This window comes from Pyxicephalus adspersus, chromosome 3, assembly GCF_032062135.1.
Source record: "Pyxicephalus adspersus chromosome 3, UCB_Pads_2.0, whole genome shotgun sequence".
Taxonomy (NCBI): domain Eukaryota; kingdom Metazoa; phylum Chordata; class Amphibia; order Anura; family Pyxicephalidae; genus Pyxicephalus; species Pyxicephalus adspersus.
In genome coordinates, this window is record NC_092860.1 from 52,466,704 (window position 1) to 52,538,792 (window position 72,089).

At 36.8% G+C, this 72,089-nt stretch overlaps 4 protein-coding genes across 5 annotated transcripts in view; 1 reads left to right on the forward strand and 3 right to left on the reverse strand.

Annotated features, from left to right (window-relative positions):
• The window catches only part of CILP2 (cartilage intermediate layer protein 2), a 16,510-nt gene extending 13,895 nt beyond the window's left edge, over positions 1–2,615 (reverse strand). The window contains exon 1 of the mRNA XM_072404591.1: positions 2,411–2,615. Within this exon, the coding sequence (XP_072260692.1) occupies positions 2,411–2,465 (55 nt within the window). The 5' untranslated portion in view covers positions 2,466–2,615. The remainder of the gene's footprint in view (positions 1–2,410) is intronic.
• Positions 2,616–6,260: 3,645 nt separating this feature from the next.
• On the reverse strand, positions 6,261–53,330 carry YJEFN3 (YjeF N-terminal domain containing 3). Of its 2 annotated transcripts, XM_072404592.1 has the most exons (6): positions 53,081–53,325; positions 15,168–15,276; positions 13,554–13,664; positions 9,726–9,839; positions 9,204–9,354; positions 6,261–6,528 (listed from the first exon to the last, which is right to left on the reverse strand). In XM_072404592.1, exons 1-6 carry the CDS (start codon positions 53,134–53,136, stop codon positions 6,329–6,331), a joined length of 741 nt encoding a protein of 246 aa, XP_072260693.1. In that variant the 5' UTR covers positions 53,137–53,325; the 3' UTR covers positions 6,261–6,328. The 2 variants fall into 2 exon arrangements, with proteins under 2 accessions (XP_072260693.1, XP_072260694.1); XM_072404593.1 differs by lacking the exon at positions 13,554–13,664 and having other exon boundaries at positions 53,081–53,330.
• A 14,998-nt stretch (positions 53,331–68,328) lies between these two features.
• On the forward strand, positions 68,329–70,119 carry LOC140327396 (protein FAM200C-like). The gene has a single exon (XM_072406785.1). It carries the CDS (start codon positions 68,329–68,331, stop codon positions 70,117–70,119), a length of 1,791 nt encoding a protein of 596 aa, XP_072262886.1.
• A 505-nt stretch (positions 70,120–70,624) lies between these two features.
• The window catches only part of NDUFA13 (NADH:ubiquinone oxidoreductase subunit A13), a 7,745-nt gene continuing 6,280 nt past the window's right edge, over positions 70,625–72,089 (reverse strand). The window contains exons 4-5 of the mRNA XM_072404597.1: positions 71,338–71,407; positions 70,625–70,797 (exon numbers count right to left, since the gene is read on the reverse strand). Of these exons, the coding sequence (XP_072260698.1) occupies positions 70,678–70,797; positions 71,338–71,407 (190 nt within the window). The 3' untranslated portion in view covers positions 70,625–70,677. The remainder of the gene's footprint in view (positions 70,798–71,337; positions 71,408–72,089) is intronic.

Genomic DNA, 72,089 nt, shown 5'->3' on the forward strand with positions numbered 1-72,089 from the left:
GGCCTACATCACATTTATTAAGCACAATTGCAGTGTGGAGCCTGCTGTTCCAATAAAAAGAACTTCATGACTGATGACCAGAATATTTATAAATGCTCATGAATTTGAAGGGAACTTGAGACTAAACATTTTTTTAATTTTGGATAGAGTGGGGTTGAATTGAACCCCTGTCTGGTTTTCCTTATTTTCTGCTCAGTGACAATGATTTTACCATAAAGGATATAAAATCTGGGATCTATCCTTCCTTTACTGTATTAATTGTAATAAATGTCTGTATTGTTATTAGGGAGTTTTGCTAACCTAATGTCTGGTAAAAGGTTGTCTGCAAAGACAGAGGTAAATCCCTCTAACTGAAGTCCAGATAGGAGTAACAAACAGAGATGGATTGTATACCTTTCCCAATCTATTCTATCGCAATGTATCTATGCTTTACAGACACTAGGACATATGTCCTAACCATAGGTTTTAGGACAAGAAAACTCCTGTTCACATTGGGCCTGATTCATTAAAGCTACCTGTGACTTGGGAAGATAGACTATCATGGGCGAACCTGGGTGATCCTGCAAACCTGGATCCAGGACTGAACACATTTGCCAACTAATGGCAAATGATTTTAAAGAAATTCATTTCAGGTTTTCTAGATTACCAGGGTTCTCTTTTGTCCAAGAAAGCTCATAAGGAGTTGTGAAAGTTTATCAAGTTGCCTAATGGGCAATATCATCTTGCACTGAACCAGAGTAAAGTTACAGGGATTCAGGGGTGAGTTCTAATAACCCAAAGATATACCAAGCTGTATAGTAGTATCAGACCACAGGCATTTCGGGAAAACAACATTGTGCATTGGAAAGAAGATTCCTAAACACTAGCTTTATTGCCATTGGTTTGCACATTACTTATTTAGCTTTAAAAAATCTTTATTAGACAGCTAGCACTCATGGAGACAAATAATATTCTTGATTAGGAGAAAAACTAAGATAACGTAATGTAAAATCTAGTAAAAAAGCAAAATATTTATAGTCAGAACAACAAGACAAAAGAATATCAACACTTTGTAGCTGAAGGATACCAGATGGCTGTCAAAGGTAGATGTGTTTTTATTTTGTTTCCTGTTATACAGTTTTTTTTACCTCTTTATTTTGAACTCTTTTTAATGTTTTTCTCCTTTCTCTCGTTTATTTTTACTTTATAAAAAAAATAGCGTGGATTAGTTAAGCATAAATATGTTTTGTTTTTGAAAATCTGCTAAATATGGGTACTTACTTTAGCTACTGGTCTGACTAATGACTATTAACATAACTGCTTAGATCTCTATAACTCTATATCAATAAACTGGCATTGGTATTGTAAGGATAATTGGAATGTGGAAATGTATAAATCATTTTAACACATAAATTGGCCATACCAGAGTCCAGACCCTAAGTTCATGACTTTTAATGACTGGCAAGTTAAAACATATTCCAATTTTATTCTTAAATTAACAGCCTAAATGGTATTTCTCCTATCTCAGGTGCCACCATCACATTAAGAAGCAATCTGCTCTGCCCATACCCTCTATAAGTAAACAAAGAAGTCAACCAAGTCTTTAATCCTAACCTTTTTTTATACCAACTTTTACAGTATTTAAAACTTTAGTGTCATGTATTGTTTTTTTCTATTTCTATATAGGTTCAACTGTTGTCAAACTGCAACTAATAGAAATATTGTTACTGGAAGTGACTGTAACATTGGTAGTTGTGCTTGTAGTATCACATTATTTTATTATAAACATGTTCTTTTACATCAAAATCTGTAAATGTATATTATATGAAATGTCTTACCATAGTTGACACACAACATCACACCATATTTGTTGAATATTTGTTAAAATATATTATACTGTATAATAATAATCTTAAATTATTGATCTGACCAGAAAAGATACCTATACAATGCAGCTGAATACTGCACCTAGAAACTATGTAAAGCAAAACTAAACAAAAAGCAAATCTGTAAAATGTTAGTGCAAAGTTAAAAATTTAATCAATTCCAACATAGGTGATCACAAAATATATAATTATTTCTTACATTTCTTTCTTTTCTTGTAAAATTACCCAGGAATGGCAATTTAAAGTTATATATTACACCTACTCATATTATAAAGATATAGATTTTTGCACACATACACAAATCAATGAGGCATTTTTTTAAAGCAGTGAGAGCAGTGAACTTTTACAAAACACTTACTGGTAATAAATTAATGGATGTGATTTTAAATACATGCACCAAAGATTCATATTCAGGGATTGATAAATGTCAGATTCTGTGATATATATATATATATATATATATATATTCATATAAACAAATTTAACCTTTGTTGGCTTTTAATTCACATTTCATTTCATTTAGGACATTTGATTCTTTCACTTACCTAATACAGAAGAGAAAAGTACACACAGCAGCAGTGCAGGATGACAAGCTATCATGTCTGCCCAGTATAAAATGGAATAATCTGGATGTTGGTCTGTCTGGTAATGATTGGCAGAAAGTTCCACAGGGTAGCTGAATATAAAGCTTCATCCAGCCCCAAGCTGAGGGGGTCTCCAAGCAGGGGTGAAATAGGAGACCAGCAAAGGTGTGAGTAGAACTGGAGGCAACTCAAAATGTAAAACAACACTGTTATGTGTCTGTGGCACACTGCTATTTTCATTATTTTTTTGTCTAACTTATTAGGTTCCTTTTTGCTTTCATACAAGTTTTTTTTTGTTGTTTTCTTTTCCCATTTTCTTTAAATATTAACATTTTTTGTTCAAGACAAGCAGTTTACTGACTTGTGTCAAACTCACATAGAATGGAAAATACCGCCTCTGCTCTAGCACATAGTTATCAACTCTGACTGTCACTTGAGACTTGGCAATATACTTTTGTACAATGCTGTTCATTAACACAGTATACTACTAGTAACACTTCTATGCAGAAAAAAATATATTTGAAAGACCTTTTTATTGTAGTTGTCTCTAAGCACTCAGTGTTTTTTTTTAAGTAAAATTTCTAATTCTACGTGGGAAAATTCCTGACGTATACAGCAATATTTTAACTCTGCCTAACATTCAGATGGTGACAACGGCTAGGCTGAGATAATGGGCGTGATTTAAAAAATCTCTCCAAGGATGGAGATAATACACTTTCAACAGTGAAGCTAGGTGATCCAGAAAACCTGGAATGGATCTGATCCAGGATTCAAAATATTTGCTAGCAAATGACTGAAGAACTCCATTCCAGGTTTGCTGGATCACCCAGCTTCACTGATGAAAGTGTATCCTCTCCAGCCTTGAAGAGCTTTAATAAATGTTAGCCTGCTGCAGGCTGGAGGAAGTCACAGGAAGTGAGAGGTTGCTGCAGTGGCTCAGATAACTGTGAACTGAGCCAAAAAATACACAGGCAGCAGATTTAGAAGATTGTTCCATCCCAGAACCAGCATCTCAGTAAATAAAAAGTTGGAAGATTTTTGCTTATTACAATGTCTTGTTCCTCTAAGGCCTCCTCTTTCAAGTCATCCTACTCCTCTAATTCATTAGCATGAAGATCATGTCATAGTAATGCACAATGAACTGGGTGTATGGAGGCAGAGAGGTGGGAATTTAAAAGCACATGCAATATGTGGACGGTCAGCAACCATTATGACCTCTTAAAACTCAAAGGTTTTTGAATACTGTGTGAAAGACCTGGTAATATTAAACAAATATAGCGCCAACATAATACGCAGCACTGTACATTAAATAGGGGTTACAAATGACAGACAGATACAGACAGTGACACAGGAGTAGGGGAGGACCTGTTGATACTGTAAAGCTCCAGCTTGCGTCATTTATACCATCAAGTGTTAGCCCACATATGAGCACTTTTCTATAAATTACTTATTTCGTCCTTTTACCAGGTTGGCTGGTCTGAAATGCTGCAGAGAGTTGTGCTGAGTAATTATGTGGTGCTGTTCTGCAGCGTTCTTTTGTAAGTCTATGGAGTCTTGAAGGCCATGTCATTACCGGCGATGTTTCACAGTAAATGGGTTGAATACTGATGGGCATCATATGACCTGGAAAGGAACGGCAACTGGAGTATGGATGGGAACAGGACATTGGTAAGGTTTGAATAGGGTAAGTTTGGAGGGGGTGGAAGCATGATAAAAAAAGGCTCAAGTTCAGTAAAAAAAAAAATATATTTTCCAATATATTTTTAAACTCTAAAAACTGGATTTACCTAACACTTGACCACCGAATAACTAAACACTTAAAATTTATCCTTATGAGTTCTCACCCTTAGACAAAAGCGGTACCATTTTGACATACTAAACTCCAACACTTCCTTATCACAACACTATCCCTTACCCTTAGTCCTAACACGTGGCAGTCATACTGGCCACTATTCATGAGTAGCCGGTAGAAACTGGTGAGAAAGTTCAGGCCCAGGCTTTTTTCTAGAAGGAGATACCACAAACTGTTCAATATCTGCAGTTGATTTTTTTAAAGTCTCCTCTACGCTTTCACACTGTGAATGGGCAGTTAGAAGGGGCACCAGCAAACTGGTAAGCTTATCAATCATTTAGTTCTGCCCACCTACCAGCACCACAGTATGGCAGGGTAATTGGTAGGGTAATGTCACATAAAAAGAAATTCAAGGGCATATGTACCAATGTCAAGAATAAAATATGTAAACTAATAGAAAAAATGGTGTATCTCAGGGTTATTAGTTCTCTCTAACACACTGTGAGCCAAACCCTTTATGAAAATGGGCTAAGTTATCTATTTTAGTTAAGTTATTAGCTATTGTGAGCAAGGCTATGCACTGCATCAAATGTTGTTCTTAAATTTTGGAAGGGAAACTGTAAACTTTCTAACCACCAGTTCCTACGCTTTGTGAATTCCATGGTTGTACCCATGGTTGTTCAATGCAGGAGGGTCATTTATAATAATTTGGGTACTAGAACTGTTTGCATTTCTGATTACAGAGCTGTATTATCTCTGTTTGGAGTTTAGCTTTACCAAACTGCATAAAGTATACCAGGCAATTCTGAAATAAGGAGGATATATAAGCTAGCATGAAAGCATCCTTGACATCAGTGGGAAAGGTTAGATGATTTGTGAACACATAAATGCAAAATCACGGCTGTAGTGTCACTGAATTTAAAATAATGTATTGTTATCAGAACCTCGAAGGTTTAGCATTGCTGAACACAAAACCATTTATAGTGTGTATATGCATCTCCAAAAATATGCCACACTTTTAGAAGTTTACAATTTATAACCTCAACTGTCTCAACAGGCCAGACAATTGATTCATATTTATATGACTTTAACTTTTGTTTTTGATTATCTTTTATATTTTTGTAAGGTTCTTCTTGTGATTCAAATCATGCCTATTAACCAACATATTATAGAAGCCACTAAAGCTTTCAATTACCATATTAAATGTATTTTTTATTTATGCTCTGGATTGCCATTTATTGTTAATGACACCCCAAATACACTGCCACCCAGTGTGTGGAAACACACAGCAGCGTATCTTTTGAAAAGAAAAAGGTACATCCTAAACCACCCTCCTTGTTGCAGGTACTGCAATTGTTGTCATATAGACTGGTGAACATACCTTCCATTCATGACTTTGTGGCCTATCCAAATGACATTATTTTTTTCACCAAAAGCCTTGCTAATGCACATCTTTTTATCAGGGCAGCAAAGATCCAGCTGCTAAAAGTTGCATCTTTGCCTCAAATACCAGACAAGAATGAAGCATCAGTAGCACTACTAGCAACAAAGAGGTTGCATTTTGTTTTTCTTGTGTGTGGTGTAGCATGTACTCTACTTTGAGGTGTTGCTGCTTCTGTGACTGATATTTTCATAATCCTATCACCACAGCATGTTACATATTTACATTTGGTTATGTAACGGATGTAACTTTTTATTTGCAGAATTCTAACGTTTTAGCTCAGGTATATATCTACAAATGAATGAGTTAAATAAGTGACTTATCCCTAATGGGTATTTTGGAGATTCAGTAAAAGAGCGAGAGAGAAAGAGTCAGAAGGCAATCAGCTTTTTAAATGTTATGCTTTTACGAGATTCCTAATATTATAATACACTGCAGTAGGGTTAAAAATGTTTTTTGTAATAACCGCTGTTATGTAAAGAGTGTAAAATCATACAAAATATCAGTTTAAAAATGTATCATTACTTGGTTCGTCAACAGAGAGATGCAAGCTAATAAAAGACAAGTCCCACCAAAAACACAAAACAATACAGAAAATGTATACATTTATTGACAGATATCAGTTTCAAAAACATTTTTTTCTATTCTAAATTTCCACAACACACTCAGTCCCAGAATACTTTGGTAGGTTTAATTCAAACTTCTTCTGTATATCATAGGGAAGGAATCTTCCTGCAACAAAATGATGTTTCCCAGAAAATTGGACAGCACATCTCTTGGGTGCAGACAGGGAAATGAGCACTTCAGGTTTAATGCCTTCAGTATTTCCAGCTTCCACATCCCAATCTGGCAAATAAAGACATTTGTTAATAAATAAAAATGTGTTCCAAGAAACTCACTTGAAAACAATTCATGCGATAAAGGCATGAAATAAAAGCCTTAGATTGGATACAAAGGTTTAAGTCTACCTGTTTTGGGTTTCTGGTCTAGTTATAGCTACTCAGCTGCTTAACTGTACTGAGGAAAAGTGGATATATTGTTTACTAACCACCACTGATGAATGCTAGTTTGGGTGTCAAATTATTACCATGTTTAGCTCTTTCAAAAACATACTGGAGGGCATATCATAAGTATGCATAGCATGGGTTTTGCATCAGCCTTCACACTTATTTAGGGCCAGGGCCTAGAACTACTAAAGAAACAGATGTGTAACCAACAATTTCGAGAGGTCAGCAATGGCAAATTCTCTTCTGTACACATTTTAAAGTATCTATATGCTCAAAACTTTTTTTTAATTTTGAATAGACATTCTTCCTGCTTGTTTATTGCCCTTATATATAATTATCTTCCTGCATTATTAAAGCATTCTTTGTAAGCTAATAATTGAAAAACAATGTTAACCACAACAAGCTTGAGGCATGTGCTCAGAACACCCTTTAGTCCCTATAACACCCTATGGAACACTAATGATCTACAAAGCAATAAACACTATCCAGCCAAACACAAGATATAGTATTAAGTAGAGCTAATAAAATGTATTAGGAGTAACTTGCTTTCTCAACTGAGAAAAGCATCCCTCAGCAATAGGTAAATGGTGGAATAATAAAAAAAGGATGAAAGTTCTTAAAGTGCAAACATCTTTGGGATCTTCCTAGGCACAAACAGACATGTCTATCAGTAATGGCAGGTAGGTGGACATGTGGCTGGCCTCCAATGCATTAGCACTGATTACTCTCTAATACTGTTGTCAGATGAGAAGAAGGGGCCACACTCCTCTTAGTAAAAAAGGAGAAGGGATTGGACATCCCTAAATGTCTAAATCGTCCCCAAATAATATTTCAAGCAGAGGCCTTGTTTTAATAATTTTTTGTATAAATACGGAATATAATTTTCAGGACAAAGAAGTTGGGGCTTGCTACTGAAATGGAATAGCTATCAATTGAAAATCAAAATGAGACCATTTGGCAGACATTTGGTGGTTATGCCAACCAAGTTGTTCACCAATCACCTTCTCAATTTACATGCAAAAAGTATATGCATGGTATTTGTCCTGTAACAGCAAACACTGTGCAACTGAAGGTCAGCCACCATTAGGAATGCTGGGCACATAAGCATCTGTGTATGGTAAAGTAGTAAAGCATTACTCTGTGGTTAGTACAAGGTGGACAGAGGGAGATGGAATAAACAATCAAACATTTCTTGCCGCGATTTCATTCATTTATCCTCTCATTTCATTCTTTCTTTCCGGTATTGAATGCATTTCCAGATGCAGATGGGCAGTGAAGTGTTTTCACATGACATCATGTCTGCTGACTCTCATCTCATAGCTTCTTACTCTAGAGAATCTCATCAAAGCCATGAAAATAAGGTACCAAAAAAACAATCTGCTAACAGTGACCTGTGCTCCTAACCTCTAAAACTATGACATTTCTGATGTATGCCTCTGAATTATGCCACACTGCTAATTACCTAAGAATTATTTTGAATTCCTTCATAATGTTTTTATATAAAACTGGATGACGGTTTTACCATACTTGTAAACAACACAGTGTGCACATTTCAGTTTATTAATACAAATTTCAAATAATTTGTTATTCCTTAAAGTGCAGATGTCTTTGTGTGCACATCAGTGTTATTTACCATCACCAATTTGCCATACTTTATGTTTAAGAACCAACATTTAAAAATATAGTAAAAAAAAATCCATCATTTCCCTTTATGTGGGTGATAAGATTTTTGTATTGGAATGACCAGGCGTCCCCAGGTTAAGGATAGAGAGGAAGGAGTTTGGAAGGGACTGACATAATGTTGGTTGTTGAGAGCACTGGGAGAACTGTAGTGTAGGTGGGACACTGGGGTGGTACAGCGGCAGACGTGGTGAGAGGTGGCTAAAGCAGGGTGGAAAGGTGACTTGCACAGAGGCAGGAGGCGAGTATGAGGGAGAGATGCTGGCTCAGGTTGGTGACAATGTAGGGCTAGTGCAGTGATGTTAGGGGCAAAGGGCTGACTTAATGGTAGGTGATTTTGGGTAGTGGCAGGTGCAGTGGTTGGCATGGTGATAAATAGTAAAGGTAAATGTGGCTGAGAAGGGTAGGTGTGCTTGGGGAGAGACATGAATAGGCAAGTAGTAGTTGGTGAGTTTATTGTGTAATGGTGTAATTGAGCTTGTGTAATGATAAGAGTGCTCTGGTGGGGGGGGGGGGTGACTTGCATAAAGGTTGTAAGGGCAGGAGGAGTAATAGTTTGTTGATGGTGGCGAAGGAGAAAAGAGGGTCTGCCAGTTGCAGTGGTAAGAGAGTTGGAGTGTGGCAGAAACTTTCCCTTAAAATGTTTATAGTACCATATTTAAATAACAAAGAAAGGTACTGAAAATTATTATACATTTCACACTTTTTAATTAGATGATGGTTAGGTATTTACACATGCTATGCTAAGAGTCATCATATGTAGCTGAGTATGATAAGGGTAAATACTCACATAAAGAATTATAATAGTAGAACACTTAGGCATTGTGCACCTACCTGATGGAATATCCAGACTAATAATAGGTATCTTTATTTGTTTCATTATTCCCAAAATGGTGGCCCATGGCTCTTTACCTTCTTCACTATTTGCCTCCACACCCAGTACCGCATCCACCACCAAATTATAGGCATCATTAATTAACTGCACCTATAAACACAAAACAAAGCAATAGTTTCCTAACATAAATAACAGAAAAAAAGTTTTATTTAGTAGGTTACTAGTCAAAATAAAACAATCCTAATCAGTTTCAACAGGCTTTTGTTTGTGTCTCATACGTTTTGCAGTCCCATACAAGTCTAGATGTACATGAAACCAATTTTAAGCAGGAGGTCCGCTAAAAATAAGAGGAAAACTGCTTTTGCACAAGCATCCTCTGGCTTAGCTACCTCTTTTAATTCCACACTTTCACTGTTACAGTTGTTTCATATAAAGGTACACATAATGTAGTAGCTGCCTTTAGTCTAGGAGCAACCAATGTATTCAATGCAAAAGTATTTGAAAATATAAATATTACTTACTTCTGTAGGAAGGTACGATAGAAAGGGGATGTCCATTTTCTCACATTGAATGGTTAAATCCTTGTACATATTATCTAGTGATCTCTTAGGGTAAAATATAGTAGGTTCATAGTCCTATAATAAAACAATTAGGCTTTAATAATATATATTTATATGTACACACATACATAACTTTACTGAATAGCCAATGGCATCCATCAAAGTGTGGGATATATTTGCAAGCAAGTAAACAATCAGTCCAAATTCCCTGTTAATTTAAATTAAATTTACAACATGCATTCAAAAGAAAATGTTTGTGAACCCTGTAAGATTAAATTGATTCCCACATGAATGGCTGCTCCTTAATCTCAGAAAAAATAATCCTAAACTAATTTCATATAATTGCAGTTATTCAAGCAGTTAACGCATTGTTTAGACATTCATGGTTCAGTATGTAAACCTTTATTTTTAGCAACTTGGAGAGCCTCTTATAGCAGCAACACTGTCTATCAAACATTTCCTGTTGCTGCTGATTTGACTTACACCATGGTTCAGAGGAAGTTTAGACCTTCCCTTCATTTAAAACAGTTTTACTTCATCAACAATTCTGGTGTTCCATGTATAAACACCTCCGTTTATGCCTAAGCATCTAAATTAGTTTTGTTTTAACAATTTCAGAATACAGATTCCTTTCTGTTCATAGTATAGGTGAATCTCCACCACATAACACGCAGAACTCATATACAGTATAGACCTGTCTCAATCTGGGTGCCATAACTATAGCTTTGGATATACCGTGGTGGAGCCAGCATGTAACCCTAGTATGGAGAATGGGATAATTCTTTAAATCCTAAATTTCACACTTCCAGGGACCAAACTAAGCCAGACCTTCCAAACAACATCCTTTAGCATGTTCCTTTGGTGTCTGTAAAGTTAGTTACACACATACAAGTCCATCAAGTTCAAACACTAGGAAAATATAAATATCCCAGATATAAAACCCTATGGACATAGTTGGCCCAGAGGATGGCAAAAAAATAATCCTGGTACAACTTGCTTCAACAGGGGAAAAAAAATTCCATCCTGATTCCATGAGGCAATCGGATGTTCCCTGGATCAACAGTCACTGTTATTTTTACTTTAAATCCTTAATACCCAGTTATATTCTGTGCTTCTTGAAAAACATCCAGTTTTTTCTTAAAGCAATCTATAGTAGTTGCTGAAACTACTTCCTAAAGGAAGCCGATTCCACATTTTCACAGACCTTACAGTGAAGAATCCCTTCCTTAAACTTCTTTTCCTCCAGACGCAGAGTGCCTCTTGTTCTTTGTAATGATCTCAAAGTGAATAATGGGGAAGAGAGTTCTCTATATGGACCATTTATATATTTATACAGGGTGATCATATCCCCGCTTAAATGTCTCTTCTCAAGGGAGAATAGATTCAGTTCAGCTAATCTCCCCTCATAGCTGAGCCCCTCCATTCCTTTTATTAATTTAGTTGTCCTTCTTTGCACTCTCTCCAATTCAACAATGTCCTTTTTGTGAACTGGTGACCAAAACTGGACTGCACATCCAGATGTGGTCTGACCAATACTTTATACTGGGGCAATTTTCCTAATTTTAATATTTTAATAGGCATTCAGATAACTGTTTGACATCTAGCTAAGCACCTGAGTTGTTACTCATTCTGGGTCAATGATTCTAAAATATATTAAAGTCGTAGAACACCATCTAGTCAAGCCAGAACAGAAATGCCTTTTAGTACCCAGCTTTTAGTACAGAATCCCTGTAAAACATATTTTCTGCAGACATTAAAAGGCTCTACTAGCTCAATCCAGGAAGCCTACTCTTCTCCAGAAGTCTATTCCTTTCTGACTTCTTCTTGGGGCATGCTTACTTTCATCCCTTCAAGCTTCATTTGCTTTATACTTTAGTTTTCATGAAGAGCAAATTTATTCAGGTTCAAATTACAGAGTGTGAAATTTGCTGAACCCGAACCCCAATAAAGTCAATAGAAGTCAAACCTAATAGTTTAGGTTATTTTTACAGGTAATAGGCGCAAACTTTCCAGAAATGAATGGGGACCGGACACAGCCATGGAAGTCATACGTTATTGCTTAAATAATAGTTTTTGATACCATATGGCAGGAACTGTGGATTGGATGGCAATATGCCTTATGAAATATATGAAAATAAACAAATGCTTTGTAAAAGATGATTATGGAATGCCCTAAAGCTGTATGCATTTTATTTAATTAAATAAAAAAGCATAGAGTTTCCCTTAAATTTTACCAGCATGCAGCCTGGGTAGTCAGGAAAAGGGGAGGCAAGCAGCATGAGAGTACTGAAATATCAATCACCAGGTCTTTGTTTCTTGGAGTTGTGAATCTGTGTTTTTGGATTTTATTAGTTTTGAATGGGTTGGAAAACAGAGCTTCTTCTAGCTTATTACTACTGTCAGTAACTCCATTAGGATTATCCTAATATTCAAACTACGAAAATTATCTCTTTTGATATTGTTGCTGTATGTACACTGGGTTGAGAGATTTTCCATTGTTTTCTTCTTCTCTCGCTCACTGCAATTGGGACAAGAATTGGAGAAAGATCACAGACAGTCATGGGACACAATCAGTAACAACCCATTTTACTGCATTTTTACTGGCAAAAAACTATGTTTTGTTTTAATATAGTTGTGCATTGTAAATATTTTTGAGAACTGTGCATGGTATAGGTATGTTTGAATGGATACTTTGTTTTCTGATTGTGACAGTTTTTTTCCTTCAATGAGCCTATCAACATGTTGGCTGCTTGAATAATACATTCCATCTCTGTACAGTATTGTACATCTCAGCAGCATTTAAAACAAAGGCCTAAACTTGTAATTGTAATTTCTAAAACAGACACCCTAATTCTGGTCAATTGCTGCTAAATCAAGTGTGTGCAATATAAAACAATTCAGTATCAGGAACATTATCACATGGCTACAAAAGGTAAGAACATTCATCTGTTGGGGAACCGCAAATCTCATCATAAATTACCAACTTGCATGTAAATTGCAGGAATTTATAGCTTCTCAACAACCACAATGACAGATTTAACAATGACAGATCTGATTAGACTACAGTTACGATAAATAATGTAGTAAAGATAATGTGATTATTTGGTGTATTGCCTTCCTTGCATAAACAAATCTCCCAGCTGGGGCATAGAGAGACTGCAGCTGCTCCCAAAAACCCCATGTGTATTTATTGGTTATATGGTGCCAAGCATGGTTGCTCCATATGACCAGATAAGCAGCAGAAGTGTCATTGACATTAACATTTCAAAAAAGTTGAGTAATTTAAATGACAAGACAAAAGTAGAATGCACTCTACTGTTTTTAGGATATATATTAAAAGAGTGCATAAGGGACAGAAAGTATAAACTAATTAAGAGAACATTTCCCTGCCAGAAAATGTAATAAGTGAAATGTTTTTGTTTGAATTGTGATTTAATGCTGCTCAACAAATTTTAAAGAAGCTGTATGCTACAGTATATTATCTGTGTTATATCCACCTAAAAAGGTCTGTTATGTCTAGGCAAACATGGTTTACCTAAAACTCTGTAGCATCTATAAAACAACGTAGAGAGCTTGACCGAGTAAACCAATCATTTCTCATGCAGGTCTAAAGCAGACCGATGATTAGATGTTAAGGCATCATACCATTTTTAGCTCTATAACTTTTTGTATGCATGAATTTCAATATGTTAGACTCACAATGTCAAAATGAAAAAAGAACAGTGAACAAAGAGCCTCCACTTTTTCATGGTATTGGAGAGACTTCCCAATTTCATTCAAACCACTTACATAAGTACGAAGGTTTCGAGCACAGACAAGGCCAATAGCCCCATTCACCTCTGGACCACAGATAATCAGAACAGTAGGTTGCTTCTTGGGAAGAGTTTTCAGTGGATACACCTGACAAATACAAATATAGGTAACTACATAGAGTACCGTAAATATTTTTGTTTTTTTTGAAGGAACTGGAGACCTTTGTGGTACTATTTGGTATTTGGCTTATGAACAGGCATACCAAGGACCATGTCCTTAGCTGAGCACGGAGTCCTCTCTTAGCATCCACCCAGACTGAGACATGTAGTTGTATTACAATGCAGCATTAAGTGTGCCTTAACCCCAGCTAGCCATAGTTTGAAATGCTTTTAAATGCTTTTTTTACTGTTAAAACAAAAGCTGCACTGTAATACAACCACATAGCTTAGTGTAGATGCTAGGGGATCCTATTAGAAGTGTATTAATCACTGGTGTGTCATAACCATAGTATATTGCCACATGCTTTTAATAAGGTCAAAATAGGAATCATATGTAAGCTTTATGTGAAATACAAGCCAATGATTTTGTATATGAAAATGTGTGTACTTGTGAAAAACATTTAATATATAACATTCTTTTTTCAAGTTTTCCAAAGCTGAATGGAGTCCTGACCTAGTCTATATAGCACGCCAATTCACATTTGTGCATGTAGGAAACTCTGTCAAACCTGTTCAATCAATTATGTTTATGTATTGACACCACCACTGTCAACCATACCTATTACTTTAGAGGTAATCAAGCATAGGTTGTATAAAGGCTTTGGTGAGTAAAATGGCTTGAAGGACAATGGACAACATGACAAATAAGAACTGCTATAAAAAGCTTGATTGCCTTTCTTTATGTATGACCGGCATTTCTCAGCTAGGGTTCCACCAGAAGTTGTAGGGGTTCCTTGAGCAATGAGCTATTTGTGCCTCTCCACAGCTCCACGGTGACTTTTATGGGTACCTGTAAAGGTGGCATTCTTCACACTGGCCAACAATAAAAGGCATTCATACCACTAACACCAAGCTAATGTACCATGAACTGGGCATATCATAAATAATGTCAGAGGTTCTCTGAGACCTGAGTTATTTCAAGTGTTCCTCCATGTTAAAAAGTTTGCAAAAGGCTGTGTTGGACACCAGGACATACCTGAATGGTCAAACGTGAAAGATAGATCGTATGCAAGTAAGGATTATATTATGGTTTACAAGCATTATTAAAGTCTAAAGTTTTGGATAAAGTTAAAAATAGTTACAAATTATTTATCAGTGCCTTCATTCAGGACAGGAGGTAATGAGAAAATGGCACAGACATTTCTCAGGTCTTGTTTCAATCAAGGAGATTGGACCCATGGAGATCGATGTTTATTCTAATTTACCATAGAGATAACATTCTTGCCTGTTATGAGTTGAAATCTTACCAATGCTAACAAGTTAGTAAAATTTAGATGGAAGTCCTAATCTTCTCTCATTCTCTATAAAATTTAGTTTTGGGTTGGATTGGAACAAATTAATTAGATATTTTTAATTAGTTTTTTTATTACATGGAAAATGTGTTTAAAACAGTTCAAAAATACATTGGGTTTGTTTTAATGACACAACATACCTTTGTTACGGCCATTGCACAGTTGTGTCCCATAATTTCGATGAGTTGCTGTTTTCCAAAACGGTAATCTTCCAGTAATTCTGTTTCTAAGGCTTCTGCTTCCTGTTTACTAGAGAAAAAAAAAACAATTTATGTTTTGTTCTTTCTTTTCACATAAGGATGTTAAGTGTGTTGAGTGTTGGAGCTGTTGGAGGTATTGGACCTTAGTTGTCCAATGTGCAGCTTGTGGACCAGAACCTGACCCAGCAAGCTATTTCGCTTGGTTCACAGACCCACACCTAAAACCTCGCAACTGTTCATTGCTGTAATCTTTAGGCTGGCCATCCATGGCAGCAAAGGAAATGTGGTGTGTATGTAAGTAAGGGTGTGCATGCATGTGAGTGTGTGTCTGTTATATATATCTGTTATATACATATGTATGTATATGTATGCATGGGTGTGAGTGTGTAGGTATGTGTAGGTATGTGGGTGTCTGAATGTATGTAAATTTATGTAAATGAGTGAGTGTTATTGAAATGTCCTACGGGGGTTCTGCTGCACTATTGATAGAGTTGGTAGAATGATTTATAGGGGCTGTTGTTTACTAAAATTCTGACACTAGCACATTGTAAGTTACATACATTCTGTATGGTCCCCTCTCCTCACCCCTGCACTGTGTACACATCATACTCCTGACCTCTGCACTCTGTAATTTACATGCACCTGACACCTTTATGCAGCACATTATGTACTCTATACCCCTATATTCTGTAAACTGGGCTGTACATTATTTTACTCTCTGTGTACTGAGCTATGTTAATTTTAGTACTTTGATGGCACAAGTGAAGTGGCATGTATGTGCAGTATATACTGTGCACTGGATTGGACTCTCGTTTAATTTAATTATTCCTCTTGCATGTGGCCCTTATTACGTAAATAGATTATTTGCATTTTGTTATAAACACACCCATGGTTTTTTCATCTAACACAACTGCAGTGTTTCCTACAGGACTGGCAAAATGCCTTGGGGCTGAATATCAAATACAACACAAGCTGTTAATCTCTTACAACAATGTCATTTACCCCAGAGCTGCTCACTATAGAGCTGGTACACATGAGCAGCAGGTGCACAGTGCTCATGTTTATACTTCCTGTGCCAGCTGGATTGTGTATTTTTCTGCAGGACATTAGCAAAAACCAGGGCTACAGTATGGAAGATAATACATACTGATACCCTCATTTATTCAGTACAGCAAAACAAGCCAAACATTTTACTGAGCACGCTTGTGGTCATCTAGGCATCAATGATTGTTCAGCAGGCAATAATAAATGCACATTAGGTACCCATTTTCTTTATTTCTCTTACTTTCATTTAACCACCCGGGCGGTTAGCCCGGGGTAAGAAAACTTGCTGAACCAGGTGCTGGGTAGCTAAAAATATAAACAAGCGTTATATTGCAATCCTATTGTCATACAACATTGTATGAATACAATGTTGTATGACAATCAGATATTTACCTTGTCCCCGCAGCTCCTCCGGAGACGTCTTCTCTCTTCTATCTTCTCTCAGCGTGTGCAGTGACGATCTCCGGGGTTTCCCGGTGACGTCGCTGCAAGCGTCGGTGCGGGAAATTCAAATCACTTTGCATTGAACTCAATACAAAAAAGCTGTAAAAGCTGAGTCCAATACAAAGAAATCTTTATATAATATATATATAATTGTATTATATATATAAATATTATATAAGCTACTGTACAGGTACATTACATTATTCACTATTTTTATTTAAAGATTTTTTTTAAAGATTTTTTTTTATGTTTAAAAAATAATTGTTTAAAATAAAATTTTATTATTAAATTTATAAAATTTTGAACATATTTCGGTGAATTATAAGTAATTATTGAGTAATTCGGTGAATTATAGCCTGCAATCTAAAATACATTTCCATGCAAAAAATGTAACTGTTTTTGCATGGAAGTACGGAAAGAATTAGAACACCCGGCGTTCGCGTACGCGACCCTCGGCAATTACTGATGATGTCAGTGCATGCGCCCGTCGACGGGGGTCGTAGCGGGAAATTCAAATATTTTGTATTGGATTCAATACAAACTCTTGTATCCAATCCAATACAAAATAATACAAAATATATTTATGTAGTTTTGTCTATAGGTATGTGACAATGAACTTTATGGAAATTTACCACACTAGGGAGGTGTTTTAGAAAAATATATTACTATACAGTATACCGAATTATCGCATTTTCAGTATTTTTGATTTATTTATGCATTCTTGTTTAAGCTGATTTTTGTGTTTTTTATTTAATTTTAATAAAAGTAATTATTATTTTTTTTTACAATATTGTTTTCCAAATTTTTTTTTTTTCATATCTACTAGACCCGTGTTCGGACATATTTCTGTAAGTTACAGGTCTACAATAAAAAAGTGAAACGCCCAGGTGGTTAAAATAGAAAATGAAGGAACCAAATATGTAAATTAGGTTTCAAAACATATCATTTGTATATAGATAAGGACACACATAAAAAAGAATTTTGACATATCAATCATTTTTAAATCCATTTCACAGACAAAGCCTTTATCAGGCTTAGAGATAAATTAACTTCTGAAAAATTTGATCAGTTGTGATTTGGCCAATTTAATTTCAAATAAAGGGTTTATTTCAGAGTAGCAAATGATACAAAATTGATCAGAATAATTTGGGAAGGTCCCGAACCCTGGGTTGATGGGACCATAAAACAGCCTGATCCACCTTCTTTAAAAATTCTGCCAGGGATACTGAAACAGGGAAGTGGGACCTGGAGGACATTACAGAAATAACCTTCGGTTCCTTTTTCCAAGAAGCTTTTTGGAAATACAAAATTACAAATTCAGCTTGGGGTATTCAGTTATAAACATGAATCTCAGTCATCAGTATTTTGGGGTCAACTCTAAGCAAAGGAAACTGACTACAGTAATAGGATTTGTTTATAGGGTACCGATCAAGATAGGTACAAAATTAATTAAATTATCAGTAATCAGTAATGCCACATTTTGATTTCAGAACTTTGATTATGCAATGCAAGCAGCATACGCCCCTTCCTCCATACCACATATTCACCCTTCTGTCTCTTCCTTATTTTTACTACACATATTTTTTTTTCTCTGGTAAATTTCCCATCTTTATCAAACAGAACAATCATACATGTTTGTCAATAACAAATTTTGGAAACTTTAAGTTGATAAAATAATAGTAAAGATTAAAGATCCTCACAGTTATAAATAAACTATTAGTATAGCAGAGATGGCTCTGAACTTTTTTTCTAGGGTTTTATTATTTCAGTTGTAAGCCTATGACAAGTCCTGTTTTAAATACAATATCTCCCTCCAGTGGTCAGGTCAGGAACAGCCCTAAGATATTGCACACAAAGGAATATAAAAATATTGGGGTTCTATTTAAAAAACAGGGAATCAGACATTGGTTCAAACATTCCCACATGGGAATCCTCCAGGTCCACATGTTTCAATGGCAGTATTTGATTCCCAGCAGGGAATGTTTGAGAGAATATCACATTCCCTGTTTCATAAATAGAGCCCTTAGAGTTCAAAATAAAAAGGAATATTTCAAATATTTGCTTTATTTGCATCCATGCATAGGTTTATTATATTAAGTATGCAACATTACAGTGATTATGTATCTGATTCAGGGACTGGGGGAATATTACAAGGAAACATATCATCAAAGGACAAAATAATTTAGCTGCTTTGGTAAATTTGTTGCAGTCCAAATAAGCCACAAAGCTCCTAAGTATAAATTACATTTTCAAGCATGAAAGAAAAAAGACACCAATTTTCACTAGTTTATCGGGAATTGTGTTTAATTACTTGCTTTACTTTATGGAATATGGTAATGTATATAAAGTGCAAAAAAAGGGAACATTCAATCAGCACAATATAACACCAAGTCAAATAATCTGTTATGAAGCATAGTGATTGTGGACCTATTTTACAAGCTTTGATGGACAGGAGGGGCAACAGTGAGCCAACCACCAAAAAAGAAATAGTTACTTCTCTCTCCTTTTTCTTCCTGATTTTTCATTAGTCTTGCATTTTCCTAGTGTGCTTGTCACTAATGCTCCTGTACAGTGACATGAGGAGGTACCCAACCCATTCAGGTTACACAAAGAGTCCAGATCCTCCAAGTTGACATATCTACAGTACATATGCCACCACATAGTTACGTAATAGGTCAGGTTGAAAAAGGACATAAGTCCATCAAGTTCAACCACTAGGGAAATAAATATATCCCAGATTTAAAACCCCATGGACATAGTTGGTCCAGAGGAAGGCAAAAAAAAACCTGGTACAATTTGCTCCAACAAAAAAATTCCTTCTTGATTCCATGAGGCGATCGGATGTTCCCTGGAGACAATCTGATGTTCCCATCACAAGAAGTTTTCCTATGTATACCTCAAGAGCATACAGACAATACCAGAAAATTGTCTTTACACAAAGAAAGCAGGACGGGGACATTGAAGGGCAACAACCCTGCAGCAGGACCAGTATTGGAATTCCTTGCGTGAGGACGAACAAAAGTTGTACCTGTAAGAAAAGATATGACCTTAGGAGCCATACTCTTGTTCATGTTTCTGACAGAACTGACGGTGGGATGTGGGCCCAATGTCCTGAAATGGGACCTGTATTCACAGGCTGAGACTGTGTAATGCAATTGGCATTTGCCTGGGAACACCAGAAAAAGCAGGTTAGCAATTGGCACCACATTCCCTTCACTGAAGAAAGAGGGTTTATACTAAGCACATGTGACAAATGTGAAAAATTATGGAGACACCATGATGAATGTGATTCTGCTTGCAACTTCATCTAGCATGGCCAGTTTAGCAGTGGGTCAGTGGTAGTTTGGTCCAGCGGTTGCCAACTGGTGGTCCGCGGACCATCTGTGGTCGACGAGGAAATGTTGGTGGTCTCCCATACGGATTGAAGGCTCAGAATGGTGGGCGGGTTGTGTCTCCGGTTGTGGGCGGGTTCTGGCATCATGATGTCACTCTGGGAAGGTTTATTCCCCTTTGAGTGACACACGGTTCCCCGCGCATGTGGGGTCCGGAGTCGGTGCATTTAGTGGTCCATTGTCAGAACTTGCTGATGCAGTGGGACCTGAATCCTTTTGGGTGCAGGACAATGCTCTGCTTCATGTGGCCAATGTGTGTCAGAAGTTTCTGGATGATGAAGGCATTGATAATATTGACTGGTCGTTCACCAGACCTAAACCCAATACTAACCCTCTAGAACAGCGGTCACCAACTGGTGATCCGCAAGAAAATTTCGGTGGTCCCCATTTCTGGCCAGTGCGCCCCCCCCCCCCCAGCTGGGTCAGGAGAAGTCAGATTTTAGGCTCAGGGCAGTGGGCAGGGTGTGTCTCTGCAGTGGGAGTGGATGGGTTCTGGGATTATGATGTCACTCTGGGGGAAGTTCCCCGCGCATGCACGGTACAGAGTCAGTGCATTTATTGGTCCCTAGGTTCGAAACGGTTTTGCGACCACTGGTCTAGAACATTATGTGTTGCTGCATCCATCTTTACCAAGTACCAAGACTGTCCAGGAGCTGGTGACTCAATCCAGATCTGAGAAGAAATCCCCTGGGGCACCAGAAGCATCTCAGATGATATTGGGAGTGCATACAGGCATGTGTTGGCAATACACACTACTGAGGCATATTATGAGTTCAAAACAAGTTTGATCATTATTTGATTTCAGTTTTTTACTTTTTTACATTTTCAGTATGATTTTAAATTCAGTACACAGTGGGATAATGATTTTGGTTTCATTGAGGTTCTTACATTTAATTCTCAGTGACATTGTGTATCACTAAAAATTTTCAATAAGATGTAATGTGTGATTTCAATATTCCCTAATGAATGTGTTACCTAATTATAACTTCAATAAATAACCTCTCTTTACCTTAAGTAAATATGATTTAACAGTTTGCCATAAAAGCCCCTCTTTGCCTATTTTTTTCATTGAATATTTAACTCAGTAGGGCTGAAATAACATATCAGAGAAGAGTTTAGCCCCTCTTCTTCTCTTTCCACTAATTTAAAATAACAATATGTCAACAACAATATCAGTCATTCTGCTTTATCTTCCTTTCAGCATATTAGTGGACAGACTCTGAACTGATAACTGATAGGATACTGACTTTACTTCTTTCAGGGGATTGTAAAAGGCTGATAACAGGTCACATTCATATATTTACATTGTTTGCATTTAAAAAATACACTTAAGTGTGTGTTCATGATTTTAGTTGTAAATGAATTAGTGTCTTTTATCTGCTTAGAGATGATCATTCATTGAATTAGTTCATTCTTTGATCATTCTGTTCAATTACTGGCACTTATAGGTGTGAGACACATGTGACCCATTCCTTAAATATAAAACACACTCATGGTCAAATGTTTAATACTTCACATACGTACAAATATTGACCAGTAAATTTATTCACCTGATTTCTGCTGTACAAAAACTGTAAGAGGCTGATACCAAATGTAGGTATTTGCACTGCTTGCTTTACAAAATATTTAAATAAATGAAGTTGAAAATAAATAATAAAATAAATAAATGATTATTAAACACACTTTTTTATCTTTAAAACTTTTATGATATTTTTTAAAGTTGGAAGTTTAATGAAGAGATCCGTTACAAAGAGAAAAAAACAAACAATCTGTACGAGTTTTTCTAAGGGTTAAAAAAAGCCAGTGGGTAGCCATGTATCTAGGAAAGTGTCTGCAAAATGAGCTTTTAATGACATTACTGCCCACACGCTTTAACAAGATTTTAGCAGATTACGCACATAACAGCCTCCTGTGAAAAGAACGATTTTATTTATATCTATGTCTGTGTTCATGTCCCCAAGCACTTTTACAGTATAGGGGTCTTGAACTGGCTTTTGTATTGGGAGATTTGCAGGTGTAAAGAGTTTCATGGTTTGATTCCATTTTTTATTTATACAGCTTTTAATAATATATTATACCTGTTTTTAAAATAAAATACAATTTTTATTTAAAAAATATGTTTATTACAGGTTTTAGCAAAGCACTATTGCCTAATATTGCTTATAAAAAAGATGAGCCTGAGCTGTTTGGTTTCAGGTCTACTCTGATAGACTGAAACCTCAAATTAATAAAAGATCACTCCTACTTATTCACTTGCATATAAAAATCTTCTTGAGCAATTGAGCTCACTAAACATTTTTTTTACAGCAAAAGAGGAAAACATATAACAAGGTGGCTAAAGCTCCAACTCCTGGCTGAATAAAACGTTAAATATTATTCATATCCTGTATTTCTAATTACTTCACTGATAAAAGTTGTATTTGATGCTTAGCATATTGGTATCATAAAAACGTTTGTAATATTTATATTTTTAAAATCCCCAGCTAGGATCTGCTAAACAGCACTTACATAGTCCACTAAAAAACGACTTAATTGCACTCAATTTAGAATATATTGTTTACATTTTACAAATACTGTTACATTGCATTTTTAACTTCTGTATTTTTTAGGGCCCAGAGCCAAGTGCTTTCATTATACACTAGTGGATACAATATTTGCTGATACTAGGGTTTTGAATAATGCATGCAGAAAATACACTATTGGCCTTCCAGCTGTGGCCTGGATATTTAAAACTTTTTACTGATTTTATATTCTCCTGCGTTTTATAGCACACAGTGTTGAAATAATGATATAAAAGGTCTCTAATGGATAAAATCCCATACCAATGACTTATTCCCTTTTTATTATCTATCATTGCACCTGATTTTGGGGAACACCCTTTTGTAATATGGCTGCATTTAGATACTTTATTATCAGGTAATACTTTTATAGCGATCTTAAAAAAAGGATTTACCATAGACAGCCATTGGATGTGCCAATGTGAGGCAGGCAGTGCATGTTTGGACACCACTGGAAGTAAAAAAGGAAACAGATGGTGTCTGGAACATCATGTAACTAAAGCTTTAAGTGAACAAAAATTGGTTTTAGATATTTTTATTTTTGATCAGTGAGGGGGGTGGGAGGTAGGTCTAGTATGGAGTTTAATAATAGCTTTATAATGCAGTTTAAGGCTATTTACAGCAGGACTAATACCACCCTGTATGTATCCTGAAAAACCTTAAATAATACTTTCACCCAAGAGGATAGCGTAAGGCCTATCCTATCATAAACTATCTCTTATCTCTCGCTGTGTTATTATCTATTACAGAAGGGTTGCCAGTCATAATTCCCAGTCTGGGAGGTAGCAGGTGGCTGTGCAATTATGATTGATCAAATTTCCTGCATAGCAATCTTGTCTGGTTATTTAAAATGTAAAAAATTGTTTGTATTTAAACCTGGATGATTTTTAAAAAATACATTTCAAGTTTACTGGATCACCCAGATTCATCCATGATAGTCCAACCCTCCAGTCTTCAACTTAAATCCAGCTAGCCTATTAAGCAACTTAGAGTCAAAAAAGCCCCAATATCACATCTGTTTTCAGGTTCTACATGCACATGCAGGGGGATCATTGCTGCCATACAGAACGGAAGGGTCTTCTCTACAGCATGCCGGCAAAGAAAGCAAACTGTTCATTTTGATAAACCTAAAATGTATTTATTTATAAAAAAAATATTATTTAAACTGACATTAAATGAAGTTTAACTGGACTTTAAATACCAGATTATTTATATGTATATAAGGAGTAGCCTCACCTGCACTGAAGAGTAAAAATGTGTACCAAGCAACTAAGAAAAGATTTTATTGGCCTTTTGTGATGGTTGTGATGTGTTCTCTTTGATAGATCAATGTGAAATTGCGTATTTACCTAAATAAGCACAGAGGAAAATTAGAACTCTCCAAGGAAGCTCCATTACCCATGCTAGGCCTTAGACTTCATGGAGCATTGTTCTTTTTTCTGGTGCTGATAAAGCTAGTTTTTATTAATGATGTCACCAATAAACATTTAAAATGATATCTGATTAGTAAGAATAAGAAATGTCATAGGTAGGTAGTACATAGGTGCTCCGTGCTAAGACCTTCATTGTGTAAAATGAGTAATTATAAAAGTATAATGATATTATATTATCCAATTAGTTTATAATAAATACAAAGTGTATAAATAAAAAAAAATTAGAATAAAAGGTAAGCACGGCTATGGGCAAATACTCATTTATCATTTGAAACACGCTCAGCTGGGACCATGGCTGAATAATCAAATTGTGGATTCAGTTAATGGAGGGTATGAAGCTTTTAATTACATTTTGAAAATTACAACATGTTTTTTATTATTATTAGAACGACAGTTCCAAGCTAACGCAATAGAGTGTTCTGGGGACTTTCATTTAGAGCAGAAATTATTTTCATTGGTACAGAAATATATTTTTATAGGATCATACACATAGGAACTGATGTTTTTTTTTTTTGTGTGTTTTTATACGATACTGTTTGCACCTTTTTTATGCCTATGCTCTGGATATACTGCAGCCCCTACTCTGCCCACTGGCATTTATCGCAGCAGCTATGCAAAAGCACAAGTGTGAAATTTCAATTTACTTTATTAAGACAACTTTTACTAATGTTCAGGGGTCATGTTTTCCCGGCTGTGCATTTAAAAAAAAAACATCCATTAAACTTTACTTCAAACTTTCAGCCAGTGTTTATTAGGGATTAGTAGGGACTGCATTTTTGTAGTCATTTATTTTGCACCCAGGAAACTTTCTTCCAGCTAGCTTCTGAGCAATGTTTATTAACATAAAACTTCTTCACCAGCCCAGTGCTGGTACATTGGATAGGGAGAGAAAGTCACAAATTCCAGTGGGGCATGGGAGCAAAGTAAATCAGGGAATAGGCCACTGGGAACAGAGGAGGAAGAGAAGTGGAATATAACATTTTTTTTACAGACATGCAAGAAACATTCTATGTCTATTCTGCTCTAAAGGATTTTATTTTCTTCCACCAGGTGAAGGGTGTAGATGAATACATTCCAAGGTGCATGCAAGGTCCGATAGGATTATAGAAAATCTACTGCTTTTAATATCACAAATTTTGCTAGATTTGTCGTGAGTTACCCGGAACGAGCAAGGCACATAGCAACGAGCAAGGCACATATATATATATATATTCTATAGGGCAAGGTTTTCAGAAAATGTGAAAATGTGTTCTGCTTGTACAGAGTCTCCACTGTCTACATTGGAGCTCAATGTTGGCTACAAGACCTTTTACAAAAAATACTTCTATATTTCTACTTCTATATATATGTGGCTTCTATATGTGGCTTTGCTGGCTACTACGTGCAATGTAAAATAAAAATTGTAACAGAAGCTACCATAACTTGGATACAGAACAGCTCTGGGAAACAGAAGCAGCAAAGCAGAAAAGATATTTGACACGAGTTACCAGGCAGGGAATTTTGTTTTCAAAATGAATTCAGTTAGCTCTGACCCAGAATAGCAATATGGAAATTGAAGCCCTTAGGTGAGCAAACACAGGTCATTGGACCTCAACATGTCAAACAACACGCCAGGGTTTTCACTGAACATGTTTTCTGTGATCCAATCATTCCCTGGGGTTTTTTTTATCTGAAAACAAATACCATCGTTCAACAAATCGGATTAAGATAAAATAAGCTTGTATGTCTCTCCAATGAACACAACTGATATATGCGATAAAATTTATACAACAGTAATCCAGAATCCCAGGTAAAATAAAGACAGAATGTATTCATACCATTCACATTTATTTTAGTATGTAGAACTATAATGAGGACCTGACCTACAAATATGTGCATATTTCATGTATAACCCCTGTGCCCTCATTGCTCACTAACTAAATCCCCTCTGATATTTGCTTTTTGCATGTGAAATCACATCACACATATTTGTACTGCTTCTATAAATAAACACCTATCTGCAGGATCATTTTTTGTTTTATTGCTTTATATTAGATTCATCTCATCCATGACAACCTTTTGTAGAAAACCAGGGCATGGGCACTAATTTAACACTGTGCAATACGGGGAAGCTATATGCAAAAGCCAAAAACCACATGAAAAACAAACAGTTCACAAACAAACCCCAACTTTGCCTAATATCTCAGCTTACTGCATATTTTTGCATATTTTGCAATGCTGGTCTTTGGCATAGCTACCAATATACTGATATTTTTTTTTTTTGACAAAGGTAAATGGCATTGCATTTTTTGCCATCAGCCATGGCAAATGTGTGTTGCCCAATATGACATCTCATGGGGAGAGGGGAGTAGGGGACAATCTGTAAAATAAAAGGACTGTAATGCAGAACCAAGAAGATGAATAATATTTATTATGTTGTCCAGGAAGAAAAAAACTCAGTAAACATATGTAATAGGCATTGACTTTCTTACAGTAGGTGACACTTTTTGCTGCAGGCCACTAATTAGTGCTGGCTCAAAACTGTAGTGATTACATTTATACCACGGTGGTTTTCAGTGTCTCCCTGTTAATGGCCTGACCTGATTATCTGTCTCGTTTTCTCCTGCTGAGGTCTTGCAGCAGTAATGTTGTATAATCACCTGTGGCTTTATGGATGCTCAGCATCCTCTCCAACAAGGCATGATGTTACATCTGCTAGCTGTCTATATATATATATATATATATACCTGCACTATATACATGTCTGTACCGTATAATGTATAGACTGACAGATATAGATGCAGAATGATACCTTAGGGATCTCTCTGCTGCCATTTCTATTGTCCTTTGCATGATTGTATGTGGTAATTACAGAGTTGCCAGGGAAACTGTCTCACTGATACTCAGAGTTATATGAAGCATCTATTACAGTGTAAAGGTTGTGTGAAGAGGAACAATGTGCATCCGTTGTGTCCTATATTTAACAACATACTGTGTAACTGTAGGGGTACCTGATGCTAGTTCTGTGTTACCAGAATAGTTAGACAGGATTTCTCAAATACTATAATATCAGTGTATAGCTGCTGTTATAACATGTTTTAAGCACGTATTTGTAGTTCACTGAAAATGTGGAACAGAAAATGTCTATTTATCTCTTCTGATAACGCCTAACTCCACTCTCCATGGCTATTAAAAACAATTTCAGATTTGCCTCGGAGCTACACCTGCAGCCCTTTGGATGGCCCTTGCAGCAAGTAGTTTATGTCATACCAAAGGATTACTATATTCAGACTGTGATGTCTTTAAACCATTTCCAATACCATTGCACTTATATCATACAATAAAAATCTGATACCATTGTTTTACTATATAATTCAATATAGAGCAGATAAAGGTTTTTAAAGTCTATACTGCTTATCAGTATATTTCAAGCTTTTATTGTTCCTCAAAGACAAGTAACTACTCATAGGGCTACATTTAAAACCAGGGAATCAGACATCAGTTCCAATGGCAGTAAATGATTCTTCACCAGGGAATGAAGGATTGGCAGATTCCCTGCTTTATGAATAGAGCCCCAAGTGTATAGTACAAAACAGCCCATAATACATTCCAAGTTGTTTAAAAAATATATATTATATCATATACAACATATCAGCAAATAAACACACAATCCAGACAATAGTGATAAGTTCCAATACTTAAACACAGTCAGCCAAACAGATGGAGTCTATAAATTCCCTGAACAAGATAAGGTAGAGAGGAGCACACTAGAAAAAAAAGTCTTTCTGGACATATGAATTGTTTATTAAAACATTTTATTTTTTAGTATGATGTCATTTCCTCTTATGTTTTTTACTTTATTCTTTGAAAATGGACCTTTGTGAGAGGAATACCACAAGAAAATTTTAATGGAGCGGTGTAGACATGTAAAGGGTCTGTAATACCAGTGATCTTTAGCTTGTAATGTGTCTTTATTCTTGTCTTCTACAGCAAGGGCCTAGTCCAATAGTCCAATATTGGAACAACTCCAATAACATGTCCCCAGTCTCTGACCATCTGACCTGAGGTTTGGTAGTTTACCTAGGTTTTACCATGACAGTCTATCTTTTCCAGTCTTGGTGCGCTTTGATAAATGTCCGGCAATGTATAAGAGCATGGCAGCCACCTAGACCAACATGTGGCTACAGATTGACAGCGGGCATAAAATAAGGACTATTCCTCATTGGTGGAATTTGCCATGAATCTCAATTAAATAACTTCTATATATGATGACTGTTCAGTATAGCATATGTCTTTGCTTTTACCGAGAAATAAATCTCTTATTTTTTTAAAGATTTGTTTGGAAGTGATGACATGTAAATACCTGCTGTGTAAAAAAAGTCATGCTTTAGTTCACATGGCTTCCTAATAAGCATACTGTGATGCAGCAGATGTCACATAGTATGCATATTAAATAGGCTTTTCCCCTCTAAATATACCTAGGAGTCTGGACCCCCTCCTTCACCGCTCACACGCAGAGCCCTGTCTCCTAGCCGGAGATAGCTAAATGGAAGCTGCTTCCTCTCTCCATCTATCACTATGTGATGCCTGGAAATTGAATATATAATTAGCACACATCTTCCTCTCTCTCTCTCTCGTTCTCCATGTGTATATCTTATAATAAGGATTCTGACTTCTTGGCACCTGCTGCCTGATCAAAGCTTTCTGAAGCTAGAAAAGAATGTTTTTGGGCTTTATTTAGACTTCCGAAAGGAAGGCTAATACACCTGTATACCAGCCTGAGATGAATAAGAAAGGAAAGATTTCTATCTTGTTTCTTTTGATGCTGATTATCTAAATAGGATAGTAATGTCTAAAGTGAGTGTGAACAGCAAGATCCAAGCATTGTAGTTCATCTATCTTATTTTCAGAAACGCTGAACTAGTGATTTATACTCTACATGTCTTGTGTATTTAAACAAAATCATTTATTTTTTAGAAGTATGGACATGTGTTGTCACATGAAGCTTTGGTATCACACATACATTAAAACAGTGGTCGCCAACCTTTTCGGTCCCGCGGACCACTAAAATCACCGGCTCCCGACTGCGCATGCGCAGGGAGCTGCGTGTCACTCAAAGGGGGAAAAATCTCCCCCAGAGTGATGTCATCATGACATAACCCCACCCACTCTCCCGTTGCAGATCTGAGCCTGCAATGAGATAGTGGGGGGGTTGTGTCCAGGGACACAGCCCGGCAACCTCCCTGAACCTAGGAACTGCACGGGGACATGGTCCGCGCCTCTGGGCGGTGGCCAGAGCTTCGGACCCTAAAAAATGTTCTCGCGGACCACCGGTTGGTGACCGCTACATTAAAGTACACCGGTGCTCAGACTGTGGACAAGAAAATATCTGCATATTTTAATAAGCAGTAAAAGAGCTTTAAAATAAGATATCCCTGACCTTTTTAGATGCTTGAACTGTGAAGTAATTTATTCTCAAAGATCATAACAAAGACTCTTGGTGCCCATCCTGCAGCATCCTCCATCTTTGGTCCTTATTGTGTAACCCTCATGACCCCTGAAGACAGTGGTCTTTATTTTTCAAAGTGCCTACTCAGACTTGTAATGGATAAACACATTTATTTTACTGTGTGTTGTCTCATTACATATATATGAAGAAAGGATTCATAAAGATTCATAAAAAGTTCTAATACTTGGCAATTCCTGCAGCAACTGCACAGCACCTGCTCCTGACAACAATCAGCCTTTTGGAACACTCCCCAAATTTACATTAACAGGCTTCAAGGTTTACAATGGTTGGAGTTTCTGGTCAGTTTTGACAGTCTTTAGGTAGAATGAAGTCAAATAAGTAAAAAACTTCTTTGCTGCAGAAGGGGCAGGGGATGTCCTGTCTGCAATAAAAAAATGAACTGCCTGTTCAAAATATTTTTAGCAATGGTTTAGCATTGAGTTATGTCATTTCTGCCTAGCCAATAAAGATGACCAAAGATCCTGAACCCAGAAAAAGGCCGGGTGATGACCGGCAGCCGGCAAAGCATGGATTGTAATTGAAAAATTGTTATGACACAGGTAAGTTGAATTTGTTTGCAGGAAGAACATCACTTGTCCTTTCTGCAATAAACAACCTGTCTGCTAGTAATTTTTTCACTTTAGTTGCACTTTGGACTTGTGCCACTGAAATCTATTGCACATCAGTTTGAGACACGTCTGAGATAGGTAAATGCCTTACGTATATGGCTTGCTTCAAGTGTGAAAGGAAAACCTGCTTGATATACGCCCTCTTTCAAGCAGTTTGAAGAGCAATGATATACAACCAACAGTGTACCATAACAACCAACCATCTCTTTAAATGAAAAAAAAGTTCTAATCTAAGCAAAATACTTTTCTGTAATTGTTAATCATTCTAATACATTGTCTTGAATAAAAATAATTCTTGAACAGATTTGTCTAAATTTGAAGAAACTGGTGCTGCTAATAGGAAAAAAATATTGATTAATAATTTATAAATTCATTTACCAAGATTACTTAGTGGTCTAGGCCTGTTCTGATTTAGGTAATTTGCCATAGAGGGCAAAGCAAAAGGTTTTTTAAACTTCACCCCTACAGCCCACTGCATTTTTCAGTTTTTGGAAACTTCTAGGAAATTATCCAGTAGCTAAAGGTATAGGGGAACATATGACTTGTTCCTTTTTCTTCGCATGTGACAGTGTCGGAGCTTTGTGATTGGATCAGTGTTATCCCTGGGACAGTGGGGAGATATTCTTCAGCAAGCCCCTACTACTATGACTACAACTGGATTTTGTTTACTCGCCCCTATAGTCTGAATCACCTAGAAGGACAGTGAAAGATTATGTGCTGTTAGTGAGAGGCCAATTAAACAATATTGTTATTGGAAACCATGGTAAGGAGGAGTGATCTCCTAATTATTTTTATCCTTCCACATATGTGTGAATGTTGGAATCATGAAATGAACCTGTCGCAAGCCCAGTACAACAGCTGCCCACCTTCATGAGCATTCTGTGCTCAGTGAACTATAATTCAGGCAGCTGGCACCCTGTTTTGTTTTTAAAAAAGAGAATGAGTCTGTAAAGTAAAACAACTATGACAGAAAGATAGGGCTTGTCATTGCAAATTTCTTTCAGAAATTATTAGCTGCTTAACTGGCATGCTGATCCTCCTATGTACTTTTGTAATCACAGAAAATAAGTCCTAATTATTGTTCCAGATCACAGGTTTTAAAAAATTGCAACCAGAATGCTAGCATGATGGCCTGGCAGTTGGTATTTTTATTTGGAGGTTAGTAAAAGTAAAATGCATGTTTTTTTAGGAACAAGTGTCCACTAAAGTGACTTTGTTGTTCATACCTCCCCCCTAACCCCGTATTTGCAGAGCTATGGCTGCCAGCAGAATCTTCAACATCTGACACTACCGGGTGGTTCACATGCCTGCATCCTCCGCTTCAGACTGTGGTTCCACTTGCTAACTGCTCCACCACTAGTGTGTCCCTGCTATATTAATGCAATTCACACATCATCATTGTATTAATAGTCTACTTTACTAAAGAAACTCAGTGTATTGCATGTGACATTTCATTATATGGTTATCCAGATCCAAAGCTATTTTGGTTTTAACTGCTATTTGAATAATAAACCATTATTAAAGACTATTTTAGGGACAGCTGATTGACCTCAATCTCTGCAATGAAAAGTACTGTCACGTTTGCTGAAAGATATCTTCAGTTAATATAAAAGATTTTTCTTGAGCTGATTTAGAATTGTTCTTTATCAATGCATGCAAAGAACTTCAGAGGAGACACACACACATAATAAAAAGTCAGCACAATAATGCCTAGGCTTTAATGTATAATTACATTATACTATAAAGGTTTAATCTACTAGATTGTAGTGTTATACTTAAAAAAGATAGCTAGTGCCATAGATGAATCAGACTAGAAGGGGGCATGTGGTTATTTTTAGGATATAGTGATTGAGGTTGAATATATTATATGAAAATTCACTAGACTTGTATTTTGATGCTCAGTCCTACATAGACGTAGTACATTTGGTAGCATAAATGGCAAAGCCAAAAACAAATGTTATATAAATTGCCATACAACTAGCCATGTGGCAAAAAGGATTTAAGGGGCAGTTCACACCTGCAACAGTTCTTGGGCAGTAGAGGAAGGTATTCCCACCACACTGCCTGCCAGAGGGAATGCTAGACCCATTACTGTGCTCCAAAAATTGAAACTAAAGTGGAAATTAACATGGCACCATCCCATTCTGTTCCAAGGTTCCCAAAGTTTAAAATAAAAGGTTTACTTAGCTCCCCCTGCCCCAGCATATATTTACCTTTTCTTCTTTCCATTATGCTTTGCTTAGCTCTGCTAAGGGAGAAATTAACCTGTTAGAGCTCAAACCCAGCTATGGACTCCTACCTCAAAGTCCTATGTGACAGAGCGGGGCCAATAATGGCCAAAGAAATCATCTCTTTCATGAGTAATAATCAGGAGAATATATTCCACTTTACCAAAATTGAGATTATACACAGTTTGTGGTAAAACTGCCTAACTTTCTTATAGTACACACAATTCTGCATTTTTATGCTTTTTTAATGCCCATTTATAATAAAGGTCAAACACATGATGAATTTAACCACTGAACCACTTTAAAAACATAATGCAGTGCCCTTTGATAAAAAGTTGCTAACAGCATTCTAAGGGCAGAAAACATAATTTTTACCAAGATTAATAATAACATGTAAATTAAATGTAAAATGCCTAGAGAATGCAAATATCATGCATTTCACATATATTATGGAAGAAACATGGTCTTGTTTCCAGTAAAAGCAAAGCGTGCAAAAAGTACACCAAAAATAACATCAGGACAGAAAACATAAAATATGCATTACAACATGTATTAAAGCAAACATATTTTCCACCACAGAGATGTGGTAGCCCTCAGAGAGTCCATCATATGTATATTATGCATTATGTATGACATATTGGAAACTGATTTCTTAAAGCTCTCCAAGACTGGAAAAAATTGACTATCATGGGATAGAACATGGGTAATCTAGCAAACTCATAGTTATCACCAACCTAAAGCACCAAACTAAAGTTTTATCCTAAGTAGTGTTGTAATCTTTATTGAAAAAAAGTTTACATTTATTTTATCTGTATGCTCTTCAAAATAATGCAAACAGTATTTTAATAGCATTAATAATAGACTACACCACTACTTCACTAATGACCAATGATGTCAGCACATGAAAAAGAATTAAATATATAAACCCTTGTTTATAAAGTCGGTTTACACAAATGGTGGGGGTTTCAGGGAAGAAGGGAGGAAAGCAGCAGAGGGAACAAAAATCTTAGTGTTCTAGTGTGAAATGACTACGTGTTAAAAATAGATGCGTGAGACTTCTTGCTAATATTCTATTAATGCTGGAAACTGCAATATGAACCTGTAAAAATAAAACTACTTTTTCTTCAAACATCTCTATCCATGATGTTATTTATTCCGCTTCAACCAGTATCCAGTTTTTATTAAAGTAGAACTTCAGGAAGCACCACTTGTACCTTAATTGTCCAAATAACTCAATCCAACTACAATTTTTGAAAAAAAATAAAAAACAACCCCCTCTGTATAAAAACCCTTGTTCTGGTTGTACACTTGGCTAATTTTGAATCTTTCCATCACATGGATAGAATGACAATGGAGAACTAAACTGTCCATAGTAGTGGTTGCCAACCTTTTTGGTTCCACTATAATCACCAGCTCCTGACCGTGCATACGCGGGGAGCTGGGTGTCACTCAAAGGGGGAGAAACCTCCCCCAGAGTGATGTCAATATGACATAGCCCCGCCAACTCTCCCATCGCAGATCTGAGCCTGCAATGGGAGAGTTGGCGGATTGTGTCCAGGGACACAGCCCGCCCACCTCCCTGAGCCTTGGAACTGCTGGGGTGACACGGTCAGCGTCTCTGGTCGGTGCATCCCCCCACTAGAGTCCTTCTTCTGACCCCACTCAGGGGTGCACTGACAAGAGCAGCGGACCCTCAAAATTTTCTTGCGGACCACCAGTTGGCGACCACTGGTCCATAGCAATCTGTCACCCACTACTCCACTTGTTTTGCAGTTTTGAGCAATCCAGTTATTGTAACTGCTCCAGAAATCAATCAAACCAAATGCCAATTGAAAGTGTGTTTTGTTAACTTTGGTCCCTTGAAGATAAAAATGACATCAGATCATTGTCAGAGAGATCAGTTCAGCTTTTTTAGTCCAATAACAATAGAAAGTTTCAGAACTGCTTTGGTTGACATTACTGTTTCAAAACCAAAAAATAAAAGATCCTCTTCCACTCCTTAGTTTGGACAATACAGATATATCATCCACCTCTGAATCCTTTTTTTCTCCTTTTAAATGAACAAACTTTACTATTCCTAAAACATCATATGACTAATGCAAAGCATACACTATGCAACTCAATGGCATTCTTACAATTACAAATTGTAATTAAAAAAATAAAAAAAAATACGGAGGACTACCTGATAAGCTCCAAATTATAAGAGTTGTTAGGGGTTTATTTTCATATTATATAATTTTGTATAAAGCGATTGTATAGAAATTGCATGGTCAGCAAAATATATGAAACCTGGCATCCCTTTCTACCCTGCAACATGAATAGACAGACTCATTAGCCACTATATATCGGCAGCGTATTTAAAAAAAACTATATGGTTTCCAGCACCAACATAAAAGCCATTGCAACAGAGGTACTAAGGTTGCAAAAATTTAATTTTTTCCCTGTACAGTCTTCTAAGGAAAGCAAATGCTCTGAATATTAAGTTCTTGTAAATTTCATATATGCCAGGATTTAGGCACCTCTTTGCTGGTCTACAATATGCTCGCATATATTTGTAATTGCACTTTGTCTTAATGGGGATTTCCTCTTTAAGTACTCCACTGATGTCATTTAGCGACCCGCCATAGCAGACTGCTAAATGACCAACCAGGGAATGACTACTGTCCTCTCTTTTGAAGAAGTATACATTATCCCACCCCCCATCTCCCATACAACTGAACAGTGCTGCGTGTACTGTCACAGGAAACAGTCATGAAATTTTGACATCTATAGTTAATACCAGGGGTGTAAAACTCTGGCCCCAGGGGCCAAATCGGCCCCCAACGTCTTTTTTTTGTCCTCCAAACGAATCCTAAATATGAACTGCAGCTGGCCCACTGCTGCATTGAAATAGGGCTGCTACTACAATTCCCAGCATCACTCACATCTATAGACCAGCGGACTCTCTGCCTATTCGTGGCCCTGCATTGAACTGTTTTATAGACGCAAGCGGTGCTATTTCAATGAAGAGAGAGTTCCAGTGGTGGGCCACTCATAAGATTTAGCCCCGCATTGGCCATTTCCAGCACTCCCCCCCCCCCCCCCCAGCTGTACTTTTCCTTGCTACTCCAAGGCATGGACTTGAATGGTTGGATTTTCATAGAAGAATGTTGTTGTTATTATTATTGTTAGCCTGTGCAAAAAGGTTACCATTGAATTTTAACCCAGAAGGCTACAAATAGAGAAAGAGGCATAAGATTGTTTCCTAAATAAAATTAAAAATAACATTCTTATAACTCTTTCTCTATTATAGGCTTGCTCCAGATTGAATGTGAAGCAAAACCCCTTTGTTTCTGTGTGAAAAGGTTTTATATCTAATGAGAAGGAAACATTTCCCCAATTTTTTCAATAAATTTTATGGTTAGGCCACGACTTTGTCTAAGTTTTTAATTTTGTCTCTCTGTGTATTTGAGTTTGACATCCCTGGTCTATAGTGTTAGACTCCTGATCCATTGGTGGACCCATTGGACAACAGCTGATGGTGTGTCCTATATAAAAATCTGTTTTCCACAAAGGTTTTTTTATTGTTAATATAACTGCTTTTAGGGATATTTTACATATATATATATATAAAACTCCATGAAGGCACCACTGATATAACAAAATTGGCACTGTAAAAATCTAATAAAAGTAAAAATGCACACTGTGCTGGGGTATTACAGTGCAGATATACATGTTGTGGTTATTGCAAGCATAAGTACACAGTTTAACACAATGCTGTATGCAGTAGAGTTTCCACAATATTAAATATTCTACATTTTCTGAATAGTATATACCTTTTTGACCTCCTGGTTTGCTTAGCTCAGATATTTCATTCCTTTAGGAACACTGCACCTGTCAGAATATTTTTTTTATTTTAGGTAAAATATTGACACGCACATTCCTTAGTGGACCTTATCCGAACAGAAAGTACAAAGCAGCATTGTTTAAATATTGAATATACATGTCAGTCTGAGAAAGTACCATATGCATTAAACATAAATGCTATTTACTAGAGAGGGTCAGGGATTGTGTAACACTACGTGTGAGTACATTAGCGCTCCTATACAATACTGCATTGCAAACATCCTGTCTTTATTTCATTTTAAAATTTGGCCCAATATCTTATGTTAAAATCACAATAAATTTTATGTATAGTGCTATTACTGATTTGTAATGAGAGAAATTTGCTTTATTTATGCCCTCCCTCATGTTAGCTGTTTATTCCTGCTATTCTGTATCACTTTTAGCGCCCAGAAGCGTCACGGATGTTTCCACTTGACAGGCAGAAAATCTCTCCATTAGCATCTGGGAATGATAATTATGACATAGTCATTTAATGCTAATTTAAAAATTAGCATTCAATCAAGAGAGACCTGAAAGAGAAACAGCTAAGTGCAGCTTTCATTATTCTCCGTTCTGCAGGTGTTCATAGGTTTATGATAAATCTCTAAATCTCACTTCATCAACAATATTGGCTAAAAGTACACCTTTATTCTATATATATTAATAGGGATTCAGGTCCATTTTTAAATGACGAACATGTGCCATGCTATCCTCCTCTACCACCCTAAAAAGTTGGCACTGCACAATGGTTCTCTCTATTGTATAATCTTTCCTTTAAAAAAATTTGAATGACATACTTAGAATATTGATTCGAGTTCTCTATACAATATTGCAAAAGCAGTATGGATAGACAAAAAGCCTATCCAAAATAGACAAAAAAGAGGTCAGGTGCTTTATACAGAAACAACCATTACTGCACAAACATTGGTACAACAGACACCCTTAGTACTACTAATCTTTAAAGAACAATATTCTTAGCCTGAGGAAATTCCATAAATCTATCTTCTAAATGTATTAGTCATAAGGATCAGATCAGTTGAATTTAGACCGATGAAATCTACTCTGAGATTCTCTCATCTTGGTCAGAATTCAAAAACCTACAACCTCATTTATTCCAAAAAATGTAAAATTTGAAAATTAAAAACTTTCTACTTGTACCATAAGCAGCCATGATTACAATACAATACAATGATAGTGTCAGTTTTGAAGAAGAAACCCTTTAATATATGTTTGTTTTGCATTAAAATAGATGGAAACTCTAAATGTATACCTCCAAACATTTAGATTTGAGATGGAGGCGTTATGAAGCATAGGAAGAAGGGGGTAGATGTAAACCCTACTGCATTCCTTCCAATTTATGGATTAAAGATGAATAAGATATACAGCATGGGAAGGTGGGTGTAACTAAATTGTGCTAGTTATTGGGCCTGGCTTAAAATTGTAAATAAGAACCTTCATATTTATACACTAAACACAAATCTAAGCTTTGTAATTAAAAAATACTCAGTAACTACTGTGCTATGAGTGAGAGTTTCACTCACATTACATACCAGCTCAATATTGCACAATGTTAAGAAAATGATAACTTTTCAGGACAAGCACTTCACAATATAGAGTGTAGGAGGCAGGTCTAACATTTACCGTACTTTATAGAACAAAATGTATAATGATATACAGAGTGCAGCAGTAATAAATTTGAATGAGCTCCATACACTGCTGGTCAATGGCAGGATATTATACCATAGCGTGGAGAAAAAATGCCCAGTTTTGGAAGTCAGGAAAATAAATTATCTGGTGAGATGACAAAATGCCCCGTGCTACAGGCCAGTGGTGGTCAGTAAGAGGTTCCTAGAGTCTGTAGTTAGGGGAAGACAAAAACACCTGAAACTGGTACCCACTGGGAAAAAAATTAATTCCTAACCTTGATGACCTATCATCAGTCATGGAGAAGAAAAAGAGGCATTGTCCCTCCATACACCATAAAGACAGCTTGGATTGATATTCTGGGTTTGTCATTTATAATGGGAAGAATAATTTATACCAATGCTGGGAAGGAATTGGTTCTCAAAGAGGGTGGGTATTGGGCTGGACAGCTTTTGGTGGAGGAAATAGTAGCGCTTAGCATGGAGTGGGAGAAACAATAGTGCCCAGTGGGAGGTATAGGAAAGCACTAGTACCCAGCAGGGAGTTAGAGAAAAATAGTGCCCATTTGGGATGGGGAAACCTAGTGGGGAGGACCAATCGTATCCAACAGGAGTTGGGGAGAACAGTAGTGCCCAACAGACAGTACGAAAGAACAAGCAGTGCTCAGCAGATAGTTGGGAGAAAAAGACAGCAAAAGGTGGGTAGGAATATTAGTGCCCTGCACGGAGAGAAGGAAAGAAATGGTGCCCAGCATGGAGGAGGCAGAGCGTTGGTGTCGGTGGAATTCACCAATGTTGTCCTATGAGTCCCATGTCTCCTTCCTTCCCTCTGGGGGAACTATATAAACTGTGTTGGGTATATCACTTACTCCACATATTCTATATAGTACTGGAACAGTCAAACACATTTCTCCAGAAAGGTTATGAAGGGAGATGAAAGCAGGAGCAGGATTGGTGACTGTGTCTCTTTAAAACCACTTCGATGCTTAAAAAAATCCCCGTATGGGGATGATAGACTCATTTTTCAGTTACTGCAAATGTGGCTATGTGATGCATTCAGTATGCTAATTTAAGTGCCATTAAATATTTTTTTTATTTCTTTATAGGACTAATATGTTTGCCATCTGCTGTTGGTCATGGCACCCTTTTGTGTGACATGCTGCCTTTAGTATTGTCCTGCAGATCTGCTGAGGTATCCTAGCAATAAACATGCATGACAACTATCTAGGGTATCATCAATCACATCTGAGATGTAAAGTACGGTGTTTGCCTGCTCAATTCTTTGTGAAAATAACTGACTTGAACATACCTATGCATCACAGTCACTCTTGTCACAATTAATTACATTTGACAAAGGAGCGATTATTTTACAAAGTGCATGTATTTTTAAAAAATGCAGCAAATATGAAATGCAATTTGGGTCATTTATATCTCAATGATTCTTGAGTATAAAGCTTTTAAAGGAAACGTCATTAGAAACATAAAGAGTCGGTCATTGCTGATTCACTTTGGAATAAATGTTATGCTTTTTATTTCTGTGACTTTCATGCACTGCATATTTGAGCTTTTACTCTGAAAATAGCGAAAAATAAATAATAAGTGCATCTTTAATACATATACATATTTCCCATTGTTTTGTTTCTTTAAAAACACTGAAAATGGCTCTTTATTCTTCTAGAAATGCATTTACCACCTTTCTGTATGAGGTAATAGCCCATTAAATCACAGACACTGTTGTATCCTCGGCCAGTGCATCTCAGGACTTCAGAAGCCCACATTTTCTCCTAAACTTCAGAACATAAAGGGAATGTGTTCTAAAGTCAAGCAGATCCTGACAACTCTACTTTGAATCTCAGTGCAGCAGTGGCACTGTGTTGTCAACCAGCTACCTAAATTATTGCAGAATCAACAGATATCTTTCTGTACTTGCAGCACTTTAGAGAGGCAATACATGGGAAGATGTACACATATTGCAGAGTTATACTGAATGTATTTATACTTTTGCTTAAGCATTCACTTTAAGTGGTTTTACCTAGCTGGAGGTTGGAATTATGTTAGTAAGCAATCATACAATGGGTCTGCAATGCAAAAATGCTAGAAGGAAACAAAATAGTCCTTTTTTTATTTCCTGCAGTATAGATTGAAACAGTTGGACAGCGCTGAGCAAACTTTATAAAAACTATGTAGTCATAATGGTAGTCATAATGGACTCTTGATTCTTTTTTTTTAATTAAGGAGGTAGTAACAGTCTGATTATTAACTTTTGACTAGTGTTTTTATCTTACAACCAGCATCAGTTAAATGCAAGGAGTTGAGACAAGATCATTTTTAGTACTTCTACTTTTAATGGTCTGTTGTACACACAATGAACAGACTTCATGTAATCTGGTCTGTGCCTAGCTCATTGATGCAGTCTGGGTGACTCAGTGTTCTGCGCAGATTGGAACCTTTTCTTTTCCATTGCATTACTGCCTGCAGCAAGAATGGCTGGATGCAAACCCAGTTAATGACAGGTCTGAAAAGCAACATTAAAAGAACAACAACTAATGAGCGAAACACACATCTCTTGCCATAATATTAACCTTCAGCAGCCGTTTTGTTTTCTGTACAACCCTATAAAATACATGTTTGCATTAATGACAAGCATTAGAATATTTGTAGTAACCATGAATAAGTGATCTCTTATTTGCTAAAAGTGTTATGTGCTGCATCTGCAGGAAGGTTAGCAGAGTAAAGTCCATCCTTATTATTTTATCTGAACTATAACACTGGTCAACAAACATTTTCTTGCTAAACAGAATAAAGTCATTTTAGGTTATGTTTGATGCGCAGATTCCAAATATGGTATTGGTTTTGTTAGATTGGCTCTAGTTTTTGAAATAATGACCTCAATAATAAACTCATAGAAAACTAATGAAACATGAATATTGAGCAAAATTAAACTAGATATACCTACGTATGCAAAATTTAATTTTTGAGATACCTAATGTCAATATATTCTATATTCAGTATATTTACAGATCTAATCACAAAGAAGTCATTGAAAAACTCCATTTGTATGATTTCCTTTTATGCTGATGATCAGGACAATCACGTTGAAGGCTCCAGCAGTAGTCTGCCATCATGTGTCAATCCCATCTGCCCTGATACCTATCTTCCATCATCTTTAACATGATGGAACCTCTTCCCTTGTTCCTCACAGAAATTGTGACTGAAATTTATGCAAATAACTATGGAGATAGTGTACCTTTATGCTCATAGTAGCACCCAATTTTTTAAAGTTTAAGAGCAAGTTTTGCACCAGTTCTTTATAGTTTTGTGCTTTTTGGTTACCCAAGAAGTTCTTGACAACCATGAAATATCGGTGTAAATAAAGATTGATAATAATATGCTGTGTTAACATTTGTTGTTGGTAAGATCGTCTATTCAAATTCCTGTATCACAAGAACTAGAGCCAATTCAATGAAACTGATGTAATTTCTGGATTCAACAGACCTGAAATCAAAGATATTGAAAAATCATTGGATAGTGAAAAAATTTTTAGTTTGAGCTGTGTAATATACAGCAGTGGTTGCCAACCAGTGGTCCGTAAGAAAATTTTAGTGGTCATTTGGACATTATTTGCAATTTTTTATTCTCAATGACAATTTTCGCCTTAATATTGCACTAAATTCACAAACTGTACTAGAGATGGAAAAACAAGGGAGGCAACCGCTGCGGAGCTGTACGCTTAAGTATTGTTTCCACCATTACAACTTCCCGCTTCGCCAGTACCAATTCTTATCCAATTGTTTCATTTTATTTGTTTATTTCTCAGATTCTCTCTTAGGTAAGTATGACTGTAGCTGTGTTATTTCTTTAATTGTTATATTTTAATGGCATCAAATAGTTTGACTTTGATAACTATCATTTTTTGTTTGGTCTTAAATTCAAAGAAATAAACCCATAACAAGTGAGAAAAAGCAAACGAATATTTTGCATTTCTTTAGCAATACCAAAGATAATACAACTAATGATAATAGTAACAATACTTCACTTAACTATGAGCTAATCAATGAATCAGAGCCTCCACAGTCCTTGTCAGGCTCTAATCAGAAGATCATTATTTTGCAAATGTATTTATCTTTTTAAAAAAAAATCATACTAATGGTCCGCAGGATTTAAAATGATAAATTTAGTGGTCCGTAAGATCTGAAAGGTTGGTGACTGCTGATATACAGTATATGTTGTTTGCTCTTATACAAGATCTTTCAATTTTATCTGAAACTGATACCTTCATGAAGGTTGTCAATTACATTGGAGGTGGACTGTTTGCATGAAGGTGTAAAATACCTCTCCTCCTTCCTCTTCTACATAGATCATAGCTCTCTCTTCAAAGGCTGCCGAACACCTCTCCTAATGTATTAAAAAGAGGAGTGAGGTAGGAGTTCTACTAGTCCATATATACAGTACAGTGAGTGAGCATTGTCATTTCAATACTGGAAGTGTGTTACTAGCAGGATTACCAGGTGAACATAAAGAAAAAAAAACTGACTGGTAACAGCATTATATTACATTTGTGTTCCTGAGTTTATATACACTTTATTTCTTTTAGTTTATTTCCTTTTAAAAAGAGACAAAATCAAAGTTACAAAATAACCTATTTAGAATACAGTTTCAACACTTTCTTAGATCACTGCCTCCGGCGCAGGATTTCGGCCGCCCACTAGGTACTCTAGAGAGTTTATGTGTCAATGGCGATCCCTTAAGAGGAGTTCTTTCTCAAATATACAAATTACAACTAACAACTCAGGACACCTCACCACCATATTTTATTGCTAAATGGGACAGAGACCTTGGAGTTAAATTTACCAAAGAACAAATAGAGTGTATGTTATATTACGGACATAGAGCCTCTATTAGTAATCGTTATCAGGAGACTAATTACAAAGTGCTTACCAGGTGGTATAGAACCCCTCGAGTTACTAGATATGACTATTTCTGTAAAATTGTATGCCTTTTCACGCTTTTATTTGCTTTTGCCATCTGTATACACTGGTTTGAGTTCTGTAATTGTCTGTTTTTATTGGTTGCTAATAAAAAATAAAAAAAAAACAAAAAACCCTATTTAGTTGAAAATTTCTTATATTTCTCCTGGGTCAGTTGCTTGTAAATCAGCTGGGGACACAGAAAATAATCCCATTCTTCCTCTCCATTTCTTGATACACAATAATCTGACATTCAGAGGTGGGCTGATATCTATAGATTTACTCCATCATTTGCAGCATTATACCTTCCCACTAACTGTAAATCCTGTTCTGTAGTGGCACCTAACCCACAAACAGGGATAGGCAGGGAACCATTGGTGGTGCTGCAGATGCTAAGGGTCTTCTGTCCAATTACATGGTCGGTAAATAAGTTCTATTCACCCCTTCTCTGTTTCTATGCTGAAAAGCAGGCAGGTCGCTATCAGACCACCTCTAGACTTGTGCCTGAAGATTACCGGTAATATAGACATGGAATTTGATAAAGGGTATTATTTAGTTTTTGTGGGATGGATGGATATTCAGGGTTGAATTAAATTAAAAAAACATGCATGGAGAGACAGCTCATCCAAACCTGGGACACTTGTCTACTTTAAGCAAGTGTGCAGCTCATAGCTCCGGCACATTCACTGAACTAGTATGAAATACCAAGTGCCTCTAAAACTAAAAGTATTTACACTCAATCCTAAAATACAACTTCAAAGTTCTTCTTTCTAGTTTTCATTGACCTGCCTCCACCATGTATAAAAAAATTCAAACTCTCATTGCCCCCTCCATGTTCCAGAGTTGCTCCCAACTTTGTCCCCAGTCCAGCACCTTTTTTATAAAATATTCTAGTGGGTTTTTTAATGGGGCAAAGTAGGTAGTGAAGGGGTTGGAAAATCCTTTATTTATGCATTGATTTGATTAAATAAAAGTTTATACATTTCCTTAGTGATAGTAATATGTAGAGTTTATTAAAACTAGCTTACATACCAAAGCAACAATGTGACTTCTGATTTAGTTCTTACTGTTTAGTATTCTATCTTCTAACTGATGGTTTATAAAAATAATTATGCATGTGTTATTCTCTATACTGTTTGTTGATAAGTATTTTTCTTCTTTGTATAATCATTTTTTTCTGGTAGTCCTGGTTAACCTTTGAATTTTGAATTTGATGTAAAAGCTGTTTTTAAGCATTGTAGTATTCCTATACAGATGTTAGTCTGTCATGTGCAGTCCTCTATGATCAATCAAAATGGTTTAGAATTTTAATAGAGATAGATATTTCATAGGTAGATAATAATATCAGATTAAAATCTAACTCCAGCGAAAACTTTTAAAAAGTTTTTAAGTTACAATTGCTGTCTGTGATCTAGTTGGAGAGATTTAACTTTACTCCCTGTCCTTAAGAAATATCACTGGGCTTCTAACCTTTCTAAATTGTTATAAAATATCATGTTCTTTATCTATAGTATATCCTCACTGTAGGAATTTTCCAGCAGTCCTAACTTTTCCACTCTAAAACCAAAACTAATATATATTTTAGTTTACCTGTACTTGGATGTGCTGGCTGCCTTAGTTTTTTTTTCCACCTGCCTGTTCTATGGGGACAACATTCTTTCACCCTACTTTATATATGAAGCAGCAATTTTGTTAGCCCACGACTACCTTGCATGTAATTTTAGATGGAAGATGAGCATTATGTAGTCCTCAGAGATGTCTGAGAACAATATAGCTGATAACAGCAAAGTCGGGTAACATGACTGGCAGATTCAAAAGGGATTTTTTGCACATAACAAATAGATATATCAAAACTTTTTTTAATATATAGTATATAGAAAAGGCCAAATGGAATTAAATACATGAAGTTCATTATTAGGGTTTACATAAGATTTAAGGCTTCAGAATAGTATGAGAAGTGAGGCTAAGTGTTAGGGACAGGGTGAAATTTATTTATTTATTTAATTTTTGGCATTCAAGCCCTTACTGTTTATTGCTTTTACACGTAAAGCTAATGTATCAATGAAAACAGCACCTAAAAAGAGCCTACAGGTTCCAAGCAAGTCCCTAGAAAGCATGGGACAGAAACATGCTAATTAAGTAACAATATGTCATTGAACCACTGCAATCAATCTTGAAGAGTGACGAAAACTTCAATAATGCACATCAATCCTCATCAACCTATGTTTGCAATTTGATAACTGACAGAATGTCTATCTAGAGGCCAACTGGATTGCTAAATTATGTTATTGAAGATGCTAACCTGGATTGTGCAGTGCATGAACACAGGAAATTAGGCTTTGTGTTTTTTTTTCTGTTGGGTACAGTATGTATTTAACAATACATAGAGCAAAAATAGGCAGTAAACACACAGAAACCTAACAAAATAGGATTTCAGCAATTTCTAGCAGCCAGACCAAAGAAGGGTTTTTCTTGCTTAGCCTCTATTTTTTATGCACATTTGTGGTTGCTTTATATAGCCTTGCCATCTTGGAAAATAAATGATCTGTTTCTATGTCTTACAAAATAGACTGTAGAACAAAATAGAATGTTACCGCATATCCAAGCTTTTTATCGATTTTTCATGAATCAAAAGATGTGATCAGAGCCAGCTGCAGGCCTACAGTTAAATATAACTGCAGATTTATGCTTACAAACAGTTGCATTTCAGTTTATATCTCATGTTGAAAATGTGATATGAAATATCGCCCCTATTCTTTACTTCTTTCATTCTTCATATATGTGAAAATATAATTATGAAGAATAAGGGCAACATATTACGCAGAGCTGTACATTAAATAGGGGTTGCAAATGACAAAGAGATACAGACAGTAACTGAAGATCATGTTCTGTTTATATTATGGGGATATTGAAGTAGTAGGGTCTATCTGATGATAGAATGAAATAGAAGACTGACAATGTCTGGTGAGCTCGAAAATGAAAAGATGATGTAAATGTGAATTACAAGCAATCATAGATACATTACATGATGAGATTTTTAAAAGGACCATTAACAATTTACCATTCAAACTTCAAGAAGAAAGGAGAAATACAATTTTGCTTGTCATTACCATATTTCACTTAACATTTATGTCATGCTAGCAGAACCAGATCGATGTTATGTGAACTTTCATTTGAAACTGAGCCATGTTGTTAAAACAACATTCAGAAACAGAACCTTGTAATTGGAATATATATTCAGATAGTCTTTTCCCTAAAAGCCTGGCTTACTCTGTTTTCTTTTTTTTCCACTTCTGCATCCTGTTTTGCCCTTTGCATCCAAATGACATGACTGGTACTATACTGATGAACAGGAGACATGGTCCCAAATTGCTGGTTGCATTACGGAACTTGTGATCTGACAGCTGTGATAAGGGTTATATTTAGACATAATGTCGGTCTTTTCAATGTCCTGTCCCTAATACTATGCCATTATTTGTTTCTAAAATGAGAATGCTATAATGGATCATTGGAAGAATCAGGCTGTCTGTTTAGTATTCAAGGCCATCCTTAAACCATATGGACCAACAGACAACTGAAAGAAGTCTTCTGACTCCTCTAAGCATAACCTATGCCCTAATTCTAAATGCTGATTTAAAGCTGAGGTTTCATTTGCTTATATTTTACCTTTATCATTTCCACCTTTTCTTCAGCCTCAGCAAGCTAATGAAAGTTTGAAAAGTTAAATTTTCATCACAAAACCTGTGTAAGATCAACTGCCATGTTTATTTGGTCTTTGTGTGTCTATATGTCATTCTAGCAGATCAAGGCTGGTATTGCCCAAAAACAAGAAGCTGTGATAACACCGACATCTGATTTTTAAAACTTCATGATTTAAATAACTGAAAGACAATAAATGAATAGAACAGGCTAAGGACAGGCCCAGCTGTCAGGCAATAAAGGAGTTGATGATGCTGGATGTCCTCCAGGTAGGAAGTGGGGCTCTGTTTCATTTGCAGCAGCTTCTTATACACACTGTGAGAAGCCTACATTGTGCAGTGAAATCAGAGAAAGCAATTTCAGAACAGAGGAGAAGCCTGGAACAAAGGGTTATCCAGAAGAAAGAAACAAAACAAGAAGAAACAAGTTCAGTTTGTTTCAAGTTTTAAACCTTGTCTCCACCCTACACTGCTATCCCGTGCAATGACTAGTTGTGCTTTTCTGCTAAATTATCTATTCCTGGATGTAGTTTTGTTGGAAGGCAGATGTCATTTTGCGATTTGTTTAATATTTAATGTCTATACAATATTTATTGTATTTTGAATGGCATTGGAAAGGACTAATTAGTTTAATTTGTACTGTTCTCTGTGCTTCCATATCATACGGGGTTTACCAGACAGGAGGCACAGAAAACTCTGCAACAAAGATGCAATAATTAGACACACAGATGAAAGAGAAAGAAAGCAGAAGGAAAACCTAACTGTACTACTCTCTAACAACTTTTTCAATTTCCATGTTTTGATTCCGTGTTCTGAATGGGAAGCAAATAGCTATATTACATTTACCAGCTGTCACTAACTGCAAGACCGTCCCCGATGGACCCATTTATCCTGTTTTTTTTCTGAGTTTAGGTTAGGTTAGATACTGATTTTTCTTTTATTAATTGTAATTTTCAGGTATAATACATCCTGTTTTGTTTGTGTGAAATGTATAACACTGGGTAACAATTTGTTGTTTACGCTAAAATAGGTATGCTGATTCTGAGTGCAGTTAGTTTTCTTCTATCACGTCAGGTTTTTTCTCTACCGCTTATATTATTGCGATTACTGTAGCGTGGATTTGTATAGGCTTTTCATTTACACGCAAGACAGTGTGGTCAGAGGTTGTGCGCTGCTCTACGTAGTGAATAAGCAAAATGTATTTTTCTACTTACACACATATTTCCTTTCTTTCAGATCAGAAAGTTAAACTTGGATTCAGAAAGGTAAACTTGGTGATCAAGATAAGTTCTGAGCCCCTTATAAGGTGTGCAAACAGTGTGTCGAGGGTTTACGGAGATAAACAAAGGGAGCACGTGATAAGATGCCATTTGGTATATCTATGGTTTGCCAAGAGCCAGGAGATCAATTCAGTGACTGTTACTTTTGTATAGTGAAAACTTCAGGATATACCAAGAAAAATAAATGTAACATAGAGTATTCTCGTCTACCATCGGCAATACACCCAGTGGCTCATTCAGATGAAATCCCAGTGCCGGTTTTCGTTACACTACTCTCTCTTGAAGAACATGATTATGGTGATGAACTAGGTGACAACAATGATGGTGTTCGAAATTGAAGTGGACTCTGTTCATAAGAGATTTGATGAGCATGAGTTGAGTGATTTGGCATGTAATTTGGGACTATCAAAGAAGACTTCAGAACTCCTAGCATCAAGAGTGCGTGAGCAAAACTTACTTGAAAAAGGAACGAAGGTATCATACTTTCGAACCATAGAAAAATTGCATTTCTGCAGCACTTTAGAACTGACAGGGGCTTTGTGTATTGCCATAACATACCTTGATTAATGGAGGAATTGGGAATTCCAATCTATAACTCAACTGAATGGCGACTATTCATCGATAGCTCAAAGCGGAGCTTAAAGTGTATTCTCTTTGTGAAGAATATGCAGACATAAGAGGGTCATTGAGTTGTTGCAATATCACCAACACATTTGGGACATGTGTGTTGACCTTAAAATGGTATGCTTCCTTCTTGGTCAGCAACGCAGATACACCAAGTATCCCTGTTATCTGTGCATGTGGGACAGCAAAGTTCGTGAGAGGCATTGGGTGGAAAGGAATTGACTTCCAAGATCTGCCCTAAAACCAGGTGATCCAAACATTCTACATGAGCCATTTGTTGATAGAAAGAATATTATATTTCCGCCTCTGCACATGAAACTGGGTCTGATGAAGCAGTTTGTTAAAGCTTTGCCAACTAAAGGAGACTGTTTCAAGTACCTCATTTTCGCATTTCCTAGGCTGTCATTCATCAAAGATGAACATTTCATCAGGACAATGTCAGAAGTCGAAAAGAATGCTTGGCTATCATTCAAAGCTATTGTCAATGACTTTCTTGAAAACACACAAGCAAATAATTACACAGAAATCGTCCAAAAAAATCTTGAAGAGCTACAAAATTCTTGGTACCAATATGAGCATCAAGGTGCATTTTCTGCATAACCATCTTTCTAACTTCCTGGAAAACTTTGCTGCAGTCAGTGATGAGCAAGGTGAACAATTCCACTAAGGTTTGAGGGTCATGGAAGGACAGTATCAGGGTAGATGGGATGTACATATGATAGCTGACTATTGTTGGAGCATCCGGCGGGATTGTCCCAAGACTGAACACTCCCGGAAAATCTATAAGTGTAAATGTTTACATTAACCGCTTACTCGAATCATTTTCAAAAGTTTTACTGTAAAAAAAAAAATCATAGGGTAACAATAAATCCTTTGTATGAACAAAAGAAATTTAAATAAACAGTACATTTGAGTTATCATTTCATTATTTTTTCATTGTATGTAGCATTTGTATGTTTTTTGACAAAAATGGAGAGTAGTCAGTTTTGAAAAAACTGGATCTGATTGCAAAAAACTGGGGTCGATTCTAGATTCACCACCCAAAAATTAGTGAAAAACATGTGCAAGTTCCCCAGAGTAATACATGTGCTGTATGTTTTTTGTGCTAATAATCCAAGTTCCAGCTTTCAGAAGCCAAGGAACCAGACTTTTCCTCAAACATTCCCACGTGGAAATCCTCCAGGTCCATGTGTTTCAATTAATCAAGTAATTGATTCCTACAAGAGAACGTTAGATTCTCTATTTTATAAATGGAGCCTATATTATTTTGGCAGCACACTGAAATTCTGTATGATAAAAATTTGTTTTAATTCACAAAAAAACTTTATCGCAAAGCAATATTTACACAGTTAGTGAGGGTTGCTATATGCTCCTGTACCAAAAATGTGCTGATTGCCAATGATAATGGTATACCTATCATAAACTTGGACAATCCTGAATATCTAATGAAACAGTGCATAAGAAGAGTTAGTCAAACTCAGTAGTTATATATGAAAAATTCTACTTTCCATAAAAAAGCCAATTTTGTTCTGGTCCACTTGTGTTAGTCAATAAAGCCATATATCACAATAGGAATCATCCATCACAATAAAGGACCAACATGGATTCCCAATTTCATCTGACTACTGGCTCTGTATTATCAGGGTTTTGCCGAGTTACCGTCCCCTTATGCTTTTTTCATCACAAGCTGCTTGTCTATGACAGTTTTTTTCTTATTCAGCCTAAATAGCCCATCCTGCACATATAATAAGTTTTTGGTTGTACTGTTCATGATTGAACCATAAAAAATAAATACAGTGAGCGGTACAATGTGAAGTTCAGTAAAACTGACACTTTTTTGGAGATGTAATACTAGCAAACAGAATTGATGTGATTTTTCAAGGACATAAAGCTTTCCTTTATCAAGGTTACACATATGGATGTCAGCTTGATAAAAAGGACCTGCATGTCCCCGAAATGTCACATCATTTCTGTTTGCTTCTATGACATGCATCTTGGAGTAATCTTTTTAAATGTTTGACACCCATAGATAAAAGGGGTTATTAATAGTAGCTCCAAATTTTTGTTGGTTTATAGATGCTGGGGGTCCCTTTCCCATCCTGTTGCTTTATGGGCCATGCAGGCCCTTCTTTTCTTCTATTCTTATTCCTGATTCTCTGTCACTTGGTTAACTTTATTACTTTCAGGTTTCTTTCTTCTTTTCCCTATCTTGCTTAGAAAGCTTAAGTTGGGTCCCTATTATATGTGGGTTCCCTATGGGCCTCTATGTTTATCCCATACCATTAAGTGAGACCTAGTCTTATAGGGTACTCCCTACTTGCACCTTTGACATAACCTCTATGTGCCCTTTTAGGATATTTAATCATACATATCTGACATGTCAGTTCTTTAATGTGTAACTTTTTTTTGATATATAGATACTTCTTCAGTGTTCCTATTGACAAACTACATTATGTTGACATAACTATTGACTTTGTGCAGTGCTGCGTAATATGTTGGCGCTATATAAAAACTGTGTAATAATAATAAATACGTTCATGCTTTTCTAGGCTAATTGTATATAACCTGTTTGTTCTTCTTTGTTGTTTTGGTAACACTTCTTTGTTTTGTCATTTTTAATAATCTCCAAAAAAAGTATTGATAAGAAAAAGGAGTTACCAAACATGTACTGTAAAACATGAGCCACATAGAAATGCCAGATTTCCCTTTAACCTTTTCTTATATTTGGTATGTTATGTTATGTTTGGTAAATAATTTGCTATTGCTTTTTTATAGCTAGCTGTAATGGGAAGCCGGAGGCAGAATTGGGTTGTTGTGATTCTGTGTTTGCAAAGGTATCACTAAGAATCATTAAAAAAACTTTTTAAACCCTACCTAACATATGAAGTTTTTAGTAATTAAACTGGTGCAAATCAGCTTTCTATATATTTTTTTTTAAATTGTATTTTTATTGAAAATTTTTCAACAGAATTACAGAACAGAAAACAAAGGTGCAATACCATAACAGATGTGGAAACTTAAGCAACAGTTATGGGGCAGCTGTATAATGATAGGTCCGAAAGTATTGGACAATTGACCTTGACCATAAAGCTTACTATAACTTTTTGAACAACAGCATTTACATTGAAAATAGAGGGGGGCAGAACCAGCAGCCAGTTGGGCTCATGCTGCAAGAAGGTGAGCAGAGAATTAACCTCAGCAGTTACTTGCTTCTCCTCCCTTGGTAAATCACATACTTGGATAGGCAGCTAAACAAGCTGAATTGAAGTGAGGCCACCAAGCTGACTGTTTTGTCTGGCATTGTTGTGTAAATTTTAGGACTAGCTGGACAAGATTACTGATAGGACATATATTGTACATATGTAGAAGATTGATCACGAGTATGTATTCCAGCTGTTTGCATAGAGATCTGCATTCAGCATTCTTTTGGCATAGTAATCCTATAAAGTGGTAGCTGATGTTTATTCTTTTTGTCTGGTAAAAACAACAAAAGAGGGTTTACTGGAACCAAACTAAACTATGTTTAAAAAGAAGCAGAAAAAAATATCTTATAATTATACTTTTCCACAAAGACAACCATTAGTCATGGTCATTCATTAGAATCACCAAGTGATTTTTTTCTTTTCATCATGGAGCTGATATAATTTTGCAATTCCAATGATTGGAAAAATGCCAGGCCAGCATTATCATGTGGCCAGGCAAGGTACCAGTCCTGTGCAGCATCACACACTGCTATATGAACTAGAACATCTTTAAGAAATCATCCTCAGCTGTGACAGGTGTCATCCAAGCTAGGAGTGTACAACAATGACAAGGGTTCTTGGTGCCAAATAAAGTTACTTCTTAGCTCTTTGTTCCATGGTCCAATTATCTCAGCACGCAATTGTATAAGATACCTAGCATATAACTTCCATTTGAAAAAAGAATTACACTCTTCAAAAAACATATTTGAGTTATGGATAGATTCTGATGAGATGAATCATCATCTAGTTTCTTCTATATTTTAAGCAGTAAGATTTCCTCACTGGAGTACCTGGCACAAGTTGGTTAATGTTATCTCTTACTCGCTGTGACAAGTGGTAGGCGTAAAATTGTTTTATTTCAGCTAAAGAAAAGTTGATTATTTTTCTGAAGCCTGAAAGAGTCATAGCTGAGTTAACACAAACCTCAGCAATTATTTTCAAGATCATCTCAGTATGAGCTCCCCAAGTGCACAACGCAGTTATTTATGTCCATGACACTTGTATAGTAATTGTGTTATTATTCCCTTCGCCAAGACAGCTCGGTGGGATGATGACACTTAAATGCTTATGGCTTTACACAGTAGCAAAATAATATTATGTACAATACATAGGATACTTATTGGCCATAATAATAGGCTATGTGCATTCTGCATGCAAAAGAAACCTTTTGCACATATTTATGAATGAATTACAAAATGAAATTCTCCTTAACATTACTGTTCTAGAATGTACCCACACCCTCCTTAGCTCCAAGTAGCCATGCTTGCATTGATTTAGGCATAGTACAATATTCAGATGGCAGCTGACAATTGTCTTACCTGATAAATCTTAATGGTTCTTGTTCATCCTTGGTTTCAAACCCTGAGTTGCTCATTTTCCTGCTTTCTGGCTAGCTCTGTGTCTCTCTGGGTCTAGCTGTACACAGCTGAGTGTCTCTATGTGGTTGTGTGCGAGGAAACAAACCAGCCAGTCAGCAGCCAGCGGCAGTGTATGAATTCCATCGGATTGGATCTTCTTTACAGGTATCCAGTCCTCATGATTATTTAACCCTTCAGAAAAAAATCACACACTGATGATGCTTCTGCAATAATCCTTTAGCAGTTTAATATGAATATGTGATATGCTACTACAACCGGTCATGGAGAAATTGGAATAATAAATGCCAGAAATTCTAACAGATGGATTATTAACTTTTGGAGCCGGAATGTGTTATTTGGCATTGTACAGGGTATTGGCAATGTAATAGGCTCTCTTTTATATTCAATAACTGTAGTGGAAATTTAGACATACAAAATGTAAAGGGGAATCCCACTGAAAGGTCCATAAAACATATTGGGACATATTACGTTTTAGTTTGCCAAGGGAGCATTGATGGAGAGGGTAATCAGTATCATGCTTTCTGAATCTATGCTTAGTGGAAAATTAAATACATGGCTGAAATACACATATTTGATCTGCCTTGTATAATAAAGGGTTTATAGCTTTTTACGGACACTTTTGGTCAGGCAGCAGAGCCAGGAGACTGACACCATTTTCTGTTTAAAAGACCTATCACTGACTTAAAATATTGCAGAGAAATACCATATTTCTAAAATACTTACTTTTCATTGGCTTGCCCATTCCTCTGAACTTGCTAGCAAATTTAACAAGTTCATGAAAGCAGCGCATTCAATGCAGCACATTCCTATCTGTACTCCCTCGCTGGGTGCCGCCATCTTTCTTCTGCCCAGCAACGATCTTTGGCCATCCTATATGGCCGTACCAGGTTGACATAACGCCCAAGCAAGAGTGCGGCTGTTCATCTATCCCCCTGCACATGCACGGAATGCCGGGTTTCCCTGGCAACCAAAGCTGATGCTGCCTGAATCAGTAAAGTTCAAAGTGTGACTTTAGTTCCACTTTAGGGTAAATTCTCTGGCACAGCCCCTCCCTTCATACCAATCATAGCCATCTTTTTTTGGGAGCATCGATTTACTAATTTCATGTCCTCACATATTCTTTTTTTGTAGCTTTTGCTGTAGGAATGAAAGGGAATACTATAGCATGTCGCTTGAGGGAGCCCCACTTGCTAGAGTTGATGTCATCAAATGCAAGATGGCAGCACCCAGCAGAATTCTCATAGCTTTTGGATGTCCAAACAAGGATTTGCACAGGTATCATTCATGTTGGTAAAATAAATGACATGATGACATTTTCAAAGCCCAACTAAAGCCAAAATTGAACAAGGCAAATTCTTATTGATAATTATTGTAAATGATAGATATTACCAATGGAAATATTTTTTTGGATTTAAAGATCTATTGGGTAGCTGTGAAATTATTCCTTTAAGACCACTCTGTAGGTTTTTACTGTAATACAGAAGTCTGTCATCTATTGTTTTCTTACATTGGGTGTCACATGATCACACCTGACTGACTCGCCCATTTGCTAATGAGAAGAGGAGGAGAGGAAATAACTGTATTGCAGCATGCAAGCAGATTTGGCCAATAAAATAGGTAATAAGACCACCTTTTGCTTATATGCACTGTTTAATATCACTTATCAGTATTATTACTATAAATATTAGCCTTGGTTAAGTTTAAATTTTAATGTGGGTTCATTAAAATACACATTTTATTATTCTCCCAGATGTTGACAGTCTATACAAACATTCCTAAGCACAGGTCCCCATTGCAATGGAATGTTGATCTGTGCTGAAAATTTGACATACCAGCCCATTCAAGTGAGAGAATGTCACTGACAGCCAAGTTCTGTAAGGAACCAATCAGTATGGGGTTCAGTCATGTGATCAGTGTGATGAATATAGATTGGTTAGTGGTTTGTTTGCAAACAAAGCCTTCCACCCTGCAGGAGGCACTGAGCCTAATTCATCAATGAAATCCGCGCTCGCTGGTTGCGCGTTATTTCGCTCCGTTATATCGAGCCAGTTTACCGCGGGCTGGAGTCATATGCGCTCGTTCATTCGCATCTCACTGCCAAGCCGGAGGCTTGCCTTCATAACAAAATGGGCAATAGGGGTCGCGAATCCGCCAATTAAGGCGATTAGATTTCAGATGCGCGATTAAGGAGGATCTGTTAAGATGTCAATCGTGAGATCATAGCAATTAAGGCGATTAGATTTCAGATGCGCGATTAAGGAGGATCTGTTAAGATGTCAATCGTGAGATCATAGCAATTAATTAGCGCACACCTGCTCTCTGTTCTTGATTGGTTAGAGTGGGGGGTCGTCTTATACGCCCAGTCGCCTTATACACCGGAAAATACGGTATATTTATATATATATATATATATATATATATTTATAATTATTGTAGGATAGGAATAAATATACACACACACATATACGTAAGCAGCAAACAAAAGAACGTGCGCGACCGGCCAACCGATTTTGCTTGATAAATTTGGCCCACTGTTTCTCTCTCGGTACACTAGAGAAAGTACAAAGTCAAATACTATTACAGTTTTATGAAAACTATTCTAAAAATGATTAATCTGTTAAAAAATGTAATAAATATTATATGATTTGTTCACATCAGAATATTAAAAAAAATGCGAGCAGGGTATGTATCAAAACAGTGTATCAAAAATATATAGCTTTAGTGTCTGCTCACAATTATTGCAGTGAAGTAACATTATATTTTATGTTTGTCAAAAGGATATTTAGGAAGGTTCTATTTATGTAGCTCTATGCTGTTTACTGGGGCTGGGCTCATGCTCTTTACTACCAGCCACAACCACTAATGCACTAGGAAACTGACTCCTATTTGTCACTATACCAAACAACAACTGTGGATAATAGATGAATCTGAATATTAATATACCAATAAGACACTAGGAAAGGAGAGAGAAAGATATGCTCCAATTTATACAACCTGCAACCTGGCACAGATTGGCTGATGAATAATAGACTGACACATGATATATTATGAAAATAAAGTATTGAACACACATATTTCACTTAGCACTGTTTCATTTACTTATACCTAAATATGGACGCCTTCATACATCACTGCCAGACCCTATGATACGGTTTGTGAACCCTAGGGATGTACCGAACCTACCATTCCTTGTCTGTTGTGTACAATTTTACTGCAAATATATGTTACTGATCTCATGTGATCCCCTGAGGAAGCCTATTAAGGTGAAACGCGTCGGGTACTGTGAGATATCCTTGAACATATGTCAATAATAATTTTATACCAAACAAAACAAATTGAGAACAATTGATATTTTATTGTCACTACAGTGATCCCTCGTTTTTCGCGGTTAATGGGGACCAGAACCTTCCGCGAAAGCTGAAAAACCGCAAAGTAGGATTTCCCTAAAATAAAATACAGTATGCGAGACAGTCAACATCATGGACAAGACTGGCGAGATACAACAAGAGAAGATGCTAGGTGAGGCTGCGATGATGCGCAGACAATCAACTCACAGGGATAAATCCACTCGTACTCTCATTGGTGGATGTCGCACCGGAAACCAATCACGCGCCTTTATGAGAGCCCGTGGTATGTACTCTGAGTCAACTCATCTCTTTGTTTGACATGCAGGGATCCTTCTCTCTCGCGCATCAACATGAAACAAGGCTCCTTTCCGCAATGTGGCTGCCGACATGATTGTATTTTTTCATTTTTATTTTTTGATGAATATTTTGGAAAAACCCGCGAAGCACTGAAGCCGCAAAACATGAACCGCGAAGTGGCGAGGGAACACTGTATATGTATTGTGTTTAGAATAGTCGGTCTCTGTTCAGAGTCGGGACCATTTTAAATAGTTTCACTATTAAATATATACAAAAGGATTTCCACCTATACATATGTTATATCTCACTTAGGCCGCATCCCTAATAAACCATAAATAAAAAATATACGGTGAAGAACACCAATTTTTTGGCAAGATTTTTTAGGCCAATATCAGCAACATGTATTATGAAAATAACAAAATTTTATTAATATTTACATTAAAAGCGATCATTCCAAGTACATAAAACAACATAAAACCATTATTACACGCAATAACCTCTCCTTTCAGAGTATCTCTATGGGGATTTATTATTACTGAATGAATCATAAAAACAACAGAGGGTGATCTAAAATTGAAGCATATAACAGCTTGATTGCCATGGCCATTGGTCTGTCCCTCACTACTGATTTTAAAAGAGTGTTGCTGAAAATACAAGCATCAGATTTTCTCTCCTCTCTCCTGTGGAAGCGGATATTTCCGTGAAACGCGTAGAGAATCAACCCAGAATGTATTCCCCATAGGAATACTCTGAAAGGAGAGGTTCTTGCGTGTAATAAGGGTTTTATGTTTTTTTATGTACTTGGAATGATCGTTTTTAATGTAAATATTAATTAAAATTTGTTATTTTCATAATAAATGTTGTTGATATTGGCCTAAATAATCCTGCTAAAAAATTGGTGTTCTTCACCATATATTATTTCTTTATCTATTAAATATATACACAATATTTTCACTTGAAAAGCCTGTCTGTTTCTGTCCCTACATTTACTTATATTTTAAGTGCCTTGCTGGGATACAATGTCATTTATCAGGAACCTTAAATACACATCTGTGCTGCAACATAGCCTGGGTAAACACCCTGAGGGACTGGTGTTGTGCAATTTTGCCTATTAATGGGCCGATTAACACACCACAATGAAGACTGCATTAATGGATGAAAATGTGTGCGTTGCAGTGCACAGCAGCACAGCTCTTAGTCAAAAGGTTTCCCAATGCACCAGTATATACCTTTAATCCCTAGAGATCCCTTGATCATGCTGGACCTTTCCTCCATTTGGTGTAATGCCATCCTGCAATTCTTCCTTGCCCCAGCGTGAAGGAAGCACTGGGCGTCACCATCTTCTTTCTTCTTCTTATGTCACCCGATCTCACACTGCGCAGGCGTGAGATTGGGTGATGTAGCCTATTGTAAAGGGGAAAAAGAGTGCCAATCTCACTGCGCATGCATGAGATCAACATCTTTTACCCTTCCCTAGTGAAGGAAAATGCCCCTTCTGCGCACGTCCAATCTCAAAAGGAGCAACCAAGTGTCTCCTCAGATGCATGACATAGGTATCCTGGTAGGCTATGCACACCTGTTCAGTCTTGATCTCGGAGAAGAGAAAGAGGACAAAAACGGGAAGTGTTTTTTTGCATAAAAAAAAAAAAGACCATTTTTACTTTATTGTCTACCCTTTTATGTAAAGTAAAAACTTTGAGTTTAGGTCCGCTTTAATTTGGTAAGGGGTTAAATTTTATCTGCTGTCTGGAGTTTATCTTTTTATTTTTAATTAGAATTTTCAACAATAATTCAATTGGAAATTCAACATAAAGAACAATTTAGAACAGTTATATTTATCTGGTATATTCAGTTGTAAGGAAAAGTAGAGGAGGTAGTTTGATAAGTCTAAAAATAAACCATAAAAAAACATAATAAAATTATGAGAGATAGAACAGAGTTGGAACAATATGTGATACATTTATTGACTAAAATTGTATGTACATGCTTATTTTATTGGTCTACAAATCTCTGCCCCAAAACTCTGCAAGGGGCAGAGATTTGGAGAAATGTATTTGTCTTGTCACACAGGCTAACCATTAAATGTTCAACCCAGATTTTTATCAGATCACCCTGCGTAGGGAGTATTTCTCTTTTCCCCCTTAGATGGATCAATTGTCTGGGGGCAGTTAGCATGTGAGCTGGTAACGTCTTAGTATTGTAAGTCACCCCAAGATAAGAATACCAAAAGGTAATATAATGGCTTCAAAGGGACCTGTGTGATATATCTGATACTTTTCCAGTAACCTTAGATTGAGTGGCATTCCCAAAATATGTAAATAGTATACCATCTGACTTCCTGCACGTTCCTTGGTACCAGTAGGATTGCATAAATGTAATAGATCTGGTGTTTAATACCAAAACATGAGTATCTCCTTCCATATATAGGTATAAACTACGACTTTTTTATCTGAAAAATAATCCTAAATTGTACACCTGTCACATCAGTAGATAACGCTGTGTCCTCACATAAAGTGTGTAACAAATTCTTGTCATTTGAGACATTAAGACTGGAGAAGATAGACTATAAAGAGTGAACCTAGGTAATCCAGGAATGGATTCAGCAACAGGAAAAAAATTTCTTTCTCAAAAGTGGAAAATACATTAGCCTGTAAAAAGGGGGAAAAAGATATACAGACTGAGTCCAGGTAATTTTATTTTTTACCTCCTTTAAATGTTTTAAAAAACACATCCTAAATGTATTTATTCGCATTGATTTAATTAGCAATTCTGTTGATTACTTTTATTGTAGGTACCTTGATTTGTTTATTTGTATTGGTTTAAAATCAAGCATATATGGTATGATGTTTCTCTTTTAGTGGTATATATTGAAGATTTGAAGGCATTTTCTTGGATCTTCACCCAAAGTGTTACCAATATCATTTGTGGAAGAATATTTGTTTATTTTCCCAATTGTCCGCTTTAAGAGCTCTTAGGAGCAGAACTTTTCATAAGAGATTTCAATTGAAGTACTGGTAATCCAATGGCATTACAGTGATAAGTGACATTAGAAGTAAAGAAAAGTTGATTAGGTAACCATGTTTGTTGCTCAATTCCTCCAAAGTATGGAGACTATATATTACTGGGCTAACAAAAATTATAATAAAATTGTAATTTACCCTGGGGATGTCAATTTTTTTATATAAGATTCTTACACATACACAGCCAAGCCTGTAGTCATAATGTATACAAGTAAACAGAGGAAAGAAAAGGCAGGCTTTTTGGCAGTATAGTGCAAAAACAATTACAAAATTAACACATACTCTAAACCTAGGTACAACATAGACCTTCTATGCTAAATGGGTTATACATCTATATACCTGGGTTATACATCATAGTACCTAATTTTCAGGTTACATGTTCAATCTTCCTGATAATAATAAAAATATTAGTTGTAGACGCGTTTCACCAGTAAGGCTTCTTCAGGGGATTGTTGAGATCACAGAAATGGAGAAACAATAATATTAGATAGAATAGACTGTGCTTTCAAATCAGAAAATAGGGTACCAGGGGAATACCCACGCCAGAGTACCCTCAAGGATCATACTAATATTTGTTGGTGTCATTGGTGGATTAAAGTAACCATTTCCCCTATGAAACGTTAGTGGTTTGGGGTGAGATAAAGGGTGCGAGACCCCAGCAGCCAGTCCTCACTTTACTTGTATAACAAAAATTAAAGGTTGGAACAATACAGTGTGTGCTTCTTAAGGCTACCTGGCATAGGAAAGTTGTATAAAATATTGGAAAAGGGGTGATGGGAAAGGATAAAGACAATTTCTCCTGGCAGCAATTACATATGGTCAATGCATGGATGACAAAACATTTCTGTTTTTTTATATCTTGTGGGCCATAATAATAAACAAAGGTACAATTCCTCTGATATTATCAGCAAGATAGGCAAATCAACATGGAATGTGCCTTAAAAAGTGTAGTAAGTTTTAGTTAGATTAGGTACACTTAACATCCCTACAACCCTGTAATTCCAGATTATTTAATTATATATTTCCAATTATTTCAATTTATTTGTAATAAATGTGGGTTTGGAATATGGGGGGTTTGAAAAAAGGATAGTTTTTAGAAGGAAGATAATTTTAATAACTGACATTTGCTTTAAAGAGGAGACGTTATAAGAAGCCAATCTCCTAAACAGCTTCTGAAGCCACTATAAGCATTAAGATTGAAGTACAGTTAGGTCCGTAAATATGTACGTGTAGTGGTAATACCTTTGTTTTAGAATTCATTTCTAAGAGATTTCTAAATTAATTTATTATAGCATCAGGAAATGGGATGAGTTAGATAAGGGTCAGTGAAAAAAATCATTGTAGTTGGATTCTTGTCTTCTTAATAGTAATGTTGTAATTACTGTGGCTACTCTACAACATACAAAGTTTACCACTATACTATGGAAAAATCAAGCAATGGGAGCTTTAACTGAAATGTAAAAAAAAGTGGCAGAAGGTGCTAACAGAACCATATCTGTACCTTAAGCTTTTGCATTACTTTTGCAGATGGTGAGTGAAACATGTGTTTAAAAAGTGAAAAAAGGTCAGCCATGCTTATAATTAGGCCTTAGTATATTCAGAGCCAGGGGGGAAAGAAGCCCATGACCAAAGAGAATTGGCATGACTTTATTAAATGACTCTCAGCAACCACTTTAGCTGCTCACCACAGTATATGTATAATGTATATCCAGCTCCATGATATACATCAGACAGCTTTTTTGGGTACATTTAAAAAAAACAGCTACATCGCTTATCTGTTCTCTGTCAGTGAATTGAAGGAACTGCAATAGACTTGTAAAGTCATCTCTCTGCTCTTTCCTTCTGTCTACAGATTTGAACCATGGACACACAACTGGCTCTAAGTGCTTTTCGTTTCTTTCTAAGTATTGCAGTATATGCTTTAGATATCTTCCTGGAGTTCATCTTTAATCAAAAACATTCTAAATGAGATACAACTAAAACTTATAAATGTCTTTAAAGTGCAACACATCTGGTGTGACAGAAGCCTTACAAACATCCTTTAAAGGAGTTTCAGCACATAAACAAATGTCATATTGTAACTATATAATATTGGTTTTGTTGCTCCACTGACAGGCCTTTTATGCTAACTTGATTATGGGCTTGTATTTTCTTCCCTCCCTGATCTGCAGATAATTATGACAAATGAAATGAAGCTCCCAAAACTGCTACAGTGTACAGTATGGCTAGGCATTAGTTTTGCTGCTGTCTTGGTTTACTGGTCATAAAACTGAAGAAGGGAACTAGCATTTACAGTAATTAACACAAGACTCTTTAAATGAAAAGTATAAAATTCCTGTATATGTATTCCGTTTACACCTTTAAGAGTTGTATTATTTGATTTTAAATTATTCGATCAAGTCCAACTGCCATGTATGATTCTAATAAACACACAATGAACATACAAAATTAATTTTGTAGTAGGCTGTACTTAACCACACCTTACCATCCCTATTCATTCCCAATGGGGGAGCAAGAGTAAGATGCTCCATGTAATATCTGAAATGCAGGCATGATTTTCGGTTGTGAGGAAGTGGTAACTAGTGTTGGTGTTCGAATTTGGGTTGTCCCTATATTCGACCCTTATATTAAACTTTGCGATTTTGTGTGTAAAAATATGTGTAAACAAAAAAAGAGGCTTTATTGTTAAAGTATTTTATTGAATGTGTGTGATTTGTGTAACTAACTTTACTTTTTTTTTTTACAGGTTATGCCACACTGACAGGATGATTCCCACAGCTGTATAGCCATGGGAATCCTCCTGTCAGTGTGGAATCCCCAGGAACTAGAGGTTAAATGAGAGCAAGTCTCCTTATTCATTCACCTCTAGTGCTCCGTTATTGGCTGAGGAAAGCAAAATCCTGACACTTGAGCTGTCATCAGGGTTTACCTTTCCCCAGCCAAACACAGAGCACTAGAGGTGATGAATTGGGAGACTTATCCTCATTTAACCTCAGGTGTCCAGGGATCCCACACTGACAGGAGTACTCCCACGGCTGTGCTCAGAATGAATGCAGCCGTGGGAATCATCCTGTCAGTGTCACGGGGTGTGGAGTCACAGACAGTTCCGCTAGGGCTGCAAGAGCAATCAAAGGGAGTGGAGCTGACAGCTCCACTCCAGATTGCTCTTGCAGTTCTACACAGTCATGAAAATAACCTGAATTCCCACCCCCCCTCCCCCCCAGACTTTAATGGTGTTCAATCACCCGATAAATAACGGGCTATTCAATCGAATAGCCGCCAAATTGAACACTGAGCAATTCAACCAACACTAAAGGTAACCAGACTGCAACCTCACCACGCATGAGAATTAGACACTGTTGATCAATCCTTTCTATTCAAAATCATGCACTCAATTTGTATCAGTGACAATGCTCTCTCCTGGTTTGCTTCCTGCCTGTTCAACCGTTCCTTTAAAGTTTCTTTTCACAGGGTATTCCTCCTCTTCTCCCTGTTAGTGTTCCCCAAGGGTCAGTCCTTGGATCGATTCTCCTTTCTTTCTACACCCCCTCACTTGGTAGTTTATTATCCCCCTTCGGTTTACAGTACCATCTGTATGTTGATGACACTAAAATCTATCTGTCCACCCAACTTTTCTTCCTGTCGGCTATCTCACCGTGAATGGCTCCCCCCCCAACATTCCCTTGAAATCTCCCCAACATATTTTTAACTCTTAATAACAGTGTTTTTTGGCCCCCAGGCACATTGTCTTGGTGTTACCTTCAATTCTGCCCACCCCACCCCCATTCAGAACATTTCCAGGTCCTGACACTTTCACCTGCACAACATCTCCAAAATCTGCCCCTACCTGTCCCCTGAGACCACCAAACTTCTTGTACATGCGCTTATCATCTCTCGTCTGGACTACTGCAACATCCTCCTTTTTGGTATTCCACTAACCCAACTCTCTCCTCTACAATCTTTTATGAATGCTGCAGCCAGACTCATCCATCCTTCCCACCACTCCTCTTCTGCTGCATCTCTTTTGGCTTCCATTTCTTCCTGTGCTTTGCTTTCAAATCCCTCCACAGTCCTTGTCCCACTTAACTTTCTGACCGGGTAGAAAAATACTCCCCTAGCTGCTCTCTTCGCTGTTCAATGACCTACTAATGACTTCCTCACTCATAATCTCGTCACACGCAGGGATCGAAGAATTTCCTAGAGCTGCCCCAACTCGCTGGAATGGTCTTCTTCATCCTATTCAGCTTGCTTCTACTTTCTGTTCATTTAAAAAAGCTCTCAAAACCCATCTTTTTAAACTTGCCTACATGTCTTCTTTTGTGTCCTAAACCCTCACTACTTCCCACCACTCCACATTTCCCCTCCTATTGTGTGATACTTTCCCAACCTCCTAGATTGTAAACTGTTCAGGGCAGGGTCCTCTCCTCCTGTGTCACTGTCTGTAATATGTTGGCTCTATATAAATTCTGTTTATTAATAAAATAATAATAATAAATGTTCCTGTTTTGCCTAAAACTGAATTTCAGTCCTGCACACTTGCATACTCACCTATCCTGTACTATAATTGTGGTAGCTGATTAAATTCAGCTAATTGAAATTAGATTTCTTTTCTAAGCAGATTTTCTGCAAGTGCAGAAAAATACCTGTTGATCCTGCCAGAATTGCAGTAATCCTTCCCGTGCATTGAAACTGAAACAAGTGTTTTTTGATTTCCCAGTTCTCTTCTGTGAAACCCACTCACTAAACAATCCAGGGTGACAACTCCACAAATATGGATTATTGATTGGACAGTATAAAAGCAGCCTGTTTAGGCTACAAAATCAGAGGCAGATAAAAAGCAGGCTACATCTTGCATAAAAATGTGAGTGTATTATCTGCAAGATAATAGCCACATATATTGTACCTTGGCTGGACAGTATTTGAGAAGTTTAGTAGGCTGCAATAAAACTCTAGACAGGTTTATATGTAAGTAGGTCTCAACATGAGACAAAGACAAGGTTAAGCTTGCAATAAAAAAATTAGTTTATTAGCTAAAAGAGAAGATTCAGAAATTTATAGTGTAGCTGTAGCCGTGTATGTAAGCTGCTATAAAAGGTATTTAAAAAAAAAAAAAAAAAAACACAACTCATAGAAGAGGCAGCCATTATCATGGCTGCTGTTTCAGAGATCATGAGATCATAGAGATCCTGCCACAATCAGGAAGATAACCAAGTAGATATTTACGCAGAACCTCCTCAGTGTGTGGCATTTGTGCTTCCTCTGGGATGGTGGCAGTAGATTAGAAATTTTCCAATTGTATCAGGGATCTAATATTATGGCTGCCAAATAGTGCTTCCTTTCAAAATCTGGGTTCTTGCTCAGGAATTGAAGCATAGATCCCAATAAACACAAAATGCCTGCAAAAGTGGACCCCAAGTCCTCTGTATTGCCAAGGACAACACATGTATTTATTTGGGATGCAACTGGGATTGCTCCCAAAGTACATGTCATTTTCTTTGACCCCTTGCACCTTAACCTCACAAGAATGAAAGCAGAAAACCATCCTGCTGGCTCTGAAACAGACGGAAATACTTCTCTTCCTCATACTGCTGTGCCTCTAGTGCCCAGTCCATGCACCAAGAGAACCAGGAGGAATTGTGTTGCAGTTTCTGCCTTTTTGCTTTTGACTTTTACAGTTGCCTTTTTAAAAGGTGCCAAATGCTGAATGTGTCCTTAATAATGAGCTGTTGACAAGGTGAAGGAAACCCCCTAGCTCCTATGTACACGCGTCAGATGGTTCTGGCCCGATATGAGCTGTTGGGCTTATCTTGGGCGAGAATATGACATGTATACAGAGGTTGTCTGATGTTGTTCATGGATCTGTCCTGGAAACTAGTTAGTGTCCACAATTTTGCCTAGCTGATGTTAGCATGGGGTCAGCCAGGCCCAGTGAGGCTCCTGTTTCTTATGCATACAAACTGTAATACAGAATGGCAGTGTTTAGCTGGGGAATGGTAGTTTTAAGAAGTCAGAAAATAAGGCCAGTGAGAAGGAGGGGGTACAGGCAAATGCATTGTGCATCACCGGTCAATCACATCAACCAGACAATCACCAGTTCCAGAGATGTTGTATTTCCTGCATCTTGCCCAGGCACCTAAGAACTGTAAAATCCCTACCCATGCTTGGGCCATTTGAAGGAAGGCAAAACACCAGTGACTGGGTATCAGTCACTGTGGTGACAGGGCCATACTTTTGTAAAATGCCTGCTGACGTTAGGACACCTTAGCATGGGGGTAATTTGGAGACTTTTGTTACTTTCTTCCAACAGCTGAAACACGTCCCTTGCCTACAGCCGGATTATTCTAGCTTTGTGATTAGCACACATTTCAAAGCATTTGCTACTGATTGCTTAAACACTAGTAGTAAATCACTTTAAAACTAATATTCAGCTTTACCTTCTGTCATGCATAGTTGTACAGGCTTCCATACTATACTGAAAAAGCTTACAATTAGTCCCTGGGTTAAAGACATCTGACATACAGACGCCTCCTAGATAAGAACGGGCTGCTGTACAAGACGAAAGCTTTGAGGGGGGAGGGGACCGTTTGCATGATATGCAGAAGAAATCTTTTGCTAAATACAGCTGAGGTCGCGGGTAAGCTCTTTCTGCAGCCGTCTGTAACTCTTTAATGACCATGACAAACTCTGCAGCTGTTTTTTTTTTTGCATATTAAAGCACAGCTTGCTCCAGGAGTTGATGAATGTCTAGGCTCCGTTTTTTTTTTTTTTTTTGCTTTGTTTGTGATTAACTCACAGTGAGGATTTTAAACAGTAACTGACACCACACTGCCTAATATGTTGAGACAAACATCTGCCCTAATTACATTTATTAAAATAATGTACCTGTTCTGACTTACATACAAATTCAACTTAAGAACAAACCTACAGTCCATATCTCTTATATAACCCAGGGGGACTACCTATACTTTGAAATCACTGCACACTGTGAATTCCTCACAATGTACATTAGAAGCTGCAAAAAGTCAGATACAGCCTGTCTCATTTCTTGGCTGCAAGATGTCCGGCATTCACCATACCCAGCCTGAAAGTTCCTGGCTCAGTCCTTGGATTTAATTTTTATATTCATAGGGCTTATTCTGATGCAAATGCAGTCTACCCAGAATGCCTATTCCTTCAAACTAGCTGCCATCTATCCAGATATTTTGATATTAAATGATGCAGAAGCACAGAGAACTATTTAAGTGATTTACAGGAATCCCAAACCACTGCCCTTTTGTTTGATCAGTTAAGTGAACCTTAAACTAATTTTAAATGCTAGCAAGTCAACTGACCATGCTAGCATTATATTTTCTGATATATCATACAAATATCGGTGCCTGCACTTAAAATAGTTTTTTTGCATATTATTTGTAAATGATTAATGTGTGTGGTGCTTTACACATATCGCATACAACACATCTTTTTATTAATGATGTATAGTATGTTTGCAACCACTTGTACCTAAAAATAGATATGCCTATGGCCCCCATAGCTCTGACAACTAACTTTTCTAACCTATATTCTAGCTTTGATTTAATTCTTGATCGTTTAGACATTTCATTCAATGTAAAAGGTAGTATTAGACATGGTATAGTACAATAGATTGTCTAAAGATAATGTTGGCCAAAGTCATGTCATTGCTATTAAAAGAGGGCGCGCCATCTAGTGGTAACGTTTGGGAGTACCATAAACATGGCTCAAATAGCAAAACATATTAAAGAATATTGTTCACATACTTAACTGATCTGATTTAGAAATTTAGATGGGAATCTCTCATTCCTGCAGCAACTATGTCAGTGAAGAAGAACTGGAATCTCTACAGTGTTTATATTTCTCACCTGCATTAGGGAAATTTTAAAAAACTTTTGCGGCTACCTATAAATAGTGTCAAACACGTGTTCTGTGCAAGCTATGTTGGACACACAAAATGAGAGAATGAGACTGATCTTAATTTTTACAAGCAATTTACACTTAAATTATTGTGACAATATAGGCTTTATGGAATTATTTTTTTTTCTCAATACTTTTACTTTATTTTTTATAAGTGCTTTGCACGAACACTGTAGTCACTGGACACTTCAGAAATGACTATTTATGAATGTTTACCAATGGACAAGAAACTGCTATTGTAAAAGATTACACATTAAAAACACCCCAGCATATAACAAGACAGCTGTGTGTCATGACTTGCATATGTCAGAGGACGGGGAAATGGTTAGAGCAGTGGTTCTTAACCTGGGTTCGACCGAACCCCAGGGGTTCGGTGAGTCAGTCTCGCGGGTTCGGCGGAGGTCAAAACACACCAAGCGCTTATGATTCGTGATGATACGCCCCGCTTGTCCATAATTGGCTGGAGGTGATCACGCAACATCGCTTGGCCAATCTGTGCTGCAGGGGATTTGATGCGCACAGTAGTCGAATTGTAACTGTGAAACTGTGATAGTACGTCGTGTGATCTTAATATTTTAATCCATTCATACTAAGTATGTCGAGCAAAATACGAAAGTGGTCGGACGAATATGTACAATATGGATTCACATGTGTAACGGAACGTGATGGGAGTCAGCGTCCCAATTGCATGATTTGCAATGCCAAGTTGAGCAATTCTAGTCTAGCTCCGGCAAAACTAAGGGAACACTTCCTTAAGATGCATGGAGATGGAAAATACAAGAACACAACGCTCGCTGAATTCAAGGTGAAGAGAGCAAGATTCGATGAAAAGGCTACTCTGCCTGTTCTCGGCTTTGTACCCACCAACAAACTGATCCTCACAGCATCGTACGAAGTTGCTTACCTGATCGCAAAGCAGGGCAAACCACACACCATTGGTGAAACACTCATAAAACCAGCTGTGTTGAAGATGGCGAATATCATGCTGGGAAAAGCGGCTGAAGTTCAGTTATCTCAAATTCCTCTTTCAAATGACATCATCAGCAACAGAATAGAGGACATGAGCAAAGACATCTTGGCTCAAGTAGTTGCAGATCTGATTTCAAGTCCGGCAAAATTCAGCCTTCAACTCGACGAGACCACAGACGTTTCCAATCTAAGCCAGCTTGCAGTATTCGTGCGCTATGTGAAAGACAACGTGATAAAGGAAGATTTTTTATTTTGTAAGCCTCTTACAACAACAACTAAGGCAACTGATGTGAAGAAACTTGTGGATGATTTCTTCAAAGACAACAATCTTTCGTGGGATATGGTTTCTGCAGTTTGTTCGGACGGAGCTCCAGCCATGCTCGGAAGAAAATCTGGTTTTGGTGCGCTAGTGAATGCCGATGCACCACACATCATTGTTACACATTGCATTCTGCACAGGCATGCGTTGGCAACAAAAACCTTGCCTCCAAAACTGGCAGAAGTTTTAAAAATTGTTGTGGAATGCGTGAACTATGTGCGAAATAATGCTCTGAAGCACCGCATCTTCAAGGAGCTGTGTAAAGAAATGGGATCTGAATTCGAGGTACTTCTGTACCATTCTAACGTTCGGTGGTTATCCCGGGGACAGGTGCTGAATCGTGTTTTTGTCATGTTTTTGCAAGAGCAGCAACATTGTCATGCAGATTGCTTCAAAAATTCTGAGTTCATTCTTATTTTAGCGTACATGGCTGATATCTTTGCAGCTCTCAATCATCTCAATAAGCAGATGCAGGGTGGTGGAGTCAACATCATCGAAGCGCAAGAAAACCTGAAAGCTTTTCAAAAAAAGCTACCATTATGGAAACGACGAACAGAAAACGATAACTTCGCAAACTTTCCCCTGCTAGACAACTGTGTAAGTAAGATTGAAGATGTATCTGGAATCGGAGACATTTCTGTACCCGCGGAACTGAAGCAAACTATTGCCACGCACTTAGATGAGCTTGCAAAGTCTCTCGACGGATACTTCCCTACAAGAGAGTCATATCCAGCATGGGTGAGACAGCCGTTCACGTTTAGTGTTGAGACAACAGATGTCAATGATGAATACCTCGATGAAATCATTGAAATTCAGCAGAGCCAGGTTCAACAGGAACTCTTCAGAACAACAACGCTCTCAACGTTTTGGTGTCAACAATTGGTAACGTACCCTGTTATTGCTAAGAAAGCTTTGGAAATTTTCATACCGTTTGTTACAACATATCTTTGCGAGCAATCCTTTTCGAAGATGCTGGACATAAAAACGAAGAAAAGGAACAGACTTTGTTGCGAAAATGACATGAGAGTGGCACTTGCCAAGGTAAAGCCGCGCATTCCTGAACTGGTCTCTGGGAGGCAACAGCAGAAGTCACACTGATTTGCAGTAAGTTTCATTATTATGTTATTATTATTCGAAATATAGAACTTTTTTGTTTTCAAAATAGATATATTTTTTTCCCTCACTGTATACCTATGTTTTGAATTTGTAAAAATCATATTTTTTTTTTCCAATAAAGAAGGGTTCGGTGAACACGCATATGAAACTGGTGGGGTTCAGTTGTTCCAACAAGGTTAAGAACCACTGGGTTAGAGTGTGAAATGCAAGTGAAAAGTTAATACTTGCCACTGTTTTAAACGAAGTGGCAACAAGTTTAGATACATTTAAAAGGATGCAAAGTTTCATATTAAATAAATAACAGTTAATCTAATAAAAGGCTGACCTTTGAAAACCTGAATTGGATGCTAGAGCTTTGTGCCTGACAATTTTAGAAGCAGAAAATATAATGGTATATACAGATCGCTAAAATGCAAAAATTATGTCTGGTCATAGAAGTTGTTATGATTTGTGGGCAAATATGCAATAAAAATCTGAAAGACACGTATCAGAAAGGAATATTTATTTTTAATGGTACTACTGTAGAGAAGATGAAGCGCTTCAAACATACCAATTGAAACCATATTTTGCATGCATTAAATCTTTCTTGGGGCGCAGGTTGTACAGCTCATCTAAAGTGGGGACTACCCAGCGGTCTGTATGAAAGGTAGATTCTCCAACCTATTAAAGAATAATCACTTGTTAGAAACAGACATTGGAATAGCAAGAATTTTACACAAACCCTATGTAAGCACAGAATCAAAAACATTGTTGCCATACTGGTTCAAGGCAACTAAAATTTACTGTGCAAAGCTCTTCTATTAAAAAGCACAATTGAAATTGTGTTGTACAAATACAGAACATTACATTGCCTACAGCAACCCTATCATCAAACTAAAAGTCTTAATAAAGGCGGTTTGGGTACAGAAGAAGATTACTTACCTCTCCTGCCCATCCTTTAAACACAACTCCACGGAGGAAAAATAGCCATCTGAATTATGCAACATTTACTGGTCCCCTATGTCACAACTCTGCCTTTAGTGCATTGGGGGGGGTTCCCAGAGCGACATAGTACTTACCTTAGCTTCTTCTAAAGGTATATCAACAATACAACAGGGGCAGGTCTTGTCTCATGCCGAGTGCTACACAGAGCAACAGGTACTACTAAAACCTATCATGTAATTATATATAAAGACCCAAAAATTAAGCCAGTATTCCTACCTTCCAGCCTGGAACGTCCTTCATAATAATGGCTTCTTGCTCTAAATTTTCTCTTAAAATCCTTAGCACCCTTTAAAATAAAAAGCAGTTTTTTATGGTGAGAAAAGTTTGCATAAAAAGGAATAAAAAATATTAGCATTCACCATAAAAAGAAGCATAAGAAATGGTAATTAGAACAAAGAAAGTCCAGAGAGACATGTGCTGCTAAATATTGCATGCATAAAATGTATTTTAAAACTTCAGTCCCAGAGCATTTTTCTTCACTTACCACTTTATCTATAACCACAACTGCCTGCCTGCCTTCACCCGATGAATCCTTTGTGCACCCCATCACTTTTTACATTTATATATACTGGCCAAAGAGGTCATCTCTTTGACCTTGTATATATTGGCATCAGGTAAATTTGAGCTATGCACCACAGAAGGATACAAACCATTTCCAAAGCTTTCAACATGGTTATCTGGTAGGTGTAAAGAGGAAGTATAGACCTTAATGAAAGTGGTAAATATTACTTTAAACAACTTCTAGGTGGCTAGAACAGGGCTTTAAAAAAGCCTTAACATTACCTATTCAAACCCTGTTTAAAGAGAGACTTTCTGCACTCCTATATATATATATATATATATATATATATATATATATATATATATATATGTGTGTCCAACATTCTCAAAGTAAAGCTGAAGTGTGGTCTTAAGTTTTTAATAAAACTACAATATGCTAGATGTAAGCTTTCTGAATGTTTTACCTG

Bases quoted from the DNA above. Each gene is read 5' to 3' on its own strand.
- LOC140327396 (XM_072406785.1), top strand. From the start codon at position 68,329: ATGTCGAGCAAAATACGAAAGTGGTCGGACGAATATGTACAATATGGA.
- YJEFN3 (XM_072404592.1), bottom strand. From the start codon at position 53,136: ATGAGCAACTCAGGGTTTGAAACCAAGGATGAACAAGAACCATTAAGA. The intron at 9,355-9,725 runs GTAAGTAATATT...TTGTGTTTATAG, and splicing joins TATCGTACCTTCCTACAGAA to GTGCAGTTAATTAATGATGC. The intron at 6,529-9,203 runs GTAGGTGCACAA...TTTATTTGCCAG, and splicing joins TAGTCTGGATATTCCATCAG to ATTGGGATGTGGAAGCTGGA.